At 40.2% G+C, this 60948-nt stretch overlaps 1 protein-coding gene across 2 annotated transcripts; it reads right to left on the minus strand.

Moving 5' to 3' along the window:
• Positions 1–39668: 39668 nt before the first annotated feature.
• On the minus strand, positions 39669–50574 carry LOC110965307 (SEC14-like protein 1). Of its 2 annotated transcripts, none has more exons than XM_022214304.2 (16): positions 50404–50574; positions 50033–50121; positions 47565–47714; positions 47225–47356; positions 46503–46631; positions 46149–46368; positions 45660–45769; positions 44747–44936; positions 44199–44287; positions 44015–44085; positions 43729–43900; positions 42875–43009; positions 42030–42164; positions 41581–41820; positions 41263–41441; positions 39669–40990 (listed from the first exon to the last, which is right to left on the minus strand). In XM_022214304.2, the coding sequence occupies exons 2-16, from the start codon at positions 50093–50095 to the stop codon at positions 40885–40887; spliced, it is 2121 nt and encodes a 706-aa protein (XP_022069996.1). In that variant the 5' UTR covers positions 50096–50121; positions 50404–50574; the 3' UTR covers positions 39669–40884. The 2 variants fall into 2 exon arrangements, with proteins under 2 accessions (XP_022069996.1, XP_022069995.1); XM_022214303.2 differs by having other exon boundaries at positions 50033–50124.
• Positions 50575–60948: the final 10374 nt, after the last annotated feature.

The following is a 60948-nucleotide window of genomic DNA, read 5'->3' on the forward strand; positions in this document are numbered from 1 at the left end:
TGGCAATAAAGTTCTAAAAAAAAAGTTGAAGAAGAAATTTAACAAAGAAAGTTGAAAACCACCTTCTGATACCTGAAATCTGAGTTTTCACACAAAGAACGCCTGAACATGTCAAACTGGTTTCATAGTAGAACCATCATTGTAAAAACGTCATAGTATGGTGTGTTGCTCAAAAAAAATTACGACTCTGGGGTCGCTGAGGAGCAACACAAAAACAGGACAAACGCTGGTTTCCAGGGGGTTAGGTGGCTATTTTTTTTTTTGAAAGAGTAAGTTTCTAACAATTCATCCATCCATCCATCCTCTATACAACGCTTTATCCTCATTAGGGTCGCGGGGGGTGCTGGAGCCTATCTCAGCTGACTCGGGCGAAGGCAGGGGACACCCAGGACAGGTCGCCAGTCTGTCGCAGGGCTACATATACAGACGAACAATCACACTCGCATTCACACCTACGGGCAATTTAGAGTAACCAATTAACCTCAGCATATTTTTGGACTGTGGGAGGAAGCCGGAGTGCCCGGAGAAAACCCACGCATGCTCAGGGAGAACATGCAAACTCCATGCAGAAAGATCCCAGGCCCACCCCGGGATTCAAACCATGGATCTTCTTGCTGCAAGGCAAAAGTGCTAACCACTACTCCACTGAGCAGCCCTCTAACAATTCAATTTTATTTATATAGCGTCAATTACAGTCAAATCGTCTCAAGACGCTTTACAGAACCCAACAACACAACATATGAGCAGAAAAATCACAAAGTCTGTCTTTAGTTCAGCTGAAAATATTTTTTTTGTCTTTTTTTATTGACCAAACTTTTCAGGAAGTAGATGAAGAATAATTAAAGCTCTCATGTAGAAGTCCAACTTATTTTGGATCCTTGTGGAGAGTTTAATCTTAGAGTTTGTAAAGCTGTTGAGTGTTTCGACTTACATGGATTGTTTTGACATTTAATAACCAATTCCTGAAATTAAATTACAGTTGTGGATTTCTGTCATTTAGTCTGGACTAAACAAATAGCAGCAGCATAAATCTCAAACGTCTTTATGAGGAATCTGGATTGAGGTTTCTCACTTGAAAATGATCAAAACATGAAATTTAGGTTGGTTTAAAGGAATATTCCACCTTAAATCTTTGAATCTTGACCTAAAAGGTTGGTTTCAGGAAGTATTCTACCTACAAGGTCCTCACACATCCACCTTAAGGGAACATTCCACCAAAAAATCTCTGGACATGCACCTAAAATGTTGGTTTAAGTGAGTATTCCATCCAAAATCCTCAAAGAGACCTGAGGGGCTGGTTAAAAGAAATATTCCACCTAAAACCTCCACTAGGGCAGTATGTGCAGCAACAACAGCAGAAAGAGGTCCTCTCTCGGTGGAAGAACCACGTCCGAGTGGCAGCTCCCTTTCTGCTCTTACCTTACTCACTAAACTCAAGTGCCATGGAGGACTCGAGTAGTTGACGTTTCCTGCTGCAACCTTCTCTTTTTCAGCTTTTTTCCACGTCCGATCACTCCAGACCTGGTTTTGGTTGACGTTTTTGACCCTTTTTCAAGCTTTAACAATCCGAGAACATGAAGCACATCATCGACATCGGCGGTGTAAACGAGGGAAAACCACCCTCACCAACCACCTGATCAAGAACCTGCCCAACTGCTGCGTGGTCCATCAGGATGACTTCTTCAAGCCCCAAGATCAGATTAAAGTTGGTGAAGATGGCTTTAAGCAGTACGATGTCATCACTGCTCTGGACACGGACGCCATGATGAGTAGGATCTACGTGTGACTGGAGAACCCCGTGAAGTTTAAGAAGTCTCATGGCGTTAATAACACCCTGGACACAGAGATCGTCCTGAAGTCCGACCACAAGGAGGAGGAGGAGACTCACATCCTCATTGTGGAGGGCTTCCTGCTTTACACCTACAGGCCTTTGATCGACGTGTTAAACCAACGTTACTTTATTTCCATCCCATGTGAAGAATGCAAAAAGAGGAGGTGCTCTAGGTGCCAGACCAGACGGTGCCAGACCCCCCCAGCCTGTTCGAGGGCAACGTATGGACCATGGACCTGCAACACAAGAACATCTGCTCACTGTGAAAGATTATTGAGAGCAGCTTTTTGTGATTTCTATGCAGAACAGGATGTTTGCTGAGCTGTGCCATATTAAATGACTTAAGAATATGGAGTATTGTTACTGTTTATTATTGTTCTCAGGTTTACTATTAAATGTATAGAGTGCTACTTACTGTATTTTAAAATTTTCATTACTGCACAGAACATTTGAGATTATTTTACCACAGATCAAGGGTACAGATTGTTGTTGTTAACTGTGTACTGGGTAGTACTCATTTTGATTTAGACTGATTCATATACAGAACCCTATGATGTTTATGGTATACAGCTGAAAACTAGTTGCTAAAAGTACAGAATATTATTTCTTATTTTTGGTGTGATAATTGTCAGTAAACATTCTAAGAAGTGGAAATTGACAGGATTGTTTATAGTGCTGTTCTTGCATTATATTTGTCACTAAATTGCCCTCAGGATACTGTCATTGAGCTTACCAGTTTTACATAACAGGAAGATGCTGCAGCTCATGATGCTGTAATTCACATAAACAAGGAAACAAGTCCAAAATGAAAAGATCATATACAGCTTTCCTTTTGGGTTAAAGAGCCAAAAAAAGAAAAGAAAAGAAAAATACTTTGCAAAAGCTAGAGGTCGGTAGCAGCTTTCATTTTTTCTTACAACTTTTCGGTGCCCCCCCAAAATATCTGTTGTACACCCCTGTGCCCCCCCACTAAAATTAATCTAGATCCGCCCCTGGAGAGCAGAGTCTACTCAGGGACTGATTACAGAGGCAGCAGCTCAACAGCAGAACCCTGAACCATGGGATGAGACAGATGAAGATGATTTAGTTGATAATTTTGATTACTGTGCTCACCTTCAGTCACAGGATGTACATACATACATTCCAGTGTTGTAAAGAATAGTGTTGGAGATTTGCCCTTTAACTCATGTTCTCATATTTGTGAAATCTAAGTTGTGATGGAACTGTTTCCTTGCAGAGGAAAAAGAGATGATAGTGTTATTAGAAAGTGCAACACTTTATTTTATTTTTTTAAATTTAAAATTACATATTTTTATTTATTCTTTTGTTTCATTTTTAAGGTTTAGATATCTGTGAATACTTATTTGAACACAATATGGATTCTGATATTGTTGTGAAGAATAATGTGGGAGATGTGCACTCATGTTAAAAATGTAACATGAGTGCCATAAAAAATGTTTAAATCCACATTGTGAAGCAACCCTTACCTGCACTGAATTGGAAATATTTTTGAAAAATACACTGAATTACAAGGCTTTACAGAACAGTGCGCTATTGTAGACCTAATATGTAAGGTTATAATTACGTGATTGTAATAATCATAGGTCGTGATCTAAAGTGGGCTGGTCTGAGGCATGAAACTCCAGGGCTGAAAATGAGTCCCAGTCGGATTCTAATCACATGTAGATAGAATTTTCAGTGTCTGGGAAATCCCAAATAAGCTACTCTGTTAGTTTTCTGCACACTAAATAAGCTGCTATTAGTCCAGATTTAGTCTTTTGTTATTGTATTATTGTGTATTATACACCACCTGGTGGACCATGGGCCTTGCATTGGGTCTGAATAAAGGAAAATTAACATAAAGGTGGCCTATGTTAGAATGTCAAAATGCCAGCAATGTTACATATATTATGTCTGAAAAAGGCTATAATCTGAGTGAACAGAGGTTTCTATTGAACTTACACATGGCACAAATAAAGAAATACATTTTTCTTTTCAGATGTGTAGACGAATGTAGTATGATGATGTTGCCCTATAACATGGCTCAAACTGTTTATGAAATTTAGCAAAAACTGGGCTTTTTATCGTAAATCTGGAGGTTAGCCAGCTTGGATTTGGTCTTAGAGAACAAGCTATACTGACAAGATGAAGCCGGTTGAGTTTAAGGAGAGCAAAAATACTTTCTCTTTGAAATGCTACATGTTGAGAAAATAGGAAATAATGTATACATGGAGAAGCAGAAAAAAAAACACTGAGATGAGAAAGTTGAAAAAGAAAATGACCACTTTAAGATTGTCAATAATGGCTGGTTGAGAAGAGGAAAATATCAAGATAGAAAAAAAAAACACAAAGAAGAGGTAGTAAGCAAGAAGCAAAACAAGCTCTTTTTTAAAAAGAAAATTAAAGGAGGAGAAGAGTATCAGCAGAGACAAGGAAACAAGGAGATCTCACACAACTTTGCAGACCTCAGTACTGCTCACTGTAAAGGAAAAGACAGAAACATATTAGGAAGCCAAACGTGGTGCTGTGGAGGAGCTTAAGTAGAGAAACCACTGTGAAGGCTGCGAAGATTTAAGCACACATCAGGAGCAGAAAAGCTGGAGGATGAATGAACATCCAGCGGTTGTCTACTGCAAGTATTCAACTAGTTGTGTCACAGTGTAAGACTGCACTGCCTCTGGGATATTACAGAGGTAAACACAGCCACATTATGAGCAACCTTGATGAGGCAGGATGTCAACATAAGCCAGTCTATTAGTCAGACAGGAGAGAGCCCTGAAAACACCTGGCCAAATCCATGAAACCTGGACTGAATCTCGAAAGCTGGGAACACTAAAGCTAGACATTGGCAAACAGCTTCTTGTTTCCCAGGAGACCTGTGGAGCATCTCTACACCAGAAACGGTGGAAACCTCTTCCTTATTAGGAGGATAAAACTGACAGGTGAATGTTACACAAACACTACAAAATCCAAGAGCAAAAGGAGATACTAAGTTTATGTTGAAATAGTCCCATATTTTTGCTTCTAAATTACTTAATTGGATGATTAAAGTCCTCTCTGACCACAATGGAGACCAGAAACACAGGAGCAGGATGGTGCTTTTTTTTTTATTTTATTTTTTATTAAAGCCAAAGCAATAAACAGGCAGGGAGAGTTGAACTGTTATTTAATTGAAAAGAGGGTATCTCCAGTGATGTCACTATTTGTAATCGTCGCCCACTGGCTTTTGTTCAGCTTCATGCAGCACTCCTACGTACACGCAGATTCCTGTCACTGTTATATCATACTGCTGGCATAAGGAGAGCACAGGAGGCGATGAACATGTCACTACTGTGTATGTATCTGAATTACAGGCACGTTAATTAAACGTATCAGTTCAGCCCGTGTGACTACAGTATGTAAGTGTCTAACAGTAATTCAGTAATCAGATCTGATGAAAGGGCTGTCAGCTATTAAGGCTGTCTTCGTGAACTGTTTATAGTAATTGCTGGTGGAGTCAAAAATCATCGATGCAGTCTGCCTTTTTTTACTAACCACCAGCAAGCAGTACAAACATTACAGCATTATTTCATCATTGTGATCCACGGAAAATAAACAATGTAACAAACCACCTTTTCCATTTCTGCAATGAAACTCACAATCCCTGCTGCCATGGCCAGCTATAAATGTAAGATGGTGTCAAGTTGGATAAAGGAATAGAAGACAGTCTGTCATGGCCAGAGCAGTGAAGCAAAGACAGCTGACTTCACAATGCGGGAAAAAAATGACTGGAAATCAAAGGAGGCGTTGACTCTATTGACCAAACACTTGACCTGTCTGTTGTTGTTTTTAGAGTTGCAATGCATGAAGTCAGTCCATCTTTGCCTTTGTATGGCGAGGAAACTAAAATGCTTGCGTCGAAGACACGTTTCCCATCCGGTACTTGTGACGTATGAGAAAATAACACTTTCACAAGACGCTTACACGAAATTATTATTATTCTCTCAGCACCACCAGCAGTGATCATTCATTGTTATGAAGTCCACACAGCTGTTTTTTTCATTTGACCTGACGCAACTGGCCCTGTCATGCTCGCTGGGGTATGAGCTACACAATGGGACTGCGTTATTTCCCTCCATATCCCATGAATAATCCATGACCTCGGAGGCGATGGGAACAGCTCTGGGTACACTACAAGAGGCTTTCACTAAAACAAACTGTCAAAACACGGACACGAGTGTTTTCATGCGCTAGACAGAAGGTGGGAGAAGTTCGACAACAACAACATCCTCGGCTGTTTTACTCAATATTCAAACAACCAAACAGTGAAGTTTTTTTTTTTTGATGGATTGGGGGAGGGATGATGATTTAATTTTTGTCTTCTAAACTTTTAAACAAATGAGAGTCAGTGTGTTCTTCAAGGACGTTTGAGAAGGATGAAGATAAAAAGTAACCTGGTGCAAATACTTCATGCTTCATTTCACGGCGATGAATTCTGGATGGGGGCACAAAATGCATCATTTGCACAAAATACACCTGCGGGTACACTTGCATTGGGTCACTGCTGTGCTAAGAAATACATTTCCTGCCTTGTAATGAAGAGAATACATTTAGGATTACACAATTATCATAACATTACCATAACTAATTTCTTGTAGTTTAAGATTGTGGACTTTTGTCAAAACTGGGGCCCATTTTCTACACAATGTACTCTATGTAGTATGCAGTTTTGTGCATTTGCATGCCACAATAAAATTAATTTGATTCACATCCTGCTATGAGACTTCCATGAAATCTACAATTGTGACAAACCTTTATTTATAGACCCATCTGCACTTTAACAACTATACTGTGGAAGTGCAGCTCCCACCATAGTTGCCACAAACTAGGGAGAATAAGAACAGAAAGTTATGTGCCTTCCCTAACATAGTGTATTCTGACAGGGAGACTATAATAGTACAGTCATCTGCTTCACCTGCTGGAGAACATTCCTCTGGCAATGACTGTCCCATCTTTCCTCTGTATTCTGCAGCACAGCGCAGCAGTGCGAGGCAGGTTCACATACCAAGTCCCTGTGGCACACTTAATGAGCAGCCTGCAACGTGTGTGTGTGTGTGTGTGTGCGTGTCAGAAACTCAACTTTTCACAATTCACCTCCTCCTACAATTCTTCAGGAGGAGAGGTGTGTGTGTGTGTGGATGTTTGCCCACACACACACACACACACACACACACACACAGTCATCGTATGTGCTCAAACACTCACTGAGCTTTGTTCATACCATGACAGAGAAAAGCCTCATGAATAATTAACGATTTTTGTAGAGGAGTGTGTATTGATAAAAAAAAAAATCACTCTTATTGGCTCTAACTATCGCAGAGAGTTATTCAGTCTTGGAGTATTTCAGAATATTTGTTAAATGTGCCTGAGTTAGATGAGAGGATGGATACTCGAGTATCTCTATCCAGAATATGCAGCATAAATTTTGCAAAGAGGGAAACAGCTATCATGTTTGATCTGGATGACCAACACCAGGAGGAAGATGAGGGTCAGGAGGAAATACCTCGTGGGCAGAAGAGAGAGGAGGTGGAAGAAGAAAGAGACAACCTGTAAAACAAAGAGAACAAAGAACAGGATTGAGTACAACACCAGGAAGGACCAAGAAAGAAGGGAGATCACAGAAATGGCATGACCAGTAATGACGAAGAGGGTTACGGGGAGAAAGAGGAGGTAGAGGAGACACAGCTGGTCAAGACAAGGGAACCAATCAGATTACAGAAATATAGGATGGGCGTGAACATTGACCATTGCAGTCCCTTTATTTGCTGGATGTAGAGCTAGTTATGTGTTTCTTTCGCTTGATTCCCAAAGGAATGACATCAGCCATCCATTCAGAATCCCAGTTAGGAAAATAAGGATATCGTGCTTGGAAGATGGGATGCTATTCCAAACACTGTGGGGTTGGAACGGATCAGCTTACACTGTGGAAAAGGATACAACTTGTAAGGTATAAAGAAGGGGATATACACTACTGTTCAAAAGATTATGGTCACTTACAAATGTCCTTATTTTTTGAAAGAAGAGCAGTTTTTTCCAATAAAAATAACATTAAATTAATCAGAAATACAGTCTAGGCATTGTTAATATGGTAAATGACTATTTTAGATCATTTTTAATGGAATATCTACATAGGGGTACAGAGGCCCATTTCTAGTAAACATCACTCCTGTGTTCTAATGGTACATTGTGTTAGCTAATAGTTTTGAAAAGGTAATTAATGATTAGAAAACCCTTGTGGAATTATGTTAGCACATGAATAAAAGTCTAAGTTTTGATGTGTGACCCCAAACTTTTGATGACAGTAGTGCATTCTGTAAAATATACAGAATATATCCTGTTTATATTTTCCAAAAATGAACAAAATCCACCTGCAAATACCTCAAAAGCTGCAGATATAACAGGTAGCAGGTTAATATGAATGACTTAAGTTTAACAAATCATTTCCAGAACGTACATCATCACAGCATTAAAATCACTGACAGGTGTAGTCGATAATATTGATAATGTCATTAAAATTGGAATTTGTCAAAGAGGACGGCATATTTGGCTGCAAATCAACAACTGGTTCTTGAAGTTGAAGTGTCAGAAGAAGGAAAAATATACAAACATAAGGATCTGTGAGACAACTTCAGAGCATCTCTAAAGTGGCAGGTCTTGAGAGGTGACAACCAGCAAACTACTGACAGGGTGATGGGTGCCAAATTTTCATTATTTCCCTTGAGGAATAAGTCTAGTCCATGTGGTCCGATCCCACAATAGGAATAACTGCCACAAAGATGACTGAAAACCTTAATGCTGCCTATGATGGAAAGGTTTTGGTCAGAATACCATTGCTGACCTTTGCCCATCTCTGAAAGCAACTACAATAGGCCTGTGAGTGTCAGAACAGGACAAAAAGGTGCCGCGGCTCAGATGAATCATGTTATCTTTTACATCCTAATAGCTGGATGTGTTATTTACCGGAGGAACAGATGACAGCAGGATGCACTATGAGATGAGCAGGCAGAGCTTTTTATAGATAGTCTTTTTTTGTTTTGCAGTTGTTTTACTCATGGGTGCCTTTGAATTTGCTTTTGTATTTCTGTCTAGTACTGCAGTGTAATGAAAAAAAAATCCATCCATCCATTATCTATATACTGCTTCATCCTCATTAGGAGTCATGGTGGGACTGAAGCCTATCCCAGCTGACTTAGGGTGACGGCAGGTGACACCCTGCCAGTCTGTCACAGGGTTACATATGCAGACAAACAATCACACTTGGATTCACACCTACGGGCAATTTAGAATTACTGATTAACCTGTGCATGATTTTGGACTGTGAGAGGAAGCTGGAGTACCTGGAGAAAACCCACGCATGCACAGGCAGAACATGCAAACTCCAAGCAGAAAGATCCCAGGAAGACTGGAACGTGGGATCTTTTAGGTGTAAGGTGAAAGTACCAACCACCAAGCCACTCTGCAGGCACAAAAAAGCTCCAATCTAATCTAAATCTAACCTAAACATTGTTGCCGATCACACATGCCCCTTCACGTCAACAACCCGATGGCCTCCTTCAGTAGGATAATGCTCCTCGACACACTGCAAACATTTTTCAGAAATGGTTTGAGGAACATAAGAATTAAGAAGTTTGATCCATGGATGTCCCAGCACAACTTCCCGGATTTAAAGGATACACTGCTTAGTTCCTGATACCACAGAACACCTTCAGAGATCTTTTGGATTCAATGCCTTGATTAGTCAGAGCTGTTTTGGTTGCACACGGGTGACCTAGACAGTATCAGCCAGGTGGTTAATACTGTGGCTGATCAGTGTTTGCTTCAGTATTAATTACACAGTAGATCCTTGCATGTGCATACACAAGGACACACAATGTAGACAAACCGAAAAAGCTTTGAACTACAAGCTAATTATTTTACTACAGTAATTCAGCTTGCATCATGTAAATTCTCTAGCTTTAAAAGGTATCACAATAGAGCTCAGTGATAATCCATGACTGTAACAGATACAATAAATATTTATAGTGAACTGTCAGTGTGTTTACTGAATTATTAATGGAATAGTTTTTGTCAAAAACACTCCACACCACAGACTCAGAAGTCATGGGAAACTTATAGCATTAAGTTTAAACACAGGAGACAAAAACCTGTACTCAAGAAAGTTCAAGAGAAAAAGTAGAAGTACTACTTGTAAAAGCTGTTAAGCTTGTTATTAGCCTCTTGCTTTTAACTGGTGCACCCTTTAGTCTTCTGTGCAACCTTTTCCTCAGAGTTCAAAAGAAGTGTTAACTAGAGTTATCTAAATCTCTCCTCTGGTGCACAAACCTTCAAACCAGAGTTATAATCAAACTATCAAACAGCCCCAGACTGCCTGCATTCAGTCTGACTCACTGAAAAAATGACATCAACAACACAACAGGTCAAAGACAACTGTGGTTAAGTCAAAATAACAGTTCACTGAAAACAATACTGAGGGTAACTAGTTTATCACAAAATCAAATTCACAACCTGAATGTCTCAGAAGTTACTTGACCTCAGTGAGAGTAGATCAAAAGTTATTTAACTCTGTCCAAAGAAGTGAATTTCTCTTCTAACTGGAAATCTGAGCCCATGCTCTTCCTTTTTCAAACCACATGCACACATCCTGGGTTTTATTTTCAATTCAGCATAAAACAAATCAGCCCAGAATTGTTTATAAATGCTTAAATATTCTGTTCAGCTCTGACTTTGACAAAGTCATCCACATCTTTATTGCAGACTTATTATTATTAAGTCTAATTAAAATTCTGCTATAGATATACACAGGGCCGGCCCTAGGACTCTGGTGACCCTAAGCAAGATTTTTTTTTGTGGCCCCAAAACATGCACAGGGCAACTACCAAATCACGTGCACAGCTTGTAATTGGGTTAAAACACACATACACATGATTAACACCAAATATTCAGCCCACTCCTGAACTTCCTTTTTGGAGCCATGATGCCATCTGTAGTGCTACTGCTTTTCCATCTGTGGCTTCTCCAGACCAGTGTAATCGATCAAGTTTGAAACGGTGTCATGGTGTCACAGTAGCCTAACTTACGCACGAAGCATGGAGTCACCAACTGACTGCTGGTTTATTTTTTCTTTCCTGTAGTTTTCCCATATAGTTTTCTAATAAGCCAGTTTAAATTGATATGTTACCATGATGATTTATGTTTTATTGGAATAAAGACAGGCATGGACGTAACCACCATCTCAGAAGTGAGGGGGACAAATTTTTCAGAGCGATTTATCATTCTCTTACATTTAATTGCACCGTCCTTAGTGGTTAAAGAACCACATAATCCCTAACAGCCACAGTACAATACCAAGGGATCAACTAGGCTAGTTCTTTAAACTATAAAGTATAAAACTTAAACTATAAAATCTAAAGTTTTAGTGGCCAAACTCTAGTTGAGTTGACAACAATGTCCCTTGAACATCTACTGGACGAGTAGCCAAAGGTGCCAAACACTGAACATGAAATGATCAGGACTGGTTTCTCCCTGCAATAGATATCTTATTTTCAGGAAGTTATAATCTCTCCTTACCTGTAAAGACCCTACATCCTTGTCCCTGCTGCTGGCCTCTGGTCCATCTCCTCCCTGACTCTGCTCTTTCTGTTATGGCAATAAACATAAAAAATGTGGTAAGAAAAATTCTGAAATAGCATTAGGAAGAGTAAAAATTGCAGTAGAATTTAACCTCAAAATCACTTTAACCCATAGATACATATTTTTTTCTCAGCCACTTCTATATATTTTTTTCACCTCTGCAGACCCTGCATGGTCAACATTACTGCTGGCTGCTGCCTCTGGTCCATCTCCTGCCTGACTCTGCTCTTTGTTATGGAAATAATCATTAAAAAATCTGAAAATCAAAATTCTGAGATAGAATTAGAAAGAGTTGTTAGTTGTAAATTTATACCATAGATAGCCTAATCTTTTATCCCTCCCTGACTCTCCTCTTTTGGGACCAAAAGACTTTAATACATGGAGAGCAATTGTGAGCACATCTTCTGCCCAGAAATGAAAGAGGACTGGGTTTATTCCAAGAATAAACTAATTAGCAAGTAATGTAACAGAGGCAACCACATTTGAATTATTATTAACTAGCTTAACATATCGCCACGTTTTACCTTGTCATCATTTAGCTAACAAGTCTAACATTGTTTGCATCCAACAAGGTCACACAACTTACACGGTTTGTTTGGAAAAAAAATGTATAAAGTTTTTTGCTTCTTGCTGGCCCTGGCTGGTTTGCTAAACATTACTTCAGACGCACGTTCAGCACTGCTCAGCACAGCAGCACGTCTCCTCTGGAACACCTGCGTTAGCATGCGCTCATGGTGCATTCAAAGACGGCTCGGGAAAACACGTTACTGGATGCTAATAACGGGTTTAGCTGTTGTAACGGCTGAAAAAAGTGCGGGGGAACAGAGGCCCTCTGCGGCTGCCGCCCAATCAGCGACACTGAACTTACAACGCGTGTTGGGTGGTTGCCAGGTTAGTCCGAAGCAAGTAATGTTAGATGGCAGTCTGTGGGTCAGACCATCAGACACAGTCAATTCGGGGGCCCCCTAGTGGCGGCGGGGCCCTAAGCAGCCGCTTAATTCGCGTATAGGGAGAGCCGGCCCTGGATATACACTACCAGTCAAAAGTTTGGACACACTTTCTCATTTAATGTTTTTCTTCATTTTCAGGATTGTTTATATTGTAGACTCTCACTGGAGGCATCAAAACTATGGATGAACACATGGAATTATGTTATAAACAAAATAGTGTGAAATAAGTCAAAACATATTTTTATATTTTAGATTATTCAAAAGAGCCACCCTTTGCTTTGATTACTGATTTGTACACTCTTGGTTTTCTCTCGATGACCTTCATGAGGTGGTCACCTGAAATGATTTTCCAACAGTCATGAAGGAGTTCCCATGTTTGAGGTCATTTTCCTGTTAAAAAATAAATGATGGTCCAACTAAATGCAAAACAGATGGGATGGCATGTCACTGTAGGATGCTGTGGTATCCATGCTGGTTCAGTGTGCATTCAAATTTGAATAAATCCCCAGCAGTGTCACCAGCAAAGCACTCCCACACCATCACACCTCCTCCTCCATGCCTCACAATGGGAACCATGCATGTAGAGACCATCCGTTCACCTTTTTTTTTTACATCGCACAAAGACACGGTGGTGGAAGATGTCAATTTTTAAATCATCAGAACAAAGCACAGATTTCCACTGGTCTAATGTCCATTCATAGTTTTGATGCCTTCACTGAGAATCTACAGTGTAAAACCAGCATAAAAATACTGTAAAAATATTCGGTAAGATTACAGATTATATATTTATCAGTAACAGAAAAAAAATCTGAATTAATAATCATAATGTGTTGATGTAGTAAAGTCCCTGTAAAACATATAATCATGTCAATATGAAACAATTTATTTATGTGCAATTAGACCAAGTGGATCATGTCAAACTCATTGGTACTGCAGATGATGAGGAGGATCATGATTACACTAATGGACAACAGCTATTACACTGTGTCTAAGATTTAATTTGTCTTAAATTAACTGCTGTTATTATGTAGAGCAGAAAACTCTTCACTGTGAGCCGTGCTGTGCTCATGAAGGAGGAGTTTCTATGATATAAAACTGACAACAAGAATGGCACAAATCAAGAAAAGTATGTAAACCAGATAACTGACTGCTGCAGTAACAACACAACATGCTAAGTATAGCATAGAGTAAATAAAGGTAATAGAGAACAAGAATCTGTCCTGCTAGGACGTCTGACAAGAGAAGAGAGGAGGAGGGATTACAAAAGCTTGCTGTAAAATGAAGGATATTGCAGATAATGTTACTTTTGGACAGCAGGATAATAATGTTGCACCTTTAAACACATAAAAAATGGGAATAACCTTTTACAAAACTCACATTCTCAGTTTTGCCCTTTACTGCGGTAACCTCCGTCTGGATCCTGATTCCAGGGCAAGTAGTGGCTTTGTCAGGAAAATGTTAAGAAAGTTAGGTTTCAATAAAGCCTGGCCTCAGGTTCCCTCGAGTGTTTGTGCTGAATATAGGATGTGGCTTTTTGGAAAGAACAGGTTTCAGCGCAATTATGCTCTCCCTGTGACAGGAGTAGAAATGAGGAAATACACAGCGGACTAATGGTCCAGAAAAAGGCTTTTAGGGACAAAGTGCATGTGAAATTTGGTCACTTATATAGAACTATTCGATGCTGAAGGAGCACAAGTTTGATGTAACTTTCATACTGTATGGCCACTATCTGTACAAGGTGTGTTCTTCTGCTGAATGACTGCATCAACAGCTGCACCCTGGAAAGAGCCAAACTTTGTTAAATTTCAAGAGGAACCAGAACATGTCAGGAATTACCAAGTACATGTCAGTCAGAGATACTGGCAGTCCAGTGACACGAAAACTCAACTTCCTGATATGCTCCAGCAAAAAATAATGATCTGACAATCTCATAGTGTTAAGGATAAAAACCTAATAATATTCACAGAAACTCTTGTTTTGTAAGCTCAAACTATTAAGCAGTTATTTAAGATGTAAATGCCTAAAGTTCACTGGTTCCAGCTTTGATCATTTTAATATTTGTTACTTCACCCATGATGATGTTCTTTTTTCTTTTTTTGTAGTTAGTGTGCGTATGTGGTGTGTGACTCAACATAAAATTAATTAATTAAGAAAAAAGATCACAGATAATTGATGCAGAAAATAATAATCAGCTGCTGCCCTTTAAAATGAAATTAAATCATGTAAACTTTACTTTATTAAATATGTGATAATGTCAACAGCTGCAAGAGTTGTTTGCCAAAAATACTAAAGTTGTGGGCCAAGTCAAAACTTTAAAGCTAAAATACAGGAGATGATAAATTTAGAGCTGAAAAATAAACAAGCAGGGGGGCTACCAGTGTGGCTGCTGCGCTCGTAATTAGCCTTTTGCTTTTAACTGGTGCACTCGATGTTCCTCTGTGCAACCTTCAGCCCAGAGTTCAAAGGGAATGTTAAATAGAAATATCCAGATTTCCTCTTTGACACCCAGTTTAGGACTTTCAGGCAACAGTTTAATAACCAGTTGTATCAAAAAGCCAACAGCTAGCAATATATCACATCCTGAGCGCCTCAGAAGTTACTTGAGCTCAGTGAGAACAAATCAACTTGGTCCACAGAAATTAATGTCTTTTCTTGTTTCAAATCTGAGCACCTTATCCTGAAAACATCCCTGGTTGAACCTGAGTGAGCAAATAAATCATTTTATTAGTGTGAGTTAAGCAGCTAGAATCATTTACACATTCTAAGCCATTCTGTTTGGCTATGACCTTGACAAGGTAATTTCCGGTAATAATTCATAGTGCATTGCAGGGTTTATCCTGGCTCATAATGGACATTTCGGTGCAACAAAAACCACAATTCCCCTCTCATGATTTGATCTGATCCTTTTTTATTTGACAGAAATCTACCGTTTTTATTTATTATGAACAAAAATGTGTAATATGCTTGAGTAAATTAAATCTCAATTAACAAAACTTCCTTAATAGCTAATTTTGACACCCTAAGTTAACGGAGTTCCTAATGCTGCTGTAATTCAGATTCTAAGTTTCTTTCACTGTTTGCTTTTTAGCAGCAGAACTGAGTTTAAAATCTTATTTTGAGGCTACAAAAACGTCCTCTGACCAAGACCCCCTGTTGACAATGTAACACTAAATGTGACACACATGGAACTCAAATCAGTTTTGACATGAATTAGATTCTGTAACTCACACAGTGTGGCTGTGTCATGCTAAGATTAGTCAGTGTTCAGATTTTGATATGTATTTTGGAACATCTGATACGACTGCTATGGAAGATGTCGTACACATCAAATAAAAAAAAACAATATGCTGCTGCTTAGACACACTTGTAATGCTGCACTGATAAAAGAGACGGAGCGAGAGGTAGATTAGCACTGAAGGCTTGCAGCAGGTATAAATATTATAGGGATAAAGCATAGAGCTGTTTTAAGATTTATTCTGACAAAACTCAAATGACTACACTGAAAAACCTAGGAGCCTATTTGTGGAAACAGCAATTTTGAGATAAACACATCCTTGAAATTACAATCTCGTGAAACACAAATGTGTCCACCGTGGTCTTCCACAAAATAAAAACACAGTACCGCATAATCTTATGTCATTTTGCCAGAGCAGTGTTTCACTATAATCCCGGGACATCGGCTCTACCCAGAGGTCAGTGTGGAGGGGCAAGTTTCTAATCCAAGGTCACTTTTTTCAACCGTGTCTCATCATCATGTTACATAATGTTCACTTTTCGGGTAGCTGTGCTTTAAACCGCTGCACAAACAAGAGAAGCAAATCTTCCTAGAGATTTTCTGTCTGAGTCAAACCACAGAGGGGAGCCTGAGCAAACATCAAAAGGCTGTCGCAAAAAATAGACACAGATAAAACAATCATAAAAAGACTGGTAATGTATACTGCATGTGGATACTAATGTGATACCTGGCCACTGTGGACAAAAGATAGTCAAAGAAACTCCTTAAAGGCATTATGGAGGATGTTTTTGTTGTTTAATTTGTCTGATTCACATAAAATGAATATACTGACCTTTAGTGGACTGGTTTCTAAAAGAATAAAAAATAAAAAAAATAACTGTGGACATGGCAGGACCTGAAAAACATCAGCCAATCAAAGCGCTCGGACCGAGGGGTTTGCTTTGCTCCATTTCCTGTCAATCAAAAATCTTCCGGCTCAGGCCTAGTTACGTAGATTACGTACGCCTTGGACTTACGTGTTTTCTGTATGTGTTGCTTTGGTATAGCTTCGTAGTTAGCTGGCGACTTGTTTTGCTCATCTTTTTTACATAATGGCAGATAAAGATCCAGGGGGACCCAGCCGTAAAAGAAAGTCATTTTTTGAGGTCAGAGAAAATAAAAGACAACTGGATCGCGAGAATGCAAAAACAAAAGTGATTATTGGCGAGTCATTTGGGCGATGGCGTTAGCTCAAGCAACAAATGGACCTAAAGACAGATGCCTTGTTTGCTAAATTCCTTCTGGACAGGTAAAATGTATTATTGTATTATACTGCGGCTGTAGGGAACTTCACGAGTCCTACGCAAGTTTCTGGAGGGGGGCGTTTCTTCGTAAATGTTAAGAGGGGGGAGGTTAGAGGGGGGTGAGGGAGAGGTTGTATGTGCGCATGCGCATGCTATGTTCAAAGTCATAGGAAATTAAATCTCCTCTAATGCCTTTAACCCTGTTTTGCAGTTTTGATATCAATTAATAGAACAAATTTTAAAAATCTTCAATCCTACTGTGCATCTTGTTCACCTCCACAAAATTAAAACAACCTAGTATTATTTCATCTCGGTACAGTCAAAAACAGGTCCAGAGGAGGCCTGGATGTGCAAACCTTGATTATCCTTCTAATCCTCATCCTTTCTCTCCTCATTTCCACCAACAGCCAGCTGCTGATGAGAACACACAATTGCTTTTTAGCTCAGCTTTGATGTGTACACTGTAATACGAAATGCTAACAAGATTGCACCTCGCTAACCCTCGCTTGCTCTCAGCTTATTCAGCGCTAAATTGCTTTACTGCTGATTCATTTTTTTTCCCCAAAGTTTCACCATTTCATATTTATGAGCATGCACGACAACCATACAGTGACATCGCCGAGAAGTCAGATTAGCATATCCTCCTTAAGACAAGAGGCAGAGCAGAACAACGCATATTGGATTTTTCCGGCACTTCTTATGCGATGTGAATTCACTTAGCTTCCAGCTAATAATATTAAAACAGCTCATATCACAAATACGCTGTCAATAATCACAATTCCTGAGTTACGTACTGTACATAGAAGTTTGTAGTTGTAGCTGCTGAGTTTGTGCCAATAAGCCCTTTAGCTCATTCTCCTGCCTGTTTGGCTCATATTAAAGCTATGTGATATACATGCATGTTAATTTTACATTGAAAATCTGACAGATATTAGTTGATTTACATAGAAATTGAAATATTCTAGCAATTATTTAATCCGTGGAACTCCTTTAACTTGGGAGACTCACGTGATGTAACTTTTTTCTTATTACTTTATGGCTTTACTTCTCCAGGATTCCAAAGAAATCAACAACATTGGAAGAAAGTTAGAATAAGCAGGCAACATGATTAAGCCTGCGGTTATTTCTGCTGATGTGACTCACTCTACAATGCTGCAGAAACACATCAGCACACATGCACTCTTTTCATTATGGCCTGTTATTTCCATTTTGACATCCAGCCTTGAAGGACAACTCATCAAAGAAATTGTGTATAAGTTAATGAATAAAGTAAAATTCTTTTATTTTTTTTATAAAGACGGCTTCAGCAGCCTTGAATTCCAAACCAAGATATGAGTAGTATGTCCTTACAAATGCAAATGTAGTGCTTAGGTTATCTCTCAGACAACCCCTCAGAAATAATACAGATCCTCTTCTGTAATATAAACCTCAGTTCCACTCACAAGAGGGTCAAACACTTCACATTTAGACAAATGGGAGCACAGTTCGAGATGGAACACGTATAAAACAACTGCGCTAATAAACACTTCATGGGCCCTTCATCAATTCAGACCATCTAAAGTTGTGTAACTTTATGCCGCACTCTCTCTTTCTCTCTCCAAATAACAAATGGGTGCTGAGTTTTTTAACAAATTAATCTAGTCTGCCCATGAGAGGGAGTCGCTACATAATGAATCACACTGCCACCCACAAAGCCGACTCACGCAAACACGTGCACAGAGACATAAAAAGAGCAATGGGGTGTCCTTGGGGAGAGGGCCAACATGGCTACTGTGGCTTTCATTCAATAGATGACTCAGTCTTTGTGAAAACATGCACACATGTATTTGTTTGCTTCACAGCAACTAAATGGATTGTGTTATTTTACCTTTGAATGGCAGGGTTCATTAGTGTTGTTACAAATGTCTGGGGTGCAGCTGTCGATGTGGTCTGTCCACGGTTCTGTTTGAGATGCAGACAAATGAAACTGCATTAGATGAATTCAGACTCTTGCTAACTAACATTAATTCTGTTGCTGCTGTGGATATACATCCATCAGCCACATTTAAACCCCTGATAGATGAGGCGGATAACACTGATAATCTCGCTGCAATGCAATGCTCTGCTGTGAAACCTTGCATTCGTATGGATGCTATTTTAACACATACTACCTACCTAAACATTGTTCCAGATTAAACAAAGCCCTGCCATGGCAACAGATCGTTGTTCTCAAACATGACAATGCAGCACCATGTGCCAAAAACTGATCAGGAGCAGCTTGAGGAACATGACAAAGAACCATGGTGTTGACCAAGCCTCCAGACTTCCTAGATTCTAATCCAATCTAGCGTGCACCTAAAGCAACCAAGAATACCTGTTGCCAATGTCCCAGTGTGACACATCACAAGACACAACAAGAAATCCTGTGTTTTGCCCATGTTTTTATAATTTAACGCCAATTCACAGCAATAAGTCATCTCAAGGCACTTCACATCGCATGGTATGGGGCTTATAATGTCATATCATATTAGATTAACCCAACAAAACCCAATGATTCCCTCTGAGCAAGTTTTTTGGAGAAAGTGGATAGAAAAATTCCCTTTAACAAGACGAAACCTCCTGCAGAACCAGGCTCAGGAAGGGTGGTCAGCTGCCTCAACGTGTTGGGGTGAGGATTGAGAGGAGAGAACAGGATAGGAGAGGGAAGTGGGTGAGGTCAGCAACTGCAGATCAGAAACTTTCAGCTTGTAGTCACAGATACTGGCAGAAAGGACAAATTACAGGAGAGAAGATGCAAATTTAGTGACATGCAATGGTGGCACACAAATGTATAGAGAGAGGTGGAGAGAAGAGTAGAGGTGCATTAATAAATAAATCATTTTAAAAAACTAAAGTAGAATTGATAGAACATGCTGTGTATAAAAAAACGGATGTATAGAGGGACAAGCAGCAGTTGTTTAAAAGTTCTTTAGTAAACTCCTGGTTCGGTGAATTTTTCCTGTTTATCAAAAAGTGTCCCTACTGTTTTTAATCACTGTACACTGTATGCTGAAACACACCTATCCAAATTGTTCTCCTACAAATACACTGCCACCATCACCAACATTACACCTCTAATATGAATGTCCTATAATGCACGGTAAGGATTCCAATGATATATTTACATTTGGCCACAGGTCTGAGGTCTGACAGAATGAAGCTGTCCCTAATTTTAACCAGATGCTTGTCCTGTAATCAAAGTTGGTTAGATCAACTGCCTTTTATATGATAAACAGAGACACCAGGGCTCCCACTGCATAATAAAGTGGACTATTTTTTATCTGATCAGCGGTCCAAAATCCCAAAGACATTTAGATCAGTAGCAAATACGGCAATGGGAAATATCAAACCCATATTCAAATCCGTAATCAATGAAAACTTGGTATTTTGTGCAAAATATGACATGGAATCAATAATTGGTGACTGTTGACTTGCTTTTTGCTCTCAATTACACAAACATAGCTTATAAAAACGGCTAAATTACAGTGACTCTCTGACATTTAAACCTCCAATCATTAGCGCAACACTAATGATGAGTCACTTATGCCACCATGCTTTACCTTCACACCTGTTAATCATCCACTATCATCGGAAATGAACACTAAGCTAAGCAGGATGAGTCATTACCTTACATAAACCAGATTTTTTTTCTTGATGTTTTTCATTGTTGTAGCAATGAACAGTGAACCTCGCCTCCTTTCCCATATTTCCACTTGTCACTTCATATGAAGTCCACTGAGACTCTGAACCATTGTTCTTTTTTGTCACAAAAGGCTCTGATGCAATATTCTTCTCAAGGCTCCCTGAATGGCAAGGGTGGCGCTGACAGCTTTCATCTGTAAATCACTCAGAGGCTCAGTTCTTCTTACTTACAAGAGCTGCAGACATCAGTGCTTCCCTCTCTGGTGTGTGTTAGGAAACATCAAATGTGCACAAATGCAAAACAGAAAAAGAGAGGGAACATTACTGACAACATTGTGTCTCATTTATGCTTTGATCAGGAGCAAACATTGGCTTCACATCAGCCTCTTGAAAATGCTGTAGCAGGACATCTGAGATAAAAATCACTCATGGAGTCACAAATGTGTGCCATCAATCAGGAAATTAATCACGCAATGAATAATTCTAACACTGCTTATACAAGACATTAGTGCTTACTATCAAATTATGAAAACAACGTGGATATCCTTTCCTCCACTGGAGAATTTGTATGAAATTGTCTTGTATGAAAAGATGCCCTCATTCCCTCTGGCTTACTGCATTTTTCATTTTTACACAAAGAAAATGAATGTGATGTTTCATCAAGTAAATCCAAAAACTCTGCTCTCATCTTGTGGTTTTAAATGTGTAACTACTGTACAGATAGCATGCAGAAGAAGCAATTTTGTAAAGTGAAATAAATATTTCATCTCATCATATCCACATCACTAAACGCACAGTATGTGTCTCAGAATGTGTCAGTTTGGCCACTTAAATAGTATCAGAGTCGGGCTGCAAAAAATATTATTTTCATTGCTAAAGAGTGTGAAAATGGTGGGAAAAAAGTTTCCCAAAATTTAATAAGACATATTTTTTTGTACAAAATATGAGGATGCTCAGTTTATGATAATTTTAAAAAGTGGAAAATTAACTAAACTGATTATTGAATTAGTTACTAATTAATTTAATAGTTGACAGCTAATCAACTTACCACTGCAGCTCTTTACAAGAGGATACTGCAGCCACAAACTTGACATGTAAGATAAGATATTTAAAATACATCAAGCTGTTGGAAATGAAACATCAAGTCTTTGCTGAGGTGATTGAGAAGGTTGCGTTTTTGCTTTGCTCCTGGCTTTTAAAGTATTGAAGCAAGAAATGACATGAAACGATAAAAACATGACCTTTATTCAGGTCCTGGTAATGGTTTCTGTACTCAGTTTACTGCATGAGATCTCAGTAAACAGACTTTCCATCAACAAAACTTAAAGTTCTTCTCTGGTTGTTTATTTAAGACCTAAAAAATGCTCTTCATGTCTCAAAATTAAATATTTGGAAGTTTGTTTTTGTCCATAAAAGGTCTGAGAATTGATTTCTATTTTGAACATCTTGGGTCAAATGACTTCAATATTTTAAGTTTGCAATGTTTGGGCAGAGTTCAAGGTGAGCTGGTGGGTCCGAGTTACAGAGAGCTGGTTAGAGAGCGAAGCAAGGGCTGTGTCCAACCGTGCATTATAGAGGAGACAACAGTGTTCAATCAAACACAGAAGAAGCACTTTAAACAAGACTTGAAGATATAAAGACATTTTTTTCATCCTTTCAAGTTACTGTTCATCCCTATTGTTCTTCTATCGACACAATCAACAATCCTAATTACATCTGCAACACAAAGAACCCTGCCTTAATGTCATTTGCACATCTAAGATCTACCAGACAAATCAGATGCCACAGGAGAGCAGGATCAGTGGCTCAGTCAGCATCTGGGATCCAACAGAAACTCTCTTCCCTCCTTTGCTTGGCCTTAAATCTTAATCCATTCCTCAAAATCTGTCATCCTCTGCTGCATTCCTGCACCACAGTGTCTTTTAATAACCATCCTCTTTATCTCTGTCTCATGTTCCTCCCTGCTGCCTCCAATGCTGCACACATGACTCTAATGATACCTGCAACGTATGAAAGTATACCAGCGCATTGTATCTGGACCAATTACTGTGTGTTAGTAGGTGGATGAGAAGCAGCTCTCCTATTAGGAGGCTGGCTGGAGCTATTTTCCCACTTAGTTGGGAATGCTATTGATTAGTGGAATAGCACACGGGAAGAGAGGCATGGGACAATGTGTGAGAAAACATAAGAGGGTCACCACGTCAATAAGAAAAATGACAAGTTCTCATTCAATGTTTGCTGCACCTTGACAGGGAAATATTTTCAGCATGAGGTCACTGGTTTGACATCAACTGTGCTAATAAGAGCTCATTTTGTGATGAGCAAGTTTATAAGAAATCAGCTAAGTAAATGAAAATGAGAGGCTAAAAGTAGGTCGGACAATGAACCAACCAAACAAATCATAAAGCCGACCAGATGGAGCTCCGATGCCTGGGAATCAGATAATGACACGGGAACGAAAAACATTATCAAGGAGTGGAATATGTGACAGCCCTGACCGACAGTTAAATTATAGCAAATCCAATTTACAGTTCACTTAACTGCTGAAGGTTGAGGTCTGGATGGTCAATCAGTGTCACGTCAACTCTGTCAACCTTTTTTTTCCCTCTGCGGCAGCTCTCGTGTTCAGACACACTGCAGTGCCAAACACTCTGAGAGTTTCCCTCTGAACTGCTGTCCTCGCCTCCGCCTTACTGACCCTCATTATAACAGTGCCCACGACCACCACTGTGTGTAAATTGAAGCCTGGTCCTGATAATTTGTGCCGTAGGACTGAAAACCCCATATATCACCTTTGCTCCATTCCACGCCTCTAGAAGTTCACCCATTGGCTCGGAGGCACAGCTCAGTCTTCAGACCTCATACGGAGTTTGATATGGAAGAAAAGGAGGAAAAAAGGTAACAACCTGCAAGTTATAGAGTAATTCTCTTGTATGAATCAGGTAGCAATAAAATACTTACTGCTTTCTAGTGGTACTGAAATGTGGATACAGTGGAAGAAAACAAAGCCATTGAGATCAATTGTGAATTTAAGAGGCAATATACATTGTGGTAAATATTGTATACCTAAAGGGTACATAGGAAACATTACATTAAATATTTAATATCCTGTTTTGGAGTTTCAAAGTTATGATTCTAGTTTCGATAACAAAAGATAAAATGATCTGTTTGTTTTACTAATTATTGATAAAAGTAATCTTATACATACAAAAATAAATTATGAAATTCCATCCTTGGAACTATGACAATAATGACATTTTCTTGCTTATTAACCAATTGTATGTCGACTGTCATTAAACGGTGAATCCCTTTTCAAAATAAGATCATCCACTGTTTCATTAGTTTGAGGCAGAGGCTATGGATAAACAATTTGCATCAGAGAACACAAAATTTGCTTTCAGTTTGGTTTAGAAAAGGGAAAAGCTGGAGGGTGAATTATTCATGAAAGTCAAATCAACTGCTACATTTTGTCGAGTGTGTTGTAGTAAATGGCTGGTGTAACTGCTTTAAGAAGGAATTTTTTTTTATACAAAATGCTTGCATTTCTAATTTTTTGTGACGACACTGAGACTTTTCTGCACAACAAAACATGGCAGCGGCACCATGTAGTGAGATTGAATAAGGAGTCGACACGTGTACTGCAGTTATTCTCTGTTCCAGAAAACAACAAACGACAGTCATGAAAATGATATTTTTAAATCTGACTCCAGTGTCACAGCAATATGTGGCTCCTGGTTATCAAACACAGCAGGTAAACAGAACCCTGTGGTAAAACTCAACAGAACAAAACCAAGACATAATTGAGAAGCACCGGCTGACTCACATGCTATCAAAGAGTCAAACCTCTCAGCATAAGCCAAAACCTCAGTAGCCTCTGTAAAACCATCCAAACTGAAATTATGTTCCAGTGGTGAGGTTCCGGGGAGCGTGAGAGTGAAATTCCGCACATATCTAACACCCACCTAAGGCAAAAAGCTGTAATGAATTTTTATTGCTGCACAGGATATGAGTGCTGAATTGAAAGAAGATACGAGCAGTTAAAAACCTGATGAACAATTTCAAAATGTGTCACTGACGTGGGAAAGGGGAAATAGGCGCAGTCCGGCTTAAATGATCACAGGATCATGAAAGGATCATCCAATCACAGGTGAAACTGGGCTGCCCTGTCAAGAGCACGCAGTTAAATGATCAATAGACGTCTCCTAAATGACATGACGGAAATTAATTTAACGAGAAACTACATTTTAACACTAAGAAGTCATCCCCTGTGACTCCAATCAGTGTGAAATGGAAATCCCTGTCTTGGCTTAGGTTCAAGGTGTTGTATTCTTTCACCTTACCCAGCAGAATAATCCCGTCTGAGCCCAGAACCTTTGATCCGTAGGCAGGAAGGTAATCTACATTCAGATGTAAGAAAATGTTTGATCAGGACACTGCGACTTCTTGATTGCAGCTGACATGACGATCTAACTGATCACATACAAGCAAAGGGGGGGAACAAAGTACCATCTGCTTATGACACTGTATCATAACAGTCACTTTACAAGATATCATAGAAGTTATGGGCTACTCAGTAGTGTTGCAAAGACCTGGGATCTTGATCTGAAATACAATTACAATTTTAATGGCATCTGATCACAGTTTACAGGGGTTATGAACCACTCGATCAGCTCTGCAGAGGGAACAGACTGTCTTAAGGTCATCCTCTTATCATGTTCTCACTCTACTCTCAGCCTCTTTCTCTTGCTGTAAATAACTCAGCATAGAAGTATTTAACATTCACTCTCACGTTATCTATTTGAATTCTTCTCAATAAAGTCAATCCATCCATCCATTCTCTATACACCACTTTATCCTCACTAGGGTCGCGGGGGGTGCTGGAGCCTATCCCAGCTGACTCGGGCGAAGGCAGGGGACACCCTGGACAGGTCGCCAGTCTGTCGCAAGGCTTCTCAATAAAGTCAATTTTTTTAATGCTGTGAGTTTAAATAACTTTCATAGCTTCAGACTGTGGTGTTTTCTAGTTAGAATTCACATACTCTGTCTGTATGGTTGTACGTGGAATAAAATTTCAAGTTGAATAGTAGGAAATTATCTCTAAACACTGTTCACTAGTAAATAATACATTTGCATATGTACCATATGCAGTGGCGGCTGGTGGAGAAATTTGTTGGGTGGGCTAACAAATGTATAATACCGATTAAATGGTTAACACAGCTGCAAAAGCAAAATCACCTATGATACACAGTTACATCAATTACAGGTACACTATACTTTTTTAGTGCTCTACATCAACACTCTCTCTCACTCACACACACACACACACACACACACACACACACACACACAACACTACAAAACATGTTCCAACTGCAACGACTGCCCACAGATAGCCTGCTGCAACTGTCTTATTACAACTGTTTGGCGACATGTAGTGCAAAACACGCCTTCAGTATAACAGATGACCTCAGCAAAAACAAGGTGTCACATTCCTTTAACAGGTCAACATTGGCCTACCTTATTTGAAAAGAAGCTCACATCGACGGCCAATGTGATCCCAGTCTCTTAACTTCCAGCTTTTCCTCCAAAGACATTGAGGAAAATGGACATGAAAGCAAATAATCCACCTCGTTCATGCTAACGCCCGCCATAGCTTAACCTTTTCTCCCTGCGTCAAAGGCCTGTGGGCTGACTGAAGTTAGCCCAAATGATCAGTAAATCACGGGGGCGGGACATGACACCTGTCAATCACTTACAAGAATGAAATGAATGAAAGCGGACTGTATCTGCTGGGGCTGTAAAAAATAAGCCCATTTAGAGATATTCTATGTTTTTCTTTTGACTGATTGGTGCCGTTGCTACCTTTGTTTTCACCTAAACTTAAAACAATCTGTTGTAAGTTATTTGAAAAATTATTTTCTCATCTTTTTTGTGTTGGCCTGGGAGGGCTTAGCCCTGTTAGCCCATTTATACCAGCCGTCCCTGACCATATGTATTGGAATACCAATGAGAACAAGGTGAAATGCCAATAATGAAGTCCACATATGTAAGTCTCTCCATTAGGTAGAAGTGGTAATTGTGCCCCTGGGCAGTTTTTTCGGGCTAACAAGATCAGGTCCCTATCTAAATAAATGGGTAGGGAGCCATAACTGCAAATTTAAATGTCACTGGAATATAAAAAAGTGCATTTCCTGCGACCAGTAGTTAAATTTGTTTTTAGAAAAAAAACAGATTTGGTGACTTTACACCAAAATGAAGATAAAAAGCAATGAGTTTGGCTTGATGTTTAGTGGTTTGGATGCTATAAAGCAAACAATGGGGTCTCTAGGGGCAGGTGCAATATGTAGAAATCTTTAAATGACAAGTCTCTCCTTTTATATGTCTTTGCTAAAAAGTCATATGTTTCAGTATCTTAACTGTGGCAACACATGAAAAACTATATTCCAAATCTGCAGTACATAAAGAACTCCAGAAACAAAAGACTGTGTTGGAATCCATTCATTTTCCTCTAAAAATCAAGACAAGAAAACAAAATAGTACTATATTTGTATAACTGACGCCCAAGACGCCCAGTTCAAATGTCAGAGGGCAGAATTTACAATATCTGACTTCTCTTCACAGCCCACTGATCATCAGTAATATTTACATAAACACATTTTTTGCTACCCAAAAGTCATAAAACTCTCCTTTTCCTTATACATAATAAATGAGATGCAGTCTAAGAATTCAGCCAACAGCCTTTTCCATTTCACAGTAACTTCCAACTTCAGTCCAGGCTGGACTCGCCAAATAAGACGTAAATAACAACAGATGCAAAACTCTGCAGGATTCCTTGTTTAATCATATGACGAGGGTCCAACTGCACAAACACCAGCGCCTCCTCCACATATGTCGACTGCCACCTACAATCACCCACACACACAGAGAGACACACACACATACAACACACACAGCACAGCGACAGGACTGGAGTCAAGATAGATTGAATAAACATTCCCCAGCCAGCAAACATTTACTGTGCTGCCCTCTCCTTGCACTGTCCAGCAGGTTGTAATTACCATGAGACCTGAAGTATATACGGCATATTTTCGGGAGATTCATTTACCCGTTCATTCATTTTCTTTGCTGCTTGCTCAGGCCTGCGTTGTCGTGGCAACAGCGCAAGGAGCACCACAGTAATGCTTTTTTGATAACAACTTCTAAGCTTCACAAGTAGATGAAGCTGTTGAATGTGTCTCTGAACTGACTTAAAGGCCAATCCAGGTGAAATGTTTAAGAGCTGTCATGACAGCTTAACAATATCCACATAGGCTGACAACAACTTATTTGTCCCAAGGAGCTGATGGTGTGCTCATGTTTAAATAATCCCGTATACCCCTAAATGTATCGGAACCAGAACCTTTCTTGTATGGTTTCTTAACAAGGTCAGTGCTCATAACTCTTTGAAACATAGGTTTTTTATGAGCCAGTCTATTGAGTTTAATACATTTGTAATCCCACCAGCTCTCTTTAACACTACTTCACTGGAGAAGAAGTTAAATTGAAAAATCCTTCGCTCTTTTATAGGTTGTCTCCCGCTCACTCAACTGTAAATTGTGTTACATGAAGAGGCCATCAATCTTGCAGGTGTACAAGGTAATAATGACTTGCTTTAATGAACATCAGGCTCTGAATAGTGTCAGGGTCTCTTTCCCTGGAGAAACACATTCATCAACAGTCACTGAATGCCATCTAAACATACAAGTATGTCAGTGCTCAGACTGACGCAGAGATTTCTGCCACCAGGATGCTGTTTGAAAGTGTCCAAACATATTAATAACAGGATTTTATCACAATAGATCTGTCACCAGGCCTGTCCTTGTGTTATACTGTTTGCATACACGCATGACAGTCACAGCAACAGTTTAGCTGAAGAGCTTGAAAGAAATATTATGCTTTGTCCTTATACAAGATCTTTAAAGTCAAAATGTATCCTCTGAGACAGACAAAATTTCATCCAGTGGGTTTAAGTTGTTTGCCTCATCCTACTCGTAAGATCATTGCCAAAACCGGCTCCCTCTCACGCGCCAAAGTCTCTGAATTCATTGCATTGTCTGTTCTGTTCTGAAGTGCTAATGATCCACAGAAAAAAAGACTTGACACTAAATTTCAGCACAGACGGGATGTGGTGATGCCAACACAAGTGGCACAAATTGGCTCTCGCACTCGGGCTTTTATCCACACAGGAATGTGTGTCTTCACGCAACAAGTATGTAATAGGCTTAACAGATCACAGCTGAAAGATCCTTGGTCCGCAGCCTAAGCCAGTCTTGAAGGCAATTACAACCACAATGCCTTCACACCACACACAAACAGGATGGACAGTGAGGATGAGCCAGCAGGGGGGGAAGTAATGGCAAAAAGGCGTCATCGTTGTCATACAGTCCCTGCAACAGCCTCGTGCTATTGCAGCGAAGGGAGATTGTTCATTTCAATATCCAAATCAGAGATTGAAAGGCTGTGAACATGGGTAACACACAAGCCCAAAGTCATTTTGGCCTTGACAGGTGATGTACTTCCCTCAGGCACATACAATAGGCAGACCTGTCAAGCTACATATCTCATCTCTGCTGCCTGTTGAAGCCATTTTCCCCCAAGTACAGGCAGGACAGTCAAAAACATTTTCCACATCTGCATCTAACACAGACCTGTCGGAGAAGTTTAGAAATGTACAACTGACACAGTGAAACTTGCAGCAGCACCTTATAGCAGGAGAAAGCAAGTGAGAGCCAGGACATTAAGAGTTTTAAACGTCACCTAAAGGAATACGCTTTGTTTTCCTGCTGAGGTGCTTGATGGGAAGCTCAATACCGCTCCAGTGTCTGTACAAAAGGTGCAGTTGTTTAGCTGAGCATAAACACCACTTCTAGGTTGTAAGCTGATGCCAGGAAATCTACTGCACAACAAACACTCCGGCACTTCCCCAAGAAAATGGCAAATGTTGTTATATCCCATGGTTTGTGCTAAGCTAACTGGCTGCTGGACCTACATTTAAGAGACAACTGTGACGGACAAACAGATCTTGTTATCTATCCAGTTAGCTGAATTAAGCACTTTTCAGATATAAGATATGTAACACTGCTGGTATCATCAACCTGTTAAAGCATTTTGTGGGACAAACAAAAGCCACTTTTCTTTTCTTCAAAGCTTCATTTGAAAATACACACCACAGTGAAGGAGAGAGCTTCGGCCATATTTGTCATATAAGTGAGTCTGAGCAGTACATCAGCATAATGCACTAATAAACAAAAGAATACATCTAAACTAATAGCAAGCTAATTAAGCTGCCAAAATAAGTAATAGTCTAGTTTATCTATGATTTACTAAGCCCTGGAAATTCTGTCAGTGTGTGATGATAATCTAACTACTACTTACCAACAGTGAAATTAAAATACCCTAATAGCTGGTAAGGAGCTCAGGAATTAACCCGAGGACAGACGCAGGTCACAGATGACTGCAGCTGATAAAGTGTGACTGTATGTGACAGCTTGTCTATCTATACAGATCCTGTCTGATCCTGCCCCCATGTCCATGAAACTATAAGTAAAAACTGAAATTACTGCTGCTGTGTCATGTGTAACTGCATATAACTCATTTTGGAGATGCTCAAATGAAACCTGCCGCTGTTTGATGCTGCAATTATTTTAACAAACTCAGAGAAAAGACTCAACAACAACGTAAATTTTAGCTTCTCGTAAAAACCTAGATTACAATTTTTTTTGGTGAATTTTACTAATCGACCTACAGATTATGTCTTCATCACTGTAGAGTTTTGTTTTTGGACATTTTATTTTGCAGCCTAACTGATGCCAAATTGTGTGAGTGACAAAGGTGTGTCCGTGGTGTTTTTGGACCAGCGTGGAAAAAGCCTTTCCATATTGCTCCACACAACTCAAAGTGTGTTATATGTGCATCTCCATTATTGCAATGGTAATGACAAGCTGTTCAGACTTGTGAAGTTTCTAGGTTCGACCTAGTAAAATTGCATTACACCCATAGACTGTACATAAAGATGGACGTAGCATCTGGCTGCAAAAATGAAACCCACCATCACGCCGTCCGCTAGGGTTGGCTCCAAAAAGTTTTTGCTCCATAGACCCCAATTCATCACTGGAAAAAATAAAATTTGATAGACTGATTTTCTACAGCTCAGGATTTTTTTCCCGTTAGTTTTCATGGTCAAAATGAGAGATCAGGTGGCCGATCTTAAAATAAATCAATACTGAATTTTAAATAAATCGTTAAAGTTGGCGGAGCCAGGGGGCGTGGCTATACTTGATAGACAGTCTTGTCTGGAATGATTGACAGATCCTTTTATTCCGAAAGCAGCAACAGAAGCCTCTGTGATAAAATGTGGGCGGGATAAGAGAGTCTTCAGCTCTCAGTCTGGCCCACCCATAGACTGGTCCTGCCCCTAGTTGCTCTCCGGTCCAGCCTGTTTGATGACGCTTTTTACGTCACTGGCTTCAAAAAATCCAAAATGGCGACCAGGAAGTAGCAAAATCCGGGCTTCATTTTCTCGGCATTGAAACCAACGGGTGACGTCACGGTTAGTTCACGCCTGATTACACCTTTATGGAAAAGTGATCGAGATGCTCATTTAGACATAAACTCAACATATTTCAGAACTGTCAGATTATTGAATTCACGTCTGGAATTTACTTTAGTAGATTTCCTATAAGCTATTTACTATCCATCCATTTAATACCTATGCGCCGCTTCATCCTCATTAGGGTCGCCGGAGGACTGGAGCCTATCCCAGTTGACTTAGCGTGAAGGCGACACCCTGGACAGGTCGCCAGTCTGTCACAGGGCTACATAAAGAGAAATGAGCACACCCTCATTCACACCTTGGGACAATTCAGACTTGCCAATTAACCTCAGCACATTTTTGGGCTGTGGGAGGAAGCCGGAGTACCCGGAGAAAACCCACGAACACACAGGGAGAACATAAAAAATCCATGTAGAAAGATCCCGGGAAGGCCGATACACGAACCCCATAGCTGCAAGGTGAAAGTGTTAACCACCACTCCACTGTGCAGCCCCTATTTTTACCTCTCAAATTAAATGGAAACAGCATGGACCAAACTTTAAATGGCAGGTATACAAGGGGATTAACATCGTGCATGAAAAAGCACAATATTTTGGGGAATATACTAACACGTGATGTTTATCTGCTTCACCAACCACACAGCATTCAAACTACAGAAGCATCCTATCTTTATAATGTGGGCCAGAAGTTAAAAGCACAATGTGTGTGTTGTGCCAGTCTGCACCAATCTGCTGCTTTGTGTCCTCCACTAATCAGATTTAAAATGGAAATGAGTTTACTGTTATCTGAGAATAGAGGCGTCCCTTTAAGGTGGAAAAAAAAGTATTTTTTAACTTACACAGCGCATTGAATTGGGTAGTTCAAATGAGGGAAGAAGACTCAGATCCTACTGAGTGCTGCAGTGCCAGCATGCATCTAGGGATCACTTATGGGCCTGGCTTACAGTAAGTATCTCATAATATTAGAGAGAGACAGCAAAAGAGAGCAGTGGGTACCGGTGCCAGAAAACACTTTCCCCCAACAGTTTCACTGTGTTTCATCTACTATAGTTCTCCGCTTCACTAGATGTGTAAGGGATCATATAAAACAACAAGAGGAGCAGACCAGGCTTGTTCTGTGAGCATCAAGCTGTTATTTTTAAACGGATGACACTCTGGGATTTCACCGATTTGCTGTTTTTCTTCTTAAATTTTTTAAATTCTAAAGTGCTGCAGAAGTTGGTGGTGTCACCTTGAGTCTTGAACAATCACAACCACCTTCTATTGTCTATTGTTTTGCTCTTCGAACAGTCTACAAATTAAAGATATTCAGATTAGTTTTATGTAATGCAAAAAGTTTCACATCTGACAAATGAGAACAGGATGATGACAGCATATTATTCATTTTATATTAACTGATTAATCATCTACTGATCTTCACACTTCTGTCTAATAAACTGGCAAAAACACTGCAAACTGATCATGACTTTAGATTGCATTGAAATATCATGCAAAGACAATAATGATAAAATATTCCAGCTTGTCATGGAACAGAAAAACTTCACAATCAGTGCACGAAAGAAAAGGTGGTACAGCTAAATTTGCAGCACATACAGGGGTGGTGAAATGAAGGAGCAACACCCAGCTACAAGCCAGATTCCAACCCAACAGCCTGATCACACCTGAGCACAGTCACTCTTCTACAGAGTTTGACTGCATGATGAAGAGACTGGCAGGCAAGATGGTAGCTGGTCCCACGAGATACACAGAGGTTCTTCAAAATCCACATTTGCCTTGATCGTCCTGCTCCCCTCGTCCTTAATCCTACACCGTCATGCCTTTATCTCACCCTTTCCATCTCTCTATCTCTGCCTTTGCTCTCTCACGGTTGTTCTCTTCTTTATTCAGGAGGCGCCCACATCACTCAAGTGTATAGGGGATTCCTGCCAGCCACTCCGCCTGCAAATAAGGCAAACCTGTGTTCGCTGAGGGGTGGAGAGGCTTGGCAGGTAAGAGGAGCCAAGATGGATGCCTTCAAAGCTTCCCTCCTCTCTGTGCTGCAGGAACATAGCGGTTCTACCCATATTCCACCTGTAAATAATGCAGATAGATACAGGCAACAGGCAGGAAGGTGTTTTCTATCAACTCAAACTGGTAAAGCAGAATTATATGCATTATATTAATTGCAGCTGTGGCTTTATTACTATGTCAAATAGTTTGCTGTGAAAAAGGCACATTAAACTGAGTGAAAATCTTGAATTTGAGCAAGATTGGAATGTAATAGGCAAACAAAAACAACAACAACAAAAAAAAACAATAAACTAGAATCACATATTTTATTTCAAAAACATAATAATTCTACTATTTAAGCAGCCTATTGAAATACAGGTCTCTGTAGACTCTGTTTTCATATCATCACCACCTCTCTCCACAAACACACATGCGTGCACACATCCCCACATACACACAAAAGCATACACACACAAGCATACACACACACACACACACATAGGCACACGTACATGCACACACGCAAACAGGCACACACATTCATACACACACTGCACTACTGCACTAGGCCCTTTATTTATTTATCTACTAAATATTGCACTAACTGATGGTTCATTGTACATATATTTATGTTGTAGGTTTGTATATATTAGTGTGTCTCTTTATACTTATATTGTCTTATAGCTGAAACCGGGACCAGGGTCCAATTTTGTATTGTTTCATGTGCAAATGTGGAATGATATGACAATAAAGAACTTTTGACCTTTGACCTACATACATGTGCACTTAGTTCAATCAAATGGGTACACATAATAAAACATAACACTGTCATCCAACAGAGACTAATTATATTGTAAAATGGCTGCCCAACCGTATAACCTATGCACACAACCAGCCTCAGGCAAAAGCCTAAGGTGAAATCGAGAGGAACGAGTTTCCTGTATCTAGTGAAACTGTTTAAAATGCTAAAAATATCATTGCAGCACTATACAGCAGTTTGTGTCTTTAACAAAGTGTTAGATTTACAATAAGATAGCGATTTCTCCACGTTCCTCAAAAACTTTAATCTGGCTGAGACATAACAATATTGTCCTCGTATTGTTAAAATTTTTTTTAAGATGACAGGAAACTGGTCGACTGGTTTTCTTGTGTAATTTAGGACGTGTTCAGATGCTTGATTGAAATGTATAAAAAAACAGAATAGACATGTTTTCTTTCTCAACTTGCAGCAAGGTCCAGTGTGTAGGATTTAAGGAGATCTTTTGGTAGAAATTGAGCAACATCTGCAAATTTATGTTTTCTTCAGTGTTTAATCACCTGAAAATAACAAATGTTTCCATAGGGCAAACAAATCAAACACTGGCCATAGACAGTTCTTTTCCCCCACAGACTGGGATTTTAAGCAGCTTAAATGCCTCTAAAGATTATACACTGGACCTTTCCATAATCTAAGAAACCAAAGACCGTATTGTAATGCTAACGGGCCTCGCTTATGCATAAAGAATCTACTTTATTTGTGCAATCTTCCTTTCAAACTTCCCACAGCTGCAATGTGATCTCTGCTAGCTTATAATGAGTCTAAATGCGTGCAGAAAATATGTCAAATTAATTCATTAAATTTGTTTTTCAAGTTATCGATTTTGTGATATTACCAAGAGATACAGTTCCAGTTTGCAAAGTTGGTATTCTATCCCAACAAGCGCATGGATAAATACGTGTTTCCCGACATTTAAGGAGGGCAGCTTCATATAGACCTGAACAGCTCAGTGCCCATTCAGGGTGAGTGGAATGAAAATGTCAAAGTCAGTGAGCCAGAAGACACCAGAGGAAAAGAAAGAAAGAAAAAAACAAAACAGGTCTAATGCTCGGAAACTGATGAAAACAACATGACTTAAGCTGATCCTTGACAGTCGGCTGCAAATGAGGGCAGTGCTCAGAAATTGGCTTAAATTGAAGCTAGATTGATGGTCTCTCTTGTCGCCGAGAAAATCAATGTAAGAAGGTATGAGAGGTTTGAAGCATCAGAGATAAACAGACGTGACTGTATCTATTTGTTTGTGGACATATTAATCAGGCCCAGCAGCACATCAAGTCAGAAAATGAATTCCAATCCGGCCAATATGAGATTAGTTAAATGGACAAGTCCACAACTCTGATGGAGCAGGCACAAACATTTACTGGTTTCCAGGTTGTACATATCGCAGTTAAACAAGGCAGTGATTCAAGGCGCACAGTTGTTTTTGAGACAAACAGCCTCAGACAAAGTTTCTCTTGCGGTGTATCACGGCCTGTGAAAAATAATTTAGTGCACTAATCCAGAGCTCTCCTTTTCAATTAGTGGGAAGGTCAAGATTGTCAGAGGGAAGCACATGAAACACGGCTTAGGTTTTAATGAGGCTCTACACTACAGTGAGACTCTGCAACCTTATGTCTGATAAGATTCTATTTTCTGTGATCAAATCCAGTAAGAAAAAAAGCCATTTGCCCTTATAAAGTAGTTAGATGAAGAGGACTAGTGGAGAGATGGGGAGTGAAATGATTTTCTGCTGAAATTTGGTTATGACCCATTGTGTTTTAGGTGCTATTGTCAGTTAACCTTGGCTTTTGTTAATGGATCGGCTTCACTCTTTCAAATCAATTCAAAGGCTTGATATGGGAACGTGAATCATTTTTCTACAAAGCTCTCTACGTTATGCCATTTTTTCTAATAATGAGATGCAAATACAAGAAAGAAACATCCAAAATCAGCCCCATGCTGCCTACCCCCATGCCTGTGTCTGGTATTTCTGAGAAAAGACGACTCATTTTCATGTGCATATTCCCAGAGAAGGCTGGAATGTTTATATCTGTAACAAGTATGAGACTGTTTCAGCAGCAGCCCTCCCTCTGCCTGCTGTGCTCAACCAACGAATTAAGAGATCTCGTCTTCTAGGTTGCCGCATTATTCAATACTGGGTTTAATTCGCCTGCTGCCCCAGACACGTACATCATCATTGTGGTGGGAAAGCTCACTCAGTCAGCAGTTTATGAGGCATTTAAAGGAAGACTGAAGTTTCATATGGAGATATAGCAGGGATTGAGTCTTCAGGTTTGCTCCTTTAGAGACAAATTCCAGATCATCGAGTTATTATATCTGTGATGTTCAGATGCAACCAAGGAGTAACAGTGATGAGTGAGGAAATGATATTTCTTCTCCTGAGAGATTTCTATACGAATGACTATTCTACCCAGCAGTGTAAAGATTGAGAGTAGAGCTAAATCATTTCTTCTGGATTACAAGAGGCTGACAACAAAAAACACATTACTTTTAAGTAGTAATTTAAAACCAGTACCAACAAAATAAAGCCTGAATTGCAAGTTACAGTTACAGTACTGCAAAGTCATCAAACTGCATGCTGTTAAATTGTGCAATATAAATCCAGTTTAACAACGGTCTAGGGAAAAAGAAAAGGGAAAAAGAGATGCACTAATGTACAGTGACTCCATGAAATTCTACACAGCTCCATCACAGATGCTAGTTTTTCTATTTTCCCAGAAATTATTTATCAGGTTTCAGGGAAAGGGGCTTCAGTGATCAACACAAATCAAGTTTTTTGGCTTGATAACTTTAACCCTTTTACAGACTTGAAGAAACAAGACGCACAAAATAAGCAGTCAATGCTATCAATGACCACCAATGACACTTTCATACATGACCAACCTTAAGAACCAATCCTGTCAACTGTCTGTATCATTTTCTTCTTCACAATCAGTTTCTGGTTTGAACATGTATGAATGCAGTACTCCAATATTACAGTTTGCCACTTTGTAGTGCAGAGTGGTAGGTGAGCTGCTGTGCTTGAGCTGCAGTGAGGAGAAGAGGTGTGGGTTTGGAGTTAAATCTAAGCCATTTAAAGGCAGAAAGGGTTTTTTGCACATAGGAAAAACACTTTTCAACATCTATATTTAATACACAATGTTTAGAGGTTTAATCACTGACCAAAGTGGGACTTAAAGTCATTTATTTGACAGATTATTATATTATACATTTGTCTATCCTTATCTATCTTTAGATTGACATCTACAGCTACTATATCCATATACTTCGTGTGTTGATACTGCTCTGTTCATACTGCGTATACTATATCTACTGCAAACTGTATGTGATGCACTTTTCTGCTGCTTTTGCATGACTGGTTTGATTTGCATTTTGTTGTCTTAATACTTGTACTCATACACTGACAATAAAGTTGAATCTAATGTTTTCTAACTTTTTTTTTTGTCTCCAAGTCCGCTCAAAAATGACACCAACCAACTATGGTGTCATTGCTTAAGCTTCATGTGCAATTTTTTTTTTCTTCTTTGTGACTGTGACCATCACCTGTCCTCATGGCAAATTAACCCATCATGTTTATTTCAAGCCGTTTCCTACATTATGCCATTGAGGGCTGTGCACACCCAAGTGAAACATAAAACAAACACAGGACAGACAGAAAGGTGAGGCATAGACAGTGTTCTAAGAGAAAAGGTGCATTTTATTTGTTTGTGCTCTTTAATTCACACCTTAAAACCAGTTACAAATCTAAGACCCTTCACAAACACCAGATACGACAGAATCCCAACTGGATCAATCATGAAGATGTCAGGAGGCCACAAGAAGGATAGATAAAGCAGAGTGAGATCCACAGACACTAACCCAGCAACCTCCACTGACTCAGCGCCCGGAGGAACAAACTCTATTGAGTTTTGGTAGGTGCCGGTGTGGTGAGTCTGGCATGCATGAAAACCTCCACCAAAAGGAGGGAGCTGTCTCCTCCAGCCCAAGGAGGTCCACACAGCCCCCCCCCGCAGGAGCCAGCAAGCGGAGACACAGCCCAGGAACCCGGAGCGACCCCCACCGACACAGCCAGAGCCCCAAGGCCCGCGCAGCAGAACGGACCATAGCAGACCCCCACGGCGCCCCACGGCGCCCCACCGGCCCACAGCCCCACCTCCCCCACAACCCGCCCCCCCCCCCCCGCCCCCAAACCCCCGCCCCCCACCATGCCGCCCCCCACAACTCACCCCCAACACCCCCCCTCCGCCCCCCCACCAGGCCACGCCCCCCCAGCCACATCACCCACACCACCCCTCCCACCCCCAAATCCGGGAGACCACCCACTCACCGGAAAACAGCACCAAGGGACCGGGCAACAGCACTGCAAGGGCAAACAAGCCCAGCCCACCCCTGGCTGCCCAGAGAGATGCAACCCTGAGGGAGGGAGAGGAAGGAACACTAGCGGAGGCACAACAACCCAGGCCCTCGGGCCCGGCAGGGAGAAGCCCCGGAGATCACGCCAGTAAACCTATTGTGATTTACCCTGTTACTGAGTTCACCAGTTCCCCAACTGGTGAATACTCGCCCTGCACCGTGAATGTGACCCACCCAAGTGTATATACAAGTGTGTGTGGTGCCTTAAGATTGGGGGTCGGTGAGGCAGAGCAGAGGGTAACGAACCCCCCCTCAGTCTCCCCGCAAGCCCAAAATGTGAATGTGTATGTGGTGCGTTAAAATTGGGGGAGGAACTGTCAGGGTGGGGGCATAGACGGGGGGCCACAGTACAACACTGCACTGGGGCCTATCCCGTCTAATGACGTCCCACCCCATAACCACCCACTCCCCAGGTAGTGTGGTGCATTAAAATTGGAGGGGAATTGTGGGGTAGGAATAGTACCTTTCCATCACCCCCCCCCCCCCCCCCCCAAGGGATGTGTTGTGTGCCCTATGTGTATATTTACAAGGTGTATTGTGCGAAGCTAGTGAAGTGAATTAAGAGGAGCAATCAACTTTGCCCCACCCTGCCAGGCGGAGGGAGGTGCGCATATTTGGTACCATGAGGCTCACATTACTGGCTCTGATTAAAATATCAAAAGAAAAAACGATGGAACGTTCGCGACAAAATTTGGTACAGATTTTCATTTACCTCTCAGTGGTAACTTCAAGGACCCTTTTGTGTCTTCTCCAGCACCATCACATTGTATGTTGGTTTACAACAAAACAAATGGCAGTCCCATCATCATCTTCTACTTCAGTTAGTATTGAATGCTACTTGTACAAGTTGCATGTTACCATCACAAATCACCATGACAGCGATGGTAGATATTATACCTGGTAAACATCAGCATGTTAGCACTGTCAGTTTGAGCACGTTAGCGCTGAGCTCAAAGCATCGTAGTGCTAAAACACAGCCTCACATCGCTGCCAGCTCCTCTGTAGAGAGTCAAGCATATACAGTCATAGTGTGATGACAGATCGTCTGTTTGGTAGCTGTAGGTCTGTTTGCATTTCCCCAAAATGTTGTCTCAGGTCAACCAAACAGGTGGCTTCATTATGATGTGATATATTTTTCCGTATTTCATTTGCTTCCCAAATGTTAGGTATATGAATGACCTTGTTTTTTAAGCCAATGAAGCCCAGTGAAATTATTCAGCCTTAAATCACATCAACTGCTCAAGACAAAAATGTTTTAATAGCATATTAGAAAGGGATGCTATTATTTATGTGCACAATGGGGGTCTTGGGAGGTCATTAGAGCAAGCTGAGTGAAACAGTAAATAGGCTTCTGGCAAAGTCAGTTCTCTTTCTCTTTCTAACAACCCTGACATGCCAGCAGGAGGCCGGGCTCCGGTTCAATCAGCATCTCACAAAACTCAATCGGCCAGTCTTCAAAATGTGTTGGGATAAGCAGCAACATGGAACAAGTTGCAAACCAAGATTAAAAAAAAAAAAAAAAAACACACAGGAAAATTCAATTAAGCTTGAGCTGGAAGCATCTGATAAGTTTATGGAAATTAAAGTTTTATGCAAATCAGTTGTGTGCCTGGCCCGGTGCCACATCACAAGGGGCTGCACTATATTGCATTCATATTAATTGCCTCAGAAAACTGAGCATCGATGCCTAACAAGCCAAAAAACAACATTACTGGAAATCTAGAGTGTATTCCAAAAAAGAGATTTCATCTTATCTTCTCTTTCCTTACACCTTGTCTATTAAAACAAATAATAATAACCATCTCTGTGCTTATTTGAAATTACTCCTTCCTATACAGCGCTGCTGCTGCTGTCACGACTCCAAACACCTTTGCTTCACTGTCTGGAGACATCAGATTTATTCTGGGGTTGCAGTGCTTATTTAAACAATTTTTTTTTTGATTTCCTAGATGACTGGATGAAGTGTGTGAGCTAAACCGCAAGTACTAAATACACTGCAGATCTGAGAGCAGTTCAAGTCTCAGAGCACACTGACATCTTGTGGACAATAGAGGAAACACCAAGAACAGACACTGCATTGCACAAACGTATATTATTTTACTTTGACGCTTTTTTCTTATTTATACTTATCTAAACTAAATAAAAATCATTTTCTGTAATGTCATATTGAAATCATCTTCCTAGATAACACACATGTGATATTTTCATCTGTATTGATACACTGTACACTATTACACAAACAAAACAACAAGTACATTAAAACAGAGTTCCTTAAACCTGAAAAAATGAAACTTTACTGATCCACTGAAACAGTAGCAAAGACTCATTGATATTTGTCTGTTTAAAATTTATATTTATGAGTTGAAAAATTGTCTTTGAAGATATGGCAGAGTTCGGCATCAGTGAGCTTTGGTCAGTGTTTCCTTTGGACACTGATTGGACAAATGCTACCTTGAAATCGTGGAACTGGCATGTGATTGACTAGAAGAAGTCGTGGCAGCACTGAGCTGAGAGAAACCACTCTGACAAGACTCCAGACTGCTCATAGATCCCCTAGAAATAACAGAAAAAAACAGAATGTTACTTCTCAGGCATGATATAACCTCATTAATTACTGATCAAATATTTAAATCCCTGCAAAAAATAAATTAAAAAAAGCAGATGGCATGTTTGACAAAAACTTCCACACAGAAAGTTAATATCCAGGAATATCACAGCTCAGATATTTTAAAAGAAAACCCACACAAGAGCAATGAAAGACAGCTTTGCTATCGTACAAAGAAAACATGGGGAGGAATAAAGCTTGGCAGAATAAATAAACTGACCTGAAGTCATGGGAGGCCAGCACCTCGGTGTAGTACATGATCTTACACTTGTGGGAGGAGACCTGCAGAGAGGCCAGTACATCATCCACACGAGGCAGGCTGGAGGCGGCACAGGCTGCCGAGCTGTGAAAGCGCCACTGGAGGATGTAGAAGCCGGGCCAGCGAGTTATGTGGGAGCCCTGATTTAACGGAGGATATCAGTTTAGTGATGGAGGATTTTGATGACAAACCGGGGGAAACAATGGCAGGTTAAAACAGCTGAGAAGAAGAGATCAATGGAAGAGAGATCTGAATTATTCCGTTTTTGTATATCCTCACTTGCACACTCTCTCCCTCCTTGCAGATGAGGGCTTTCTCCACCATGCTGTAGTCCTGGCCCAGCACCCAGCTCTTGTCTATCAGCTGGGCATTAACAGTCCCCAGGGAGGTGATGCTGTGGGCTCCAGCATCTTTCTTTGGAGGCCTCTTAGAATGGTAGATATTAAAGAACACATCTCCTTTAGACACATCAAAGTCCCAGGTGATGACGGAGGAGGCCTCTGTGATCTCAATCAGCATCTGCAGGAGGATGTAAGGAGATTAAAAACACAGAGCAGGTTGTTCATCACATCATTTATCCTTGGCTGCAAGCATGCAGTGCAGAAATGGTCCAGCTGGTGGCACCCTAATCCACTGCATAATATCTACTGTGTGTAAAAGAAAGGTTGATTTTCTCACTTCTTGATGAATACTTGGTAATAATCAAGTTAATTACAAGTAGACTTCACCTCATACGGAGCTCCCTTGAAGATACTGGCACCCTTATAGATGGAGTCAGTCAGCAGGCAGTTTTCTTCACTCTCCACTTCCTCTGCTGTCCTGTACAGAGATTTGGGGACCATACCGCCCTCAGGGACGTCACACTGGAGAGGGCAAAACAAAAAACAGTCAAGCTCAACCAATAACTAAAGCAGCATATGCACTGGCTTTTTTTTAAAACAAAAAAAGAATTGTAAAGGAAAATAATGTCACATGTAACAGGGTTTCAATCACTTTCCATGTGTAGGTTTTGCTCAAAGACACCCTCTCTCAGTTGGTAAATGTCAGAAGCTGTGTAACTTAGTCAGTTTATAAGAAATTACTTACTTAAATAGCACTATGGAGCGTACAAATTAGATAGAATCCATTGACAGAGCTTAAAACTGATTGTATAATGTAAAACGGTTTACTGAACAAACACAATGACTTGCAACTCTGTTAAGAATAACTTGTGTGCTGTGTTTGAGTCAACTGAGGTGAGCCAGCTGTTGACTTTTCTATTGCTAGTCGACAGTAACATGCAGCAGGCATCCAGTCCATCATTATATAGCCAAATTAGACACATTCTGTCTTCTACATTTCTAAAACTGATGTTATGAAGTAAGACACACACTGTATTTCCAACTAGTCACCTGATACTAGTGAATTGATTCCAATAGCTGGTTAAATTTTAAGTTAAAATGAGTACAGACAGCAAAAGAGACATGATTGAGCAATCAAAACATAAGCTAAAGGCACAGTAACCACATTTCACTATCTCCACTGTGAATACATTTTCCATTTACAGGTCGATAGGCTCAGGACTTAACCTCACCATGCAGTCTCCTCGTAGGAAATCAGGGATAATTCCTCTGTCGATGTAGTCCACTAGGCCTCCTGGGCCCTGGTAGTCATTTCCAGCATAAACGAGGAACTTCTTACGAGTATTCTCATCAATCAGGGGGCTGACCTGGAAATGAGACACCAATAGTCCTCAGAGAACATGAAAAAAAGGAAAGAAATCCAACAGGGTCACTTACTATAAGCTCTGAAAGTCAATCCATGATCAATGAATTACTCATTCATGAGAAATAAATGGGTTGCCTGGTTGATTATGCTACTGAGCATCCATGCTTGCATTTTGTATTGATTTTATCATCTTAATAGCCCAGTCTCATTACCATTAGTAATTTCATTATCTATTTGTCAATAGTTTGTTGTATCTTTCACATCTGCAGGAAGCAACTGTTCTAGCCCAGACCAAAAATCACTATTATTATGTATCCACTGTGTACTGCTTAAGGTACTTTTAGTTTGGTTTTCATTTATTTTTCTAAATCTGTATGCCTATATTACTACTTATCTTTATTTCCCTGCAGAATGGTATTTCTGTTTGACAAACAACACTACTGCATACTGCTACAGGAATGATAAAATGTCCCCCAGAGAGATCAATTAATTCTTTTCATATTGCACCACTATAATTATCTTTATCTGTCAATATTTTATTTTTGCTTTCCTCTCCATTTTCTCTCCGTTTATCATGTGCCTGTTTCTGCAGTGTGAACGGATTGCACCCAATTATTTAGGATTCCAGTCAATGTAATCTGTTTCTGTACTTCAACAACCAAGTGATTAATTAACATCACATTAATGGCGGCACATCAAAAGTGAGACATTTATTCTCACCAGGGTCCAGAGCACAGGAAAAACTCGAGGAGCTCGCAGTATGAGCAGGCGACCCAGAGTTTCAGGATAGTTGGCCTCAACCACCTCGATGATTCTCAGCAGGGCTTTTACACCTGGTCGCCACAGGTGACGCATGTTCAGGCCCTCCAGATCTACCAGGCAAGTCCAACAGCTGAACAACACATCAAAACAGACAGCACTTAACTATATACAAGCATGTTCATACCTGTTTCCTCATTTGCCAATGAAAAAGCAATAGGTTAATAACAACAATAACATTTGGCACCTGATGGGTCGACCAAAGACTCTGGTATTCTCCTCACAGCGCCTCAGTCCCTCCTCGTTGACGGACAGAATCTGTGTCACATTCATGGAGTTGGTGCATTATTTCAAGTGAACATGTGTTAAATGAAAATGACTATGTTTATGGGTATATCAAGTCATACATGTGGCGTATGTATTCATGTCACCTGTCTTAGTAGCACCTCTTCTCCTAAAGCTCGTACCAAGCCCTTAGTGTCCATTTGACCCAAACGCAAGATATACAGAGGACGGCCATCTAAACAACACACATACAAACAAGGACTAAACACAATGATGCGAACAGACTTTACAACAAGTCAGTATCTATATATCAAAATACAAGGGAACTTAACGGAGTAAAAATGTTTCTTTTGCCCTGGATCCACCCTGTTGTTTATGTAACATTGGGATGTACCATTAATTTACCATGTGGACATTCAAAGGGCACTTTCTGTGTTCAAGTCTGAAGTCTGACCCGGTGAATCAGCTGAGCTGACTCATTTCCAGACATGGGAGCTTTGACAGATGGTTCTCAGATTTCACTGTCAATAATTAACTGGCCCTTTCAACCTATGTGGACGTTATGACTACAAAAGATTAAATCTGTTTGCCTATTTACACTTACTGAGAAGTGTTCACTTACACTGTAGACAGACGTCACAGTGTAAATTTTAAGCCATGAAACAGGGAGAAAACAAGATCAAATAGTCAGTACCTCTATCATGGTGATGCCAGCCTCCACTGTAATAATCCTGAAGCAGTTGTGGGGGCTCCCATGTGTCTAACAGGAAATCCACTTGATGTTGCTTCCTCCAGGTAAGTGACTGGCACAGGAACTCCCTGGCCTTTTCGAGATTGAAATCCCTGGCCCTGAGGAAGCGTAGTACATGCTGATCCTTTGGAATCTGTACAAAACAGGCAGAGGTCAAAACTCCAACACACTGGTCGGTACAGGCAGAAAAAATGAAAAATAAGTGTCTTCACCTTCAACAAATCTAGGTTTGTTACTTGGTTACTGTAATATTTAGTGTATGTGTATTCACTGTCAGCCACAACATTAAAACCACAAATAGACAGAGCGCATAACCCTGATCATCTTGTTATAATGTGATGTTTTTCTGGTGAAACCTTGGGTCCTGGCATGTTACTTTGACATGTCCCACCCACCTAAAAATTGTTCCTGACCTAGCACCCACACCACATACACTACAAACGAACACAACGAGGAGGAGGAATAAACCCAGCCTCCAAACTCCCCAGATCCCAATCAAGTCAACATCAGTAGAATGCATCGGAACATTCCTGATGCACTGAGGTCCAACCCAACAATCCAGAGGACCCAAAGAATCTACCGCCATTGTCCCAACGTGAGACACCCAGAGGTCCGGTGTCTATGCCCCGAAGGATCAGAGCAGTTTTGGTGGCACAGGGGGGACCAAAACAATGTTAGGAAGATGGCTTTAATGTTATGGTTTATTAGTGTCTATCTGGTACCAGTAAAACTGACTTTAGTGTTGAAGCAAGAACTGAGAAGAAGCTTGTTTCCAGGTCTTAAAAATGAAAGCACGCGGTGCATAACTACACAAACAGCTCTTTAGTCAAAGTAATTGTGTTTGAGTATATGTGACCTTGCCCTTGTGATTTTCCTGGAGCCACTGACGCAGCCGAATAAGACAGCTCTCTTGCAGAGGCGTTAGATCACCAAGGTAACGTCGAATGTAGTCAGCATCCAACTTGTCTGAGGGCCAAAACACATTTACAGCGTAAAGTTAGCACATATTGCAGGTATCAAATGGAAACGCCAGGCACATACTATGTACACACTAGAATGCAATGACGAACTAAATGTAGAGCTCCTGTTTTTACGCGATACTTAAAATGTTAGCTCTGTTTGGTACAGTTCCATTTCACTGACACTACTGTTGTAAAACTAAAAGATCGACCTAATTTTCCTGCAGTGATAGATATCGTCGTGCTACTGTAAATATACTGTATACAGTGTGAACCAGTCGTAGCGAACAAACTGACACATGATGCACATCTTTTAACATCACACTTGTATTTTGCGTGTTAGCTTCTACTCTGTATTTTATTTTAACTAATGAGTGCACACTGACCATCAGGTGAACTGGCTAGTAGCTCTGTGGGACCAGCCGGATCTTTCCTGGACAACCCAGCTTTAGCACTGTTCCCTGGGATGGCTCTGGCAGCAGAGGGGGCCGGCAGCTGGAGCCTCGCTTTGACACTACCAGAGACAGCAGGGAGCGTCCAGCGAGGTATGGAAGTTATTCCTTCTTCCTCCAGCTCTCTGAGGTAGTACTCAATAATTTCTTTACCCTACAAGAATTGAGGGAGATCAATCTGAGCAAATGCTGAAAACAAATTTCTTGAGTTCCTATTTCCATAAGAAAAAAACATATAGTGCAAATACTACATATTGTATCATAGACAGTATAATTTCATATGCAAACCTTTTTAATGCTGCTACCATATTGTTTCATCGCTATCTTCTCTGCTGTGCTCTCAAAACCAAAAAAGGACTTGATATCAAGACTGGCAGTCTGTTCAAAACACGTCCAGTCCTCATTCTCTGGATGAACCTGCAGAAGTGGAAAAAAATGTCAATTTAGACAAAACCTGGCATATTATTTGAGACAATAACACAGTGTGGTAAATATAAAAGCTGAAATTTACTTAAAAACAAAGCATCAACCATATTATATTATTAGATGATCACAATATTAACTGCATCCAAGTAACTCATTCAAAGTCTTGCACGTATTAATTTGGTTCATTAGATGTTCTGTGAGCATAAGGTGACAGAATTTTAATTTTATTTTAAACTGACATCCTAAAAAGCAGAAATTATACTGGTGGTGAGGTTTTTCTGTGAAAAAACCACGGCTACAATTACATTATAGCAGTGACTCCAACTGAAACAACACCAACTTTAAAAACGACTGTTGGCAATAGCTGTTCAGCGCCTGGAGCACACTATGGGAGGAGCACCTAAAATAAATAATTCAGGCATTGCACATTGTGCTGCCTTTTGGAAATGCTCTGTGCTATCTAAATAGCACCCAACAGTGTAAAAAAGCAAACAATAAAAGAAAAGTTCAGCAACAGAGTAATGAACCTTTTATAGCCTCTTTCTTCCTGATCATCTGATCATCAGGTGTGATGTGAGACTCACCGTGTAGCTGCAGGACTCATGGATAATGACTCTGTTGGAAAAGGTCTCATTGTGGACCTTGATGTGGAGTGTCCTGTTTTGGCGGTTCAGAGTGTTCTTTTGGATGAAGTACAGATAGTCTACACCTGCAATCTACATGAGGAGAGAATCAAAGATATAGTTTTGTTGGATTTTTAATTAAACATTTATAAACACTGCAAATTCAAGCAATCTGAATCAACACTGTGAAAAAAGTACCGCCTGTCTACAAGCTCTCTGGCATTCATTCCTATTTTTTCTCTTCAAAACAAATATTCCGATAAATATAGCAACTGTTCTGATTGTGTAATGGCCTTTGTACCCGTTTGAGGAGTCGTGGGGCTTCAATGTCGATCGTGCAGCGCCTCTCCGTCACCACCACTGATCCATCCTCACTTTGGCTCTGGTTGATGATCTCGGAGTCCACAAACACTGAGATCAAATGGCACTTTGGAAACCTCCTCACATAGGCCTGAAAGGAAGAAGTGAATCATGATCTTAAGACATTTACATAAGAACACCGTGTCTCGTTTTTCTCCGATTGCCTTTTCATACGGTTCTATACAACCAGAGCTACCTGGTTGTACAGAAGACATTTGACTTTGTCTTTGCTCTTGTCCTTTTCTGTACGAGGCAGCTCAGGAAAGCTGCTCAATTACACATAGGTCATTTGAATAACAGTAAACTACAATTAGAGATGCTCATTCACAGGACAGCGTGTAATTTGCAGCACATGATCTCTGTGAGAGGCTAGGATACATTTAATAGTTAGTTGCTTGAAGCATTTATTTAAATGCATATTAAAATTTTATGTGTTGTGCACAGCAACAACCTGCACTTGTGACTGGTTTTACAAGCAGCATTTACTGTGTTTTACTGTCCACAGAATATGACCATCTGTCTGAGTTGGTTTCAGCAGGGATCACCTGTCAATATTGATTGAGCCACCGAACAGGATCTGCAGTAATAACCTTGTGTCTATGCAACTGGCAGCAGTAGAGCTTCTAATGACAGACTATTGATAGTAACCAAGGGTAAGGAAGGAACTACTTTTATAATATAGACAGCCGCATATGTAATGCTTGAACGTCGCTATTTCGAGGACCTGTCAGATGTTCATGAAGTATGCAGTAATTCAGACTAGTTATCAAAGACCCTACATCTAGATTGTTCTATAAAACTCACAATGCAGCATCATTTTTCAACAGATTTCTGTCCAAACCACACAAACATCCTAGTTGCATTGATGCAATGAAGCATATAAGCAATCCAATCAATCTGAAGAAATTATTCACTAAGAAAATTAATGAGGAAATGTTTCCTTTGCTAAACAAGCAGCATTGACTGGTGTTGTGTAACAGACACACAGTGGACCAGAAACAATACGCTCCCTGATTGCAGACAAATTGAAATCTTCGTCCTGTCTATTCCTCTCAGAGTAATGAACATAAGCACATGATGGGGGCTCCAAATATAAAAAGGCCAATCTGTGATGTTTTAGACTCAGTGGACCTAGAAGGCTTTGTGCAAGTCAAACATCACAAAACTACAGTTTCCTCTTTTTCGTATCACTATGTTCCCCACTGGCAAACTGATACCGACTTAATGACAGTGGCTGTGGAGAACAAAAAATGTTTTATTTCCTCCTGAATTCTACAAGTGTCGACCATTTACAGGTAGCTGTGTAGTGAAGCTATACATGAAGCGATCCAGTGAATTGCTGATGGTCCCAGGAGAGTCATAAAGAGGTGTCATGAAAGGGACAACAATGATGTCACTGCTTATACATTCAGTAATATCCCGGCTGGTGATGACGACTGTTAGCCAGAGCAATAATCGTCAGTGGCAGGATCAGTCAGGGACTAATAAGAGAACTCGGAGATAAATGTGAGTGGAGGTGGCGGCAGAGGTTTCGTCAGACTAGTCACTCTCCTTTATGCTGTCGAGGGCTGAATCTTCTCAGAGGAGCTGCTATTTAGTTTGCACAAAAGGCTTGTTTTAAGGCCCGTTTTTTCATCAACCTCCAGTGAGACAGCAAGAATTTTAGCCCTGCAATGTTTCAAGTGTAGGTGTGAGCCATACAGTATATTGTGTTAACTTTGACTGTGTGGTGCAGAGCAAAGTGTCACCGCGGCATCACAGTCATTACCTCACTGTGAGGCTGTTGCATAAGGATTTGGCTTAATATGTAACCTCAGAAGACAAGAAACAAACACCACAAGCAGAGTGTAAGAGTGGGCGAAATCAGACCGCCTCTCATGGAAACCCATGTACTGCACTTCTGTCCTAGTGTTGCTTTCCCCTGGAGTTCCATTCTTATGCGAATGTAAAGCAGTGGGTTGCAGGTGAATAAAGTAACACATCAGAATCGTAATGAAAAATAGTCCACTCTAAGGAGAAACCAGTTTATCATAGGGTGAGTAGCTGCTTGGAAACTGGGATCTCTGTTGCTGTTTCAGTGCATCTCCTTTGCATAAATGTCCATTACTGCTGGACAACAATCAAAATTGGAGTTATATAAATAAGATTTCTGCTGATGAACTGTGTTGTTATCTCATGGTTACATCATTTACATTTTATCAGTGGTCAACAAGAGTAAGAAAAATGGTTCCAGAAATTCAAGTTATTTACTAATAGCTATTTTAAAAAACAAGCTTGCAAACTGACTCAAGGGCTCCTGCCCTGTTACTGAGCTCCACACAATGACAAGAAAACATATTTACACCCGAGGCAGTGATCTGAGAAAAAGGTGAAAGCCTTATATAAGCTGTCTGCAACTACAGTACTCACCTCCATAATTAACTCAAATGGATGCTTGTAAATCCGAACAGGGGACTGATACTCCTGTACCATGACTGCACCTCCCTTAGCACCAAACTCTGCTGAATAACAACAATATGGCAAAACACAGGTCAGTATGTGGAGAACTTTACGTTCTCCCAGCTGAGCAAAGGTCAGTGAGGATTCCCTGTGACCAGAAACTGGACACAGTCAGCAAAGAAGAAGCAGAAGAATGCAAAAGAAGAACTTTAATGCGAGTTTTAATTGATACTCAGCATCATTAAGCGAATAAATCAAGCAGAAGTTTGTAAATCCGTCAAAACATACGTGATGAAATGATCAGAGACAAACAGGGTCCGAAGCGAAAACAGTTGACTTACATCAGAATTCAATTCCAGCCGCTTCACTTCGGATGCTTCACTGTATCTGTGTGTCCATACTGACAGGTGAGAGAAGCTAGACAGTGTTTTTCCAGCATTACAAAGCGCAATATATAAAGTACTCCCTTTTTCGACAATGACTGCGGAACCACTGGTTAACTCCACCTCTTTCAGACAAGCAGGAAGTCAGAGGGACGCTGAGGTCAGCTGAGGGGCTCTGTCTATGGCTCTCGCCACGGACTTTTTAAAAAAAATTTATTGACAAAAATATACAGAGCCTCGCTCATAGATATAGCCTCGCTGATGTACAAACATTGAACACACTCTGATTGTACTGAACAGTTAAGTAGTAACACGTAAGGCATACAAGAAAAGCAATGCGAGAATAACTTGGAGCATGGCAGCACTTAAAACAAAAGATTTTTGGACAGTTCAGTTTACATTTTTTAGCAAGAGCAGAGTTTATAAGTTTCAACGAGGAAAAATACAGTTTAAATTCGTTTATGAAATGTTCAAAGCAGGGATGGGAGTCTCTCACCACGGACTGCGGGGCATGAGACTGAAGATCGTGGAAAACCACCATTTGGGCCCCCCACACTGGGAGCAGTCGCAGACCATGACCACCGGGGGCGCCTGGTCCCACCCTGAAATCCACAGGACCCACAGAAGTCACTGCCACAGGACACCGTGTTCATGCCCCACTGGGTCAGAGGAGGTATAGCAGCATAAAGGAAACCAATAGAATATTAAAGCTGCAAGCAGCGATGGACGGGTCCTCGCATCCACGCTGGTCGTGAATCCACGCACGTCCACCAGGTGGCGCTGTGACTGAGAGTGTATGTCGGCCTCTGAATCGCATCTGGACCAGAGTCCAATCATACATTTAAAATTTCAGCCAGACTGTAGCATGTTCAGAGCAGTTATAGAGCATTTCCTGTCTATCCACCAGGTGGCGCTGTAACTCAGAGTGTATTTCACACAGTGGATGTGATGAGGGTTGGACTCTGATCACTCATGAAAAGTTTCAGGCTGATTTGATCATGTAGAGGCCAGTTATACAGCATTTACTGTCCCTCCATCAGGTGGCGCTGCGACTGAGAGTGTCTGTTGGCCTGTAGATGTGATCAGGATTGGATTGTGATCACACATGGAAAGTTTGAGGCAGATTGGAGCATGCAGAGGAGAGTTATACAGCAGTTGATGTTTCATGGCGAAGCATCAAAACGCTGATGGTCGCCATGGCCACGCCATTTGGCTTCTGGTTAAACTTTTGATAACTTTTCCAAACCAAGTCCTGCTGTGTGGACTGACAAAATTTCAGGTCTCCTGGAATTATCCCCTAGGAGGTATTAACTCTCAAAAATGAGAAAAATCATCAAAAATCTCACAATTAATCCAAGATGGCCGACTTCCTGTTGGGTTTAGGACATGGCTCCAAGAGGCTTTTTGTGCGTCCTGATGTGCTCTATAAGCCTCCCAAATTTCATGGATGTAGGTGAAACGTGCTGGGGGGGCTGTTTGTTAAAAATACTGTAGGGGGCGCTATAGCATGTGCAGTGCCGAGATGCATACAGTGTTGTTCCTTGGGTCAATGGTGATGTGTGTGGTAATTTTTGTGAGCATTGGAGTATTCCTAACCTGTCAGAAAGGGCTTTGTTTTTCATGGCGATATTTGGTTGCTACGGCAACAGCGTTACATGAAATGTCACACCCTTCACAGTGTGTGATTGTCAAGAGGTGAAGACTCGACTGACCAATTTCCAGCATGATATCACCAAGTTTGGGGCCATTGTACCTGAAAATATAAGGCCTTAAACTTACTATTACCAACAGGTGGCGCTATGACTTTTTCAAAATTTATGAGTGTGGATGTGTTCAGACTGGACCTGGTATCCAGCATGTGAAGTCTGAGGCAGATAGGATGTTGTTCAGCTGAGATATGAATCGTTAAATTTTCATGGCGAAACATCGAAATTGGTTTGGCCGCCACAGACACGCCCTTTGATGACAAGTCACCATTTTCACTGGGATGCATCATCAATGTGTTTAGGCTGTTGTCACTGCATTTGAAGTGAATATGATCAACTGGGTAACAATAGGGCATGAAAGTGTAAAAGATGTCTATTTCCTGAAACCACAAGGTGGCGCTATGACTGTCAATGAATATCCCTATGTGGATGACATCAGGACAGGACTGTCATCATACATGTAAAGTTTCAGGCAGATTGGAGCATGTTGAGAAGAATTAGACACCACTTCCTGTTTCATGGCGAAGGATCAGTTGTTTGAGGCTCCGCCATGGCCACACCTTTTGGCTTCTGGTTGAGTTTTTGATAACTTTTCATCAGAAAGGTCTGGTGCATGTACTGGCCAAATTTCAGTTCTCTCAGACTTATCCACTAGGAGCTATAAATTTTGACAAATGTACAGCAAATTCAAGATGGCCGACTTCCTGTTGGGTTTAGGGTGTGGCTGTGATTGACTTTTTGGTGTGTCCTGATGTGGTGCATATGCCCACCAAATATTGTAGCTGTAAATAAAACATTGTGGAAGTTGGCCTAATGACCACTGTTTCAATTTTGCAGGTGGCGCTATAGAGCCATTTTTTCACACATATGCGCAACTCCCATAAAATATCAAATTTTTCGCCAGTCCTGATGTGCACGCCAAATTTCACGCGTTTTGGTTCATGATAAGGCCGCCAAAAAGGCAAGTCATTTCCCGAGGAGCGATTAAGTTTGAAAAATTTACAGCAAATTGAAGGTGGCCGACTTCCTGTTGGGTTTAGGGCGTGGCTGTAATTGACTTTTTGGTGTGTCCAGATGTTCTGCATATGGCCACCAAATATTGTAGCTGTACATGAAACATTGTGGCAGTTGGCCTAATGACTACTTTTTCAAGTTTGCAGGTGGCGCTATAGAGCCATTTTGCCACGCACATGCGCAACTCCCATAAAATATCAAATTTTTCGCCAGTCCTGATGTGCATGCCAAATTTCACGCGTTTTGGAGTATGATAAGGCCGCCAAAAAGCCAATTTACTTTACGGGAGAAAAAAAAAAAAATAAAATAAAAAAAATAATAATAATAATAATAAACCCTAGGGTTTCAATAGGGTCCTTGGCACCGCTGGTGCCTTGGACAGTCGGTGCCCTGGCACCGCCTGTCCTTCGCACCCTCGGTGCTCGGACCCTAATTAGGCAGGTGGTCATAATGTTATGCCTGGTCCTTATGCACAGAGTAGTAATATATTTCACCACTATAGACCCTTTAATGACCCACGTCACAAATGATGTCACAGCTTTAGCTGGAGGCAAAAGAGAAACCCGCGGCCGTGACCGAAAGGCGAAAGACTGAGGGACTAGGCTCTATCAACTTTTCTAAAATGTCGTCCTGCTGTGTTTTTGGATGCCAGAATAGGAGGAGTGACATTGGCGAACGCAAATTAAAGTTTTATAGGATTACACCGAAAACTCGTGCTCAGAGGGAACGCAAACAGTTGTGGTTAAATGCACTGAGGCTAAAAGACTGGACAGAGACGATCAGCTGCAGTCAATTCCAGCCATTTTCAGTACAAAAAATCGCTAATATTCTATTTGTAAATAAAAAACATGACGAGAAATACAGGGAATATTGGACGCGCATCGCGAGGTGCATTTCCTTGAAAACGACCGATTCGTGGAGTATGTCCAAGGTTGGATTATGGCCGTTTTTTGTGGAATATTTTCATCTGTGTGTAATAATGAACCCGGAAATGTGAGTCGCGCTGTGTACGTTAAAGCCGTGTACAGAGAAAGGATGGATGGATATTCGTTGTTTGTCGGACAAATGTGTTTATATTACCCGCTGTGGTAATCACATCTGAAAGTGGTTTATACCGGCGGATTCGTGAGAATCTAAGCTTTCCATCGGCGTATAGTGTTTATATAATCGTGTTTGCAGCCTTCGGACATTCTTTAAATTCCTATGCACATTAGTAAGTGTACCGCCGGTGATACACTGAAGTTTAACGGGTTAAAAATGCTCGAGTTTGCAACGCAAACTCCCAGCGCAAACTATATACTCCCAGTCCCGCTTGACTTCTCGCTCTGCTTTTGCCTCCAGCATAAGCCCCGCCCACAAAAAACGTCACAATGTTTGTAAACAAATAAAGGGTCTATTAGACTTTAGCTTAAATCATTTAACCATTTAAATGTGATGTTCAACAAGTGCATTCAAATCTGACACTGTCCCATAATAAAAGATGCATGTAAATCATTTTAGTATCTGACCAAATTAAAGTGAAGTGAAAGTCATTGATTAAATATCCTCTGTGATAAATGCTAATGGGTTAATCGATTTTCTAATTTCTGTTCTAGTAACTGCTGCGTCAAGTAAACATGGCAGCAAATCAGGACCAAATATTCAAACATGTTTATGTATTTTCTGCAGGAAGACCTAAGCTCTTAACATAATTAGCTTTATATATACAGGGTGTCCCAAAAAAATGTATACACACTTTAAATAATTGTAAACCAGGTGTTTATTATAATTCGTTTAATTTTCAACATGTAAAAAAATTTACAAACGTCATTCTATTGTTTTGTCACCGCCTATTCTCAAACTGATGTCCGTTCTGGTCCAGACACTGCCAACAACGCGAAGCGATGGAATAGCACACATCATGAAACAATTCCCTTGGTATTTGCAAGCATTGACGTTCAGTGTTTGCTCTCAATTCAGTGACTGTTGCAGGTCTCATTGCGTAGACTTTATCTTTTAGGTATCCCCATAAAAAGAAGTCTAGTGGTGTGAGGTCTGGTGAACGTGGAGGGTATTCAGCTGCTAAAAGGTGTATGCATTTTTTTGGGACACCCTCTATATATACAATTAATAATTTTCTATCAGCATTCTTCTCTTGATTTGTTTGCTTTATAACTGAATAATTTTTGTATTGCTCACAGGTGTCTGTGAGAACAACCTGTTTCTCTTGGACGCACATTTAGTGCCTAAGAAGAATTTCATGACTTGTCAAAGGTTACCTTTTATAGGCACACACAGAGAACAACAACAAAGGAAGAACTTTGATATTCTACCTGGAGTTTTAGGTTTTGTCTGACCAGCTCACATAAAGAAAAGAAAGCCTAGCAATGCCAAAGTTCTTTCATAGTTGGACCACAATCTAAATTTTCTTTACATCTTTCTTTGCTTTTCTTTACATCTTCCCCATACGATCACATGAGGTGATGTTCTGCTTCCTGATTGCTCTCTTTTGTTTGTCTGTTTGTTTATTTATTTTTTAAAATGGGACAGTTTGTATTAATGTACATTTCCACATAAATACGAGAGATTGTAGCCATACGGCTAATTTCCATCTTGAGTCCCATTGGCAGAACAAAGATAAAGAAATTACAGTTAACCTAAAACAATAACTGAACAAAGACATGCAAAAAAAGAAAAACAAACAACAAGCAACAACATGTAGTGCACATAACAGACAAAGACTGGGGGACCAAGGCAGCAACCGAGCAGTAAATAATTCACATGGACACATGAATATATTGCACTGTTGTTATTGCACTGGTACTGTATTCTTGATATTTTCTAGTAGTTTGTGATGTACCATTATTTTCAAATTTTGTAGTGTGTGCACGACTGAGATCAAAGACAATATCTGTGAAGTTAGTCCTTATGTTGGTGATGCAGCTCGAATTCAAATCTGTTAGGATTTTAAAACTCTTACAGTCTAAATATGGCCTGAAGAAAATGAGTAAACTTTCAATATAACAATAACTCCATCAATCACGTACTGTTGTACATGTTTTGATTCAAAAACTGATTACAGCAGTGACACAGACAGATTACATTGAGTTATTTATTGATTTTTGACAGTACACTTTATACAGTTATTGAATGAAGCTAAAGAGTCCCTTTCAACACTGGTCTCCCGAATGTTTCCATGTGAAAGTCAAAGAGCTACGACTAAAACTAGGCTTTGTCTGAACATGATTTTCTCTCCTGATGCTTATATACTAAATTTTAATGTTTGCTTTGATATTTTCAGTTTGTTTGTCCAAGCAAAGTGCATTAATATGTGATAGTACGTCTGCAATAAAACCATTTAAACATTTCAATGTCTCCAATATTTTCCTTTGTTTCCTTTGAGGCTTTGGATGCGACTTAAATATCATCACTTCGGTTTATATTTTTTTGTTGTTTTTTGTTGTTTTTTTTTACAGTGAGACAATTTAAAGCAATGGTTAAATGGCAAAATGTTACTGTAAATGTCACAAAATGACAATTATGTGAGCAAACCGGTCATCTGGCTATGTGAAAGGGAGTCCAAAAGTCTGAGGCGATCTCACAAATATTTCATATGTTAATGTAAACCTAGAAATTATGAAAAATGTGAGGATCACTGCACCTTGAATTACTTATTTGTTGATCTATGCTCCTGAAATTGCCCCCAGGGACAAATGTTTTCTTTTTTTTTTTTTGTATTGTTAAGAAATATTTAAAAGACAAGAAATTACGTGTAAAATAAAGAAGAAATGTTTAAGTTCCTGCACTGTTTCTCAGTCAGCAATCAAGCGATAATGTTCTCTTCCATTAGAGCAGCAGTCAGACGGTACTTGGCTGAATTTGAGCTACTTATCTGATTTTTGTTCAAGTAAACCAACTAACAGCTATTGTTGATCTTTTACAATTATATCTGTGTCTAAAGTTTCTAATAGAACATTGTTAAATAAGTAGCAATGTGTTAATGAGAAACATGGTTTCTGGGCTAAGTGAAGGTGTCAGAAGTTTAAGTTCTATTACAAGCTAAAAGAGATTTTGTGAGGAGAAAACCATGGCTATACTGAAGGTTTATAAGGGGACGGTTTATGGCTTTCAAGTGATGGCACTATCAAAAGATCAATGCATAAAGACATAAAAACGGCAGCAATCACAGACAGGTAATTTGTTAAATTGCTAACAGAAAGCTCCAGCCTGCAAAAATCCTGTCAAAAGAAGGGTGTATGTAGGGAGCCTAAGTGAAATAATTCAAGTCTGGGGCCTCCTCTGGTTTGCATTTTTGTTTAGAAATACTCATTCTGCAGAAAGAAAATGAGTCTGTGCACGTCTTATAACTTTGTAGAATGACAGAAAGACCAAAGAAGATCAGAAAGTACAGATTTTAATGGACTTCTCTCCACAGTCACATGACCTCAGCCCCATCAAACATTTATGCATCCACATGAGGACTAAGTCAAACATTCCAGATGTTACTGCAAGCTCTGCAGTTTGTTGAGCTAAACTCAGCATGAATGCAAAATACAAGTATCTTTTCCTTTCTTTAATCAACTATTCTACATGTTTCCTATATGCCCTGTGTTAGCGTGACTTTGAAAATTCACTTTTCCAAACTTGAAGGTGTCATTGACAAACATCAACAAACCAAAACTCTTTTGGAGAGAGAACTGATTGACAGGAACACCAATGAGCACTGCAACATGTCATCCATAACATTTATTTGCAAACTGCATCTTCTCAGCCTTATATTTGCCGTCCTATGGAGATGCAGCTGGTCTCTCATTGAGTCTCCTGAAGCAGCATCTGGGGGGGTGAATTCAAAGCTTCTGGATCTGGCAGCCTACAAAAGGCGCTGGAGTCCAGCAGGGGACATCCTGAGAGAGGAAAGAGGAGTTCAGATAAGCTATTTTTTTCCTAATCAGCCTCAGGCACAAAGAATAATGTTTCCACGGAGCACGCTGTTCTCACCAACTGTCTCTGCAAAAATTTGGATAAAATTGTACCACCTTTGTTCATTCCGGTCTTTTTCAGAAAATACCACGAAAGATGTGACATTTGAGCTCTTTTCTCTGTCTGATATTCCTTTGTCACGCCTTTCAAAGTTTAGGCCTTTACAAAGAACTGTAATTTTTTGACTTGATGGTGAAATTAGATAGAAAATGAAATTACTACGAGTATAATTAGAACAAAAGGCCTTGGTAAAACAGGGAAATGACTATATAAAATCACAGCTTGTACGTCAAGACTTATCCGTCTTTCCTTTCCAAAGATTTCTTCCTCTGTGGATGGTTCAGTTGTTTTCACCCAAGGTTGAGAAGTTGGTGTGTCATTTCCATTCATTTTATACTGTAATTACGATGAAGTGCCATAAAAAGCATCCTTGACTCTATTATGACAAAGATGATTACTGAAATTCATATCCAGCTGTATCCCACAGCCCAGTCGAAGACGATCACAAACGCAATGACTCATCTATTCCCTGCGACTAAAATAATCACCTACACTCTCAGATGTTTGCCGTAATAGTATTCTGGCAGAGCTGAATGTGAACACTGAAGTTTACTGATTGCCTCCTTGGAGCTCGCCTCATCACCTCTCTGAGCTCATTCTTCTTTTTAGTATCCTCTTAGCTCTCCTGTCTAATTAACTATAATAATGACTAAAGCATATTGGATATATTTCTGCCCTGAGCGCTGCCCAGACTCCACCACCACTCCGCACACCTCAGACACTGTTGAGTTCAAACCTCTGGCAATAGAGATTCTGCAGCCTTAAAGCACTTTATTCATGCATTGATAATCCAGAGCATAAATAAACCTCTTTTCATCAGGGACTGTAATAAAAGAAATAATGTGAATAGATAGGAGCTGTTAAATAAAATTGTAAATGACCAGCATTATAAGATTTGACTCATGAATAAAAAGACCCAATTCAAAACATGAACCAAACGTTAGTTGTGGCTCAAGAGATTACAGCCTCATTTGGCTCCTGAAATTTCTCCTTTTGTTTCTCCTATGAAGGCACCTGAAGGAAGGAATCAGTCTGAATTAAAATGGGGTCCATGTAAGAAAAACAATAATAGACAGAGAGGTGAGTATTTGATCTGTATTATCTTCTTATTGTTGGAAAGTAAACAGAGAGAAAGATCTTGTTAAAAATCCCCAAGTTCTCAGAAGGAGAAGAGATTAGCACTGTTTTAAAATGTGATTTCATTAGGCTACATTTGTTTTTGTCGTAAAAAGATTTAACAAGAGAAGTTAACAAACCTTTTATTATTCACTTAGCAAAACTCACAAGTCCTGTTTGTTTACAAGTTAAGTTCGTGGTTAATTATTGAGATTAAATGTCTTGAATGGCATATAAAATCTGAAGGAACATCAGCTCAGTTTTACAGTGGTTGTTCTGAGATTTTAATAGTCTTTCAGTGAGGTTTACTAGATGTAACACTCTTGTTTTCTAAGATGTTATTAGATTGGATATGCTCGCCTAAAATACAAAAAAAGAAAAAAATTTCATCAGTCGTCAACAACGTACATTCCCAAATGGAAGTGGATCTGAAGATTAGCAAACTGGTCAGATGAGATGCTACAAGGAACGAGCGTGGGCAGTTTAAAGCAATCCAACCTCTGCCAGCTCCTGAGAGGGATTTTTTTCTCCTCTTTGAATGGGAAAATTGTAGGTTAGACAGGATGCAATGGCAATAATGTCAGGCTGGGTAAACTCCATTAGTGTGCAATGACCTTTTAAATCCCACACGGCTCCCTCACGAAGGCCGTTGTTGTTCATTTACCATCCACTTGAGGTCCTCAGTTCATTAGCAAAACTGGGAAAAATCAGCTGCACATCATATGCGAGCATAAGTTCACTTTTGCAAAATTATGGAGGTTAATGAAAAATTAAGAAAAGAGAACATCATAAAATAAACTGATATATTATGCATTGATAAGAACATATAAAATCATTAAAGTTTACAGTGCTCCTGGTGCCCTCTCAGCAGGTGTGAGTCAGTGCTGTCTGGAGAGCATCAAGCTGACACACGAGAAAAAAAGCATCTCAGCCTGCTGCTTCACCACACTGCCAGAATAGGATTAAAATTCAGAGCATCTCCAGAAAGTCTCTCAAGTGTCAGTGTAGTGAAAGACAGTGTAGCTACCATGGTGGAGATCTGACTGTGGGACCCGTATGCAGAAATGCAAAGCCTGTCAATAAAATGAAGGTCAGAATAAATCACATAAAAACAATCGCTCAAATGTGTTTTTTCCAGGGACTGTTTGATGCACTTAAACCTGACCTAGTCGGAACAGCAAAAAACAAATTTCCATATCACCGCCATTCAATACAGACAACAACACAAAGAAAGTAATTTTGAGCACAGCAACAAAAATACTATAAATCTGTACAGCACGAGCAGAATCTGCTCTTTCATACGCATACAGAAGCACCACACTGTTCTATGAGCTGTCATAACCTCAGGGATTTTTTTTTTGTTATTGGGTATTTTATTGCAGTGGGAAGAAATCCTGTATTTATCTAATTCAACTGGTGCAATATAAATGCAATGTCTGAGACATGCTGCTTGCATTTTTTTTTTTTTAACAACAGAATGTTTTCTTCCCCTGGTCTCCTCCACCCACACACACTAGCCTGTACATTAGCACCACGCTTTCTGCCCAGTACACTCATGAACCTAATCTTAAAGCACTGCCGGTGAGGAAAGGAAAACAAACCAGAGCGAGTGTGAGTTTTGCTCTTGGTTGATAAAAATAGAGTATTG

Source organism: Acanthochromis polyacanthus, chromosome 21 (genome assembly GCF_021347895.1).
Source record: "Acanthochromis polyacanthus isolate Apoly-LR-REF ecotype Palm Island chromosome 21, KAUST_Apoly_ChrSc, whole genome shotgun sequence".
Lineage (NCBI taxonomy): Eukaryota > Metazoa > Chordata > Actinopteri > Pomacentridae > Acanthochromis > Acanthochromis polyacanthus.

Bases quoted from the DNA above. Each gene is read 5' to 3' on its own strand.
- LOC110965307 (XM_022214304.2), bottom strand. From the start codon at position 50,095: ATGGTACAGGAGTATCAGTCCCCTGTTCGGATTTACAAGCATCCATTT. The intron at 47,715-50,032 runs GTGAGTACTGTA...TCTTCCTTTCAG, and splicing joins CATTTGAGTTAATTATGGAG to GCCTATGTGAGGAGGTTTCC. The intron at 45,770-46,148 runs GTCAGTGTGCAC...TTTGGCCCTCAG, and splicing joins ACTAGCCAGTTCACCTGATG to ACAAGTTGGATGCTGACTAC.